The sequence below is a fragment of the Rhea pennata genome, chromosome 12 (assembly GCF_028389875.1).
Source record: "Rhea pennata isolate bPtePen1 chromosome 12, bPtePen1.pri, whole genome shotgun sequence".
In the NCBI taxonomy this organism is placed as follows: Eukaryota; Metazoa; Chordata; class Aves; order Rheiformes; family Rheidae; genus Rhea; species Rhea pennata.
Genome location: NC_084674.1, coordinates 5957806 through 6028608, shown reverse-complemented (window position 1 = coordinate 6028608; position 70803 = coordinate 5957806). Strand labels below are relative to the sequence as shown.

General features: G+C 43.2%; 3 protein-coding genes across 18 annotated transcripts in view; 2 read left to right on the top strand and 1 right to left on the bottom strand.

Annotated features, from left to right (window-relative positions):
* Positions 1-10595, top strand: part of MITF (melanocyte inducing transcription factor) — a 108793-nt gene extending 98198 nt beyond the window's left edge. For 10 of the 16 annotated variants that reach the window (XM_062585261.1, XM_062585260.1, XM_062585258.1 and 7 more), the window contains 4 exons: positions 2116-2190; positions 3161-3236; positions 4326-4473; positions 6617-10595. In XM_062585261.1, coding sequence (XP_062441245.1) covers positions 2116-2190; positions 3161-3236; positions 4326-4473; positions 6617-7018 — 701 coding nt within the window. In that variant the 3' untranslated portion in view covers positions 7019-10595. The remainder of the gene's footprint in view (positions 1-2115; positions 2191-3160; positions 3237-4325; positions 4474-6616) is intronic. The other 6 variants (XM_062585271.1, XM_062585263.1, XM_062585267.1 and 3 more) reach the window with 2 other exon arrangements.
* Positions 9784-19295, bottom strand: LOC134145884 (2-epi-5-epi-valiolone synthase-like). Its single transcript, XM_062585894.1, has 6 exons — positions 19126-19295; positions 16701-17334; positions 14953-15186; positions 14092-14344; positions 13453-13544; positions 9784-10239 (listed from the first exon to the last, which is right to left on the bottom strand). The coding sequence occupies exons 1-6, from the start codon at positions 19293-19295 to the stop codon at positions 9784-9786; spliced, it is 1839 nt and encodes a 612-aa protein (XP_062441878.1).
* A 2373-nt stretch (positions 19296-21668) lies between these two features.
* On the top strand, positions 21669-59972 carry LOC134145883 (uncharacterized). Its single transcript, XM_062585892.1, has 13 exons — positions 21669-21768; positions 22617-22897; positions 24510-24528; positions 30129-30288; positions 31688-31779; positions 32670-32902; positions 39833-40069; positions 41525-41602; positions 43169-43385; positions 49479-49687; positions 50207-50279; positions 53988-54105; positions 59777-59972. The coding sequence occupies exons 1-13, from the start codon at positions 21669-21671 to the stop codon at positions 59970-59972; spliced, it is 2013 nt and encodes a 670-aa protein (XP_062441876.1).
* Positions 59973-70803: the final 10831 nt, after the last annotated feature.

Sequence of the window (70803 nt, the reverse complement as noted above, 5' to 3'; positions counted from 1 at the left end):
CTCCCGAACTGCTCAGCTATCTGTGGCTGCTAGAAAAACTGGAACAGCATCTTGAACTTTAAGAGAAGGGTGGGAGGGTAAGATGACTATTCAAGGTCTTGCATTGCAGACGGTTTCATAGCCTCAACTGCAAAAAGTTGCAGGTGGCTCTAGACTCAGAGTGCAAGCTAAACACACCACTTGCAGGGTGTGTAGGCTGGAACATTTACAGCAGATGGTCATGAAAGACTTTGGGCAAAGAAGGCAGAAAGAGAGAGAAAATTAGTGAGTGGAGTGGTCTTAGAGAAGTCCTTAGTAAGTAATTGGCCTGAACTAAGTTGTGTGTCAAATTCCTGCAAACACTCCAGGCAGAAAAAATTTAGACAAACTTTTTCTGCTCAGAATATATGTTACCAGATTGCATTTAGTGTAGGAGAAGTCTAGGAACTTCTATGTAGCATCGGTCACTTAGTCATTGATCCGACCAGCCCTTTGACTGCTGGTAGTGGTCTCTGACAGGCAGTGATTTAAAGTTAGCATGTTGTTACTGCGGACAGTTAGAAGTCTAGGTAGGAAAGACTTTCTATACCAACCACAGAAACTTTATGAAGAGGCTGAGGTCTATTCTCTACAGGTGCAAAAGCTTCTTGTTCTGCCTTTCCAGGTTTTTCTGTTGGAGCTTACTGTATTTAAATCTAGCACTTGTCCGTCTACATTCTACATCATGCTGTATAAATATCAAAATGATCAAGAACCAAGAAAAATTGGATCTGTTATCCCAGCTTCCTGTGATGATGGTAGTTGTGAGTTGTCAGCTGTAGCTACTGAAGCGTTTAATCAGAATTTTGCTCACACAGGAGTGTAGTTTCTATTAGTTTGGGCCTTGCACACCTCATATCCATTTCATAATGCAGGATTAGATTAAGCCCAAGTTTCATTTGGACATACGATAATCTTTCAAGTTCTCTTGACCCTGTAGATAGTCTGGCATAGAAAAGGGTGTGTTTGGCTCTATTGCTCATAGTGTTGGGGTAGCTCTGTATGCAGGTGAAATAGTCAACTTCCAGTACACCAAGAGAAACCCTTATTACCCGTTATTTTGAATTGACCAGGGCATAATTAGTCTGCAATCCATAAAAAGAAAATATAGGAAAGAAACGTGGAGTGAGGAGAGAGTTGGTTTCATAGTGGAACTTGTGCTAGGGGATCACACATTTTTTTTGTCCCCACTATTTGCTGCACAGCTAATGCTTGCTGATCTTGAGACTCGAGCCCAACAAGATTTCGCACCACCTTTTTTCAAAACTTAAAAGGTGTAGAGTAAACATGAAAATATTTAAAATTATTTGAGAAATGCAAGTTCAAATGCGAATTGAACAAACAAGTTTAATTGGGCTATTGCCTGAACTTTGTATGCTCAAGTCTGAAAATAAATGTGTGGAACAAGGTTAAGATCAGTCCTGAGCTGAGGAGACTACTGGTGTGCAGCATCGTTCTTTCCTTTGCTTTTTGTGAAGAAAGGTCAGGGACCGTAACTTTCTAACAATATTGCTATTAAAGGTGCTGATCTTTCTTTTTTTTTATTGTTGTTGTTTGTTTTTTCCATATAATGATAGACATTGGTATAGCTGGAAAATGCAGCATCTTTTATTAAGTTGCTTACGTTTTATCTTGAGTCTTGTGATGATCTACATGCATTGCTACAAAAGGACATAATCTAGATTCCAGTGAGCTGAACCTCTGACCTCCTACCTGCTTCATATCCTGTGCACGTAGCCAGGCAATAGGCATGTTGCTCCTCAGGTTCAGCCTCTACATGGTAGTACATGTGTACGTAAACACGGGAGAAGGGATGTTGTGTTATGGCAATTTGTACCTTGCTGAATCATGGCCTCAGTGAGAAACCTTCCAGACACAAAATTCAATATAGGAAGTGTGGGAATAGTAGCTCTGCAGGTACACAAATTTAAGCTGAGCCCCAGCACGGTTTTTCGGTGAGCACAGCTTACATTTGGGGCCTCTTTTGCTGTTTGCAATGGTTGTAGTAACTTATCATTGGGCTTCCTGTGCAAAAGTTTCGGAAACTGCAAATGTTGCATTTGAATTTCTTTCTAATTACTTCATTCACATGCACAGCATGTATTTTTCCTACAGAGTCAGAAGCAAGGGCATTGGCTAAGGAGAGGCAAAAGAAAGACAATCACAACCTGAGTAAGTTGGTTCTTCTCTGTCTGCACCAATTCTAGTTATTTTTAGGTATTCTTTTGAGTGTTGGCATGCTGGTGCTTTAAATCTCTGGATGACACATTACATGTGATGTATTGTACTAGATCATTATGTTATGCCAAGAGATCAAATATCTCAAATTCTCTTGAATTGTGAGCTTAAACCTACTATTTGCTATATTAGCCGAACTTAATCTAAAATTTTAGATTATGCTATCAATTTATGACTTGTTTTAAACATCAACATCATGCGCTCACAGTATGACAACTGCAATAAGAATATAAACTTCATCTTTGTAAGAAAGAACTTATTTCTGAGTAAAAAAGCACTTAAAATAATGAGCGTTTATGTGAGCTCATTGTAGTGAGCGTTTTATGGCTTAAAATAGAAAAGGACAACCTAGGGATCCTCGTTATTACTAGGAGAAGGAACTGTCTTGTGCCTTAAGCTGTTCCAGAGCCTTTTCCATAGGCTTTGGTAATAATTTGTAAATCTAGTGCAGGAAGGTTGGTGTGTAAGCTTGCTTTTTATAGCCTCAAAATTTTGCATCCAGAAAGGTACTTAAGGAATGAGACTAAACTTGTCCCTTTTACCGCTTTGGGATTTCTTTGAGCAAATAATCTTGTGTCCCTGAATTTCTGTGAAGCCTTTTTTTTCTAGGAAAGCATACCCTGTTCGTACACTTCGGTGGCAGTCCCATGCTAGCGCAGCCACGCTGCTTCTAGTGTCTCAGCTTAGCTCTGACACGTCCACAGTCCCACATTTTGATAGTATAGGCCAAACGTCTCTCATGGAGAGAAGCATGATAAATCGCTTCATCACTGGATTTTAAGCTTCAAGTGAATGTGTCAAAGATATAAAGATATATATATTTTCTTTAAATCATTAATAAAAGCTGTATACTTTGTAATTAAGTGAATATTGCTTGTAACATTTGTGGTGTTTTTTCTTAAAGTTGAACGAAGAAGAAGATTTAATATTAATGATCGTATAAAAGAACTAGGCACTTTGATACCCAAGTCAAACGACCCGTAAGTATAATGTCTCCAAGGAGACTGTTGGCAGAAGGTATTGGGGGGGGGGGGGGGAGAAGAAAAAAAAAAAAACTTTATAATAAAACAATTCTGAGTTTTCTTATAGGATTTTAGAAATGAATATCTGTAGAAATGCTTGAAGGTTCTATTTGATTTTTGTCAGTATATGAACGTTTAGTCTTGCTACTTAATTATGTCTTGCTAACAGATTCTTTACGTTTATTAGATGTTGTAGCTTGACAAGACAGAATCCATCCCTTTTTTTGTGAAAACGGAGGGCAGTCCCTCTGGGAAGCCATCATTATATGGTAGTTGCTGGTGGAGCAGCCCATAACTGCTCTTGAGAAGGGTCTTTGCCTTCCCCTAAGGCAGGCAAGGCAGTATGGCATGTTACCCGCCTGTGGGACAGGTGGATCTTTCATCCAATAGTCAGAACGAAACTTTTTAAATAGAAAGTGTGTATGTATGTGTGAAGTCTAAAACACCTAAATGTGATGCTAATATTTGCATCGTATGGTACGCTGTTTTGCATATGATGCTGTATTTGGCTTTTCTCTTCTTGCCATCACGCAGCTGTGATACAGCGCCGCCAGGAGGTTTATTGCTTGCTGCTTCCAGGCAGCTGAAGGATCTCGGGTCTTTTTTCCACCGAAGTACCAGGTTACATATGGTCCTTCGTGAATGCCGGTCCCCTTGCAATCTTTTAATTACCCAGCTGAAACGAGGCATTGCCCGGAATCGCAGAGGGCTATGAAAGAAGCGCCCCGTCTCCGGTCGCTCAGCGTGATGCGGGTCCCAAAGAGCGGAGTGCAGGGGCTTGCACCCGCTGCGCCTCGGAGGGCGCCGGGGGGCCCGCAGCCGAGCTGCTGCTGGGTTCGATGCGATGATGCTCAGTGCAGCCTCTCTTCTAGTCGGCGGCACTCTGGCCCCCTCTAGCGCATTTCGAAAGCCTAAAAAACTTAGAAGAAATGTCAGCTGGCTGTTATATAGCAGGAGGTATAATCACAGCTGCCGGTGTGACGGTAGTGACTATAAAATAAACCCTCACCAAGAGCCCTAACTTCTTCTTTTCTGTTGATTTCAAAGGGATATGCGCTGGAATAAGGGAACTATTTTAAAAGCATCGGTTGACTATATCCGCAAGCTGCAAAGAGAACAGCAGCGCACCAAGGAACTTGAGAACAGGCAGAAGAAATTGGAACATGCCAACAGGCACCTGCTGCTCAGAATACAGGTTTGCCAATAGATAAGCTGCAAAGGCTCTTGGTTTTGGAGCATATAACTGCAAGCGAGTGTAACTGAAGCATGTTCGTAGGAATGTGTGTTAGAAGGAACCACTGTTTTAAGTCATGGTGACCAGTGCTGAGGTGTGTGCAGAATTCTTCCAGAAAAATAAGATACACTCATTTAAAAAAAAATATAACTGTTCTCTCTTCTTGATACTCGGCAGCAATCTGTCGTCTGCTTTTGGTGCAGGGTAAACTCTGCTTGCAGGACTGAGTGGTGCTGGTGGGGAGCAGTTTTGGTAACAGGCACTGTGCAACACCATCCCTTGAATCCTCCATAGGAATCATGGTGACTAGAAGCTATATTTAATGTCAAGCCTGCCCTGGTTTGTCTGGGAGAGTAGTTGGAGAGGAGCATAGCTAGCAGCCTGTACAGCCTTTGCTCTCAACTCTGTTATCCAAGAGGGCAAACACAAGCTGGATATCCACATCCCCCCTCCATGAAAGAGTAGTAGTTTAAGAAATGTACATAGGATCAAGTAATAAGACTGTCATGGAGGCTGTGATGGAGCAGGCTGTGGGTCCCAGACATCCTTATGCTGGTGCTCCCCGGCGGCTTGAGCACAGCTCGGCTGTCCTGAAGGTGCAGTGCCGGGCTGGGTGCCAGAGACACCTTGAACCACAACACAGGTAACCCACGAAGCAGAGAGCGAAGCTGGGAACACCCGAGAATGAAATCTTGCAGTAAATGGCTTTAAAATAGAGCAGTCTGGGATGTGCTTGAGTGCAGTTTTTGTGCTGCGTTGAGTAATCTGTTTGCTGTCGGGAGGAGGTAGTGGCACGGCTCTTCCACGGAGCAGCACCAAGCAAGGCTGTTTCGAAGTTAGGTCAGGTCACTTCTTAAGCATCTTCTGTCTTCTTCTGCACTGTCCATCTGCTGTGGCTCCTATTTCTATCAAAATAGCATAAAACCCAGATCCTTGAATAATGGGCAATACATCTGAAGGCAAATAGCCTAAAGTCTGTATTTTCCTTTTCTGTGTTGGTTCTGATTACAGAATAGGGGGATTCTTTTTATCCTAATTCTGTCATGTTGGCTTGTGGGAGAGGTGCTTTCTATTCCGTTTTCTCACTTGATCTTGTGATGTGCCCTTACAAGTTTGTTGTCTTGGCTTCAAAATGGAAAAAGGCTTCTAATCAACCTCGGATAAGAATATCCTGGAAATCACAACCCTGTTGTGATTGCTTAATTTAATGCATAAGTAGAATCAAAACATCTCTCTTACTGCTGTATTTGGAAAAGTGCACTTAAATAAGTTCTTCTATTATCTGGCTTCAGTCAAATGCATCTATAATATGATAGAACTTGAGGATGGGATTTAAACTTGTCATGCAGCTTCTCAGGATCCTGGCTGCACGTACAGCCTAAAGCCTTCCTGTAAATTCCCTGTGTATTTCTGATTGAATCTTCTTGTGCAGGAGTGTCTGTGTTGAGTTTTCATTGACCCCTTGACTTCTGTCTTGAAAAAAACTGTATTTTTAGCAGAGCTGTAGAGCGGGAAGTGTCCCTTCCACCGTCTCAGTAGGAAGTAACTAGCATATTGTGCCTTCATATTTGATGGTTTTCTTTTTTCTTTAAGTGCTTAAGTTATGCTTGTGCTGTTCCAATTTTTTCCCTCTAAATGTAGCCTGCACCAAAGGTTCACCAAAGCTGTTATTTTTAGTAATTTTTTCCAGACTTTTACCAATTTGGATATGCTTTATATTAAAAAAAAAAAAAAAAAAAAAAAAAGTGTTGCACAGTAACAGAGCAGTGCACGATAGGAAGTGGGGAAACTCTTGCCTCCATGTCACTCGTGTTGCCTCCCTGGGTTGTCATTGAGGACGGCGAGTGTCTTCAGCAGCACTTCCACTGTGAGATACTACTTGTAGGTGGTGCTCATTTTATTCTGCAGGAGAACGTTGCTCAAGTGAAGGTATGCAGAGAGCTAAGGAGGGGCAGGAGACCATTGCTTGCAGTTGGTTTGCCGCTGCTGGGAAGGGAGGAAACAGTTGGCATCCGTTAGTAGGAAACCATAAGTCACAGTAAGCAACATAAGATGAGTTTTGTGCTTTCGTGCTTTTGAAAGTGTTCCTTATCTTTCTCCACAGGAACTTGAGATGCAAGCTCGGGCGCACGGACTCTCCCTTGTCCCATCGACAGGCCTATGCTCCCCCGATATGGTGAACCGGGTCATCAAGCAAGAACCTGTCCTGGACAACTGCAACCAAGACATCATGCAGCACCACACCGATCTGTCATGCACCACCACCCTTGATCTCACCGATGGTACTATCACGTTCAGTGACAACCTGGGAAATGTGACTGAACCAACTGGCACTTACAGTGTCCCTGCAAAAATGGGATCCAAACTGGAGGATATCTTGATGGACGATACTCTCTCCCCTGTTGGAGTAACTGACCCACTACTTTCCTCTGTGTCTCCTGGAGCGTCAAAGACAAGTAGCAGGCGGAGCAGCGTGAGCATGGAGGACACCGATCATCCTTGTTAGCAGATACTTGGCACGGCCTTTCATAAACTGCTTCATTTCTTGATCAGTAGATAAAATTTACCTTTTGTAGAATTTTCTGATCTTTTTCTTTTCCTTGTGCTTCATCAGTAGCCTAGTGTGTGTGCGCGTGTGTGTATATATTATATATAGAGAGAATTTTTTTTAGATTTTTTTGTGAAAAAAGCTTGTATATTCTATTTTAAAACTACCAATGCCTCCAAAATATTGTACAGTGTATGTACAGTATCTGTGAACTGGATTCGCCAAGAACTTTGAACTGGCCAAATCTACTCAAAGCAATAGAATTACACATGAAGAGTCTCTTTCTACTCGGGTGGGGAGGGGAGCATAGCAGAACTGTAAATTCTGTGCAACCTATTTGCTTGGAAACAAAATGTAAAGTTAAAGAATGTAAAGAAACCAAATCAAGAAAAGTCCACTTTGTAATTATGTTGATTTAATAGTGCTGCCTTAAAGATACAGTGTCCCTCAAACTTTGTTTTATCTCAAGTGTTAAAAAAAAAGTTACTATTCCACTCAGAATACAGACAAAAAAAAAGTGTTGAAACATCCTGATTGTGTAGATTCTGATATAAAATGTTCTTGATGCTACTGCTGAAAACAAAGTAGAAATTGCAGGGAGATGTGAGTCTCTTTCTCAGAGTGCTGTTTAATTTTACTCTGAGCTGATTTGGATTTTCCTTTTGATCATGGTTCGAGGTTTTTCTTTTATTTTTTTTGTTTTGTAACATGCAATGATGGTTTGCCAACAAATGAAGGAGCACTGTAAATTAGTATACACTCTTTGGGCAAAAATTGATACATTTTATCAACTGGGCACATTGTGTTGTACATATCTAATCGGCTTTTTCTTTTCTTTTTTTTTTTTAATTGCATTGTACAGTTTATTTTGATTTGCATGGATTCCTTAGTTATCCTCAACTTTTTGTTTTAAATATATTTGTATTTCATTTGTAAGGATTTGCCTCTTAATACTGCAACAATTTTTTGACATTTTAAAAACTCATTGGAAGTTTTTTGCGTTCTTTGTAAACACTTGAAAGGAAGCTTTTATGCAGGGTTCTGTGTTTTAAGAGAGATTTTGAGAATATTTTGTATATTGCAGTCTCACTTTGAAAATGTTTTTAAACACGCTTAAGGTAGAGTACAAATTTAGATTAGGTAATAAACAAAACAGCTCTGTAGAAAAACTGAACTTACATATTTATTTTTAGTGATACAGGAAAAAGTAGTAATATGCTTGGAAACATAACTATGTAGTTAATATACCCGTTATAGTAATTTGTGTTTCATTTCAGCACTGGGGCTGACATTAAAAAAGAAAAAAAAAAAAAAGAGAAAATTACTGTATCTGCAAATAACTGTTACTTGATAACAATGTTATTAATTTTTAACATGCAACAATGTTGTAAAAGTAGTTTGGTGCATTATCTACTCAAGTGTAGTCCTATGCAATAACAGTAGTTGTATTATATCAAGCCTAGGTGTTTTACAGAGGTGGCGTACGGTGTTTCGAGCTGGACGGGTTGAATGGATTTCTCAGTAGCGGCCTACAGTTGACTCGCAAGTGGCAGGCGGGCGTATCTCATTCAGAATGAAGTGCCTTAAACTCTAGTTGTGGTCTTTCTGGACTAGCACTGACTGAAGTGTGGAAAAGGAGAAAGCTTTAGGGTGATCTTTTCTAGGAAATTAAAGTGTAGCATGGTGCCTACGTAGAGAAAACAAGAGCTTCCCGTTCTCCTGTGTGCTACACTGGAAATTATGTGTTATTAAAAAAAAAAAAAAAAAAAAAAAAAAAAAAAAAACAAAAACAAAACCACACCGGTAGCGACTTGAGTGCCAGTTTGGCAGGCTTTATAAGGAAACCTGGGTCACAACAGTCACGGTGTTCGGAAACGAAACGTGAATCCGGTAGGGCTGGGGCAGCTGAGGACGGCGGGAGGAGGGTCGCGCTCTCCCGCGAGCGCTTCCCGCGGGCGGACCTGCGGCAGCGGGCGGCCCGTCCCGCTCGGGGCTGTCGCGCCCGCTGGAGCCGCGGGTTGCGTGTTAGCACTGATGCAACCGCCAGGTTATTCCCAGGGATTTTACTTGCTTTTTTTTTTTTTTTTGGGGGGGGGGGGGAAGAGCAGGAGTTTGTGTGTAATGATGCCGCTAGCCACGCTCACCCTGGGCAGCGTTTGGGAGCGTGTCCTCGCCCGGCGAGACGGAGCGGTGCCCGGGGTGGGATGGGCGAGCCCTCGGGGCGCCCCGTGGCCCTGCCTCGTGCAGGCCAGGCGTCTTCTCCTCCGCTCTTCTGCCAAGCAGCCGCGGCGGCTCGTACGGAGCCCGGCGTGCGGCTGCGGGCTGCTGCAGGGCGTTAATGCTGACGGGCAAAGACAACTGGGGCTGTAAAACGCTTGTAGCTGTAACACGGGGCGGCGTCACCCTTCCTGTTGGCGAGGGACAGCGCTGCAGCGTGGTACGGCGGGATCCGGCTGTGCACACTTGCATTGAAAACCCCCGAGTAAGGTTTTTGGTTTGCTGCCTGTGCTGTCTGCCCAGAAGTTGGAGTCTGGACTGGGGCATGTGAATATTTCTTACGTGAAACCACTGATACTCGCTGGCAGCCGCGACTTCTGATTCTGGCTACACGCTGTGCGGGGATGACTTAGGATTCAAGAAAAAAGTTGTATCAAGAGCTGAACTGCTCGGTGAAAGCTGCCGTGGCCCACGGCAGCCATACGTTGTGCGTCCCCCAACAGCGCTCAGCGGGTTGTGCTGCTCCGAGGTGAGGCGCGACTCGGCTGCGGCCCGTTCGCCGTCTCATCCCGCGCTTCCGCCGGCCGCAGCCCTTCTCCGAGTTTGCTCCTCTTTTGCAAGGAGACGTTCAGGCCTGGGAGTCGGGACATCCGTGGAGGTACAAAGCCGTGCTGATTCCAGGTGTCCTCGTTCTCTTGCGTAGCGTGGTGCGGCACGGGGGGATGATTGCCGTGGACGGGCAGCGATTGAGGCAGGGTCTGGCACGCACGAGGTGGCGTGAGATGGACGGAAGCGTTGCCCGGTCCGGCTGTCTGGTGACGGTGTCTTTTGTGTGACACGGGGCCGGCTGTGGCTTTCCTGACCGGGTAGGTAGAATACCTAATAACTCTCACTTTTGCCAAAACCACATGACAGATGTGACTGTGCAGAGTACCATGAAGTTCTTCCTTACTGCTTTTGGCCTATAAAGCAATATTAAACTTTGCAACATGTAGAAGCAAAAAGAAGGTACACAAGGAAAGCACAAAGCACAAAATAATGCACTTACCTTTATGTTGTTTGACATAAAATGCACTGGGGGGAAGCTGATGTTGATAATAGTATAAATACCTATATTTCTTGAAAAGGTGACATTAATTACTGCCTCTTGCTATGATGCTTGGTACTGTAATGTTGATATTCATCTGCTGTTGACTGCAGCAATAATTTGTGTATGGTCCATAGCACTGTAAATTATGGATCGATATTAATGTATCCAATGAAATAATTTGAACTGTTGTTCTTGATAGATGGATTAAAGCATTTGGTTTTTCACATACGTCTGTGTAAGCCACTCGTTTTCAGTGTAAGTGGATCTTGGTTTTTGTGTGTGTGCATGTGTGTGTATCTGAAGTCCCAGCAGAGCTGCTGTGTTTGTGATGTGGTGATGGACGTGTCCGTGTTCCTCTCCTGGAGTTAAAGTCCCTAATTCTGGTTCCCCAGAGCTGTCTCCCCTTTGCTTGTGGAGAGGCACGGGGAGACCTATGCCTCCGTGGGGAGCCCCTCGCTCCTGCGAGGTCACCTACCATCGAACGTCCTAGCCAGAACCACTCTGCTGCTGTCTCAGGTTGACCGCTGCATGTGGCAGTCGGGGTCCTCCCTTTCCTCGTGCCCTCAAGAGTCTTTCCTCCCGAAACTTCCTTATCCCGAACACTTGCAAGTGGTTGCTTCTGATTTGGTTAGGGGCCAGGCAGGGGATTGCTGTTTTGTCTTCCCATCTTATTTTTTGGCTTCTTCGTTGTCTTCATCTATTACGGTCTTGTTCTTTGATGCTCTCTTGGTGTGCTCACATGCCGTGGTGTCCTCACCTCATCTGTGGACATTGCTGCAGCAGCAGTGGTGGGGAACATGCATTACTGCATGTTTATAAGCCCTAAATATATTCAGTTGCAACAAATTGTGACCAGAAGTTTTGATTGGCTTGTGTTTTTTAAAATTTGCTTGGGTCTTTTAAAAATCTGGTATCATTAGGAGTAGAAAATGCTTTAAAAAAAAACAAAAAAAAGAGAAAGAAAACAGTATATTTCTAGCAAGACAAAAAAAAAAGAAAGAAATTGAAAAGCACTAGCTATCCTGCATCACTCCATTTAAGAAAAGCAATAATAATTCTGGGTAAAGATAATTGGATTGGCCATGAATGCAATAGAGGAGACCAGCACCCCTTTTATGGAAAATGAGGTAAAGCTTCTAGAAGATGCTTTTAGCAGTTGTCATACAACACTACTGCTTATTTGAGGAATCCAAGGCAGCGTTAGAATGCGGCGTTTTAGTACAACAGAAAGATTCTCTTTTGCAACTCAGGACATGGTTTTTAAATTAAGATCAAGTTTACACACGTGTTTTGGCTTTCCTTTCTGTAGTCAATACTACTAGCATTGGGTTTTGGGGGTGAATTTCTTGATATCCGTGGGAATGGCTCTGCTATCCGTTTGACTTGATTGTGAAACCAGGTGAAAAGCAGGATGAAAATCGATCATGGGCATAAAAGCTGTAAGAAACTCTTCAGTCTGCATCAGTGAAGTGGTATCAATTCTCATTAGCAATCTTTTTCCCTTTGCACAGGCCTGAAACTTTCCATGGAGAGTAAGAAAATGGATGGAAAAGGCACTTAACTGCTTGGGTCTGGTTTGCTTTGGAAAGCCGAGGTCCTCGCTGCTCCGGCTGGATCAGCCCGTCGTGCTGCCCCTGTGCTGCACTTCCCGTCGATGGGGAATAGGGGACGGATCGCGGAGCCCAGTGTCGCCAAGCACCCGGGAGCGATCGAGGCGCTTCTCTGCCTCGGCAGCTTCGGGGGCTGCTGTTCCTCCTGCTGTCGCATGTGGTTTCGGTCTGTGCTCAGAGCTGATTGTGCTGCTTTCTCAAGAGTTTTTGAAATGCACATTTAAAATTGCAGCTTGAAAATGTTGCCTGTAACTATTAAAGCAAAGGCACGGGCGTGAATCCTGGCTTCTGGGCTAGATGCGTGCTTGGCTGGTGCTGCCTCTGTTCGTTGGGGGGCCGTGCCAGGTCTGCGGCTCCCCCCGAGCTGCATCCGTAAAACCAGCTCTGGTTTCACCCCCCGTGAACGGGGCAGCCGGAGCCTGGGGGGGACGAGGCCACGGGAAAGGCTGGCATCCTGCGTCGGGCGCAGACGACCGCCGGCCCCCGCGCTTTCCCCTTAAACGCTCCCGCCACGACCCGGCGGGTCGGTGTCGCTCCAACCCGAGTTACCGTTTAACACTGCGATTCGGAGTGGTTTTCTCCGAACGCAGCACGTGATTTGTAACAGGAGCGGCTCGTGGCAGGCAGGCAGGGAGCGGCTGAGTTGAGAAAAAAGAAAAGAAAAGAAAAAGAAAGGAAAAAAAAGTGACCTCAGAACACACAAATAATAAAAACAATTTCTCCTTCTCTCATTGCTTGGTAATTTTGTTCAAGCAAATCCATACAGAACGTGCACTGCGGAGAATGCGGCTGGATCCTGTACCGCTTCCCGGTTTTCTCTTTGGCGTGATACCTTATTGAAGGTAATAAGAAAATAAGCAGAGAGTTTAGGCCTAATGATAATAGCTCCATTTGAAAGGAAGGAATTGAAGCTGAATGAACGGAAAAGAATTAAATTCGTGCTAGACGTCTTAAAGAAAAAAAAACGTACAGCAAACAATGAGGTGTATTTTAAAAAATCGCTGTTTTATTAATAATACTTTCCACCTCCTTCCCTTGATCTTCGATGACAAGCCCGGCGGTGCCGCTCCTCATCAGCCACGAAGGCAATTCAGTTGCTGTCACTTGCCTTTCCTGATACAGGCATATTAGTCGCACCGCCGTTTTTATGTTCTTCAGCGCAGTTTAATATATAATTAAAAATGAGGCTGTCTGCTACGAAGCAACCAACCGCCCGGCCGGCCCCCGTTTGGTGGTCTCGCGAGCTGGTGCTGGCTGGTTGAGGGCTAAGCAGGTCTAACGCGTCCTTTCCGCTAGGACATTTGAAAGGAAGAAATCAGGTCAGAAGCCAATACTCTCATATGGTTTATACGGTTTCACAGGCACTACTATATTTTTTTTTGATTTAAAATCCAGCCCTGGAGCTGGCTGTGGGCGCTGAGCGGCCCCGCGCGCGGGGCAGCAGCGCCCGGCCGGGCTCGCGGCTCTCAGTGCACGTGCGGCTCTTCCTCCAGCGCCGTCCTGCAGTCGCTGACCCACAGCTTGTACGCCTTCTCCAGGGTCTCCTCGCTGGTGTCGTTGAATATCTCTGCGAAATGAGGTTTGGGGTCAACCGCACGCCCGGAGCAGCTTTCCCTGGCGGCACGCGCGGCCTCGGCCGGAGGGCGAGCGACTCCCCGAGCGGTTTGCGGGGGGGCTCGGCCCCTGCGAAGCCGAGGCCGAACCTGGCGGACGTGGCCCGGGTGGATACCAACGTGAGACATCGCGGCCTGGTCTCAGGCATCGCTTTTATTTTAGGTTTTCACGCCTTGCACGTGAGAACGTTCAACTCCAACCAGAAAAGAAAGAGATAAATTTCTAGAGGGAGTTGGAAAAAGGCGTTTTCCAGAGAATTATACTGCAAGGCTTGCCCCAAAACCCGCTGCCGCTCGCAAAAGGACTCCGGCCACGCTCGCCGGCGGCCAGGTCCAGGGCCGAGCCTCCGGGGCTGGAGATGCTCCGGCCGTTGCAGCGGCTGCCCGTTGCGGTCCCGCTCCCGGGACGTCCCTCCGCAAAGCCCCGGCGCGGCCCGGCGCGGCCCGGCGCAGGGCGCGCGCCCCCGCGGGCGAGCCCCGGCGTGCCGCGGAGCGCGCTACCTGCCACGCCGAGGCCGGTGGGCAGAGGCATGCGGGGCTGCCCGCCGCTGTGCTTCAGCCGCTCCAGCAGCGCCCGTTGGATGAGGCGCCAGCTGCAGCCGCCGTGCCACACCGGCAGCTCCAGGCCCCGCATGCACTGGATGATCTGCTCCTTCTCCTCGGGGGTGATGAGCCCCCTGACGTAGGCCACGTAGGTCATGAAGGCCATGTCGATGTTCACGGCCTCCCCGTGCATCAGCGACGGTAAAACCCGCTGGAACACAACAGGGGCGGTTGGGGTGGGGGGAGGTTTGCAGACAGCAAATAATTAGTTTTTTTTTTTTTCCCCAAAAGTACTCATGAAAATTAATATTCATCTCACAGCAGTACAAGTAGGGATATGCTAGATGTTAGCATCGTATGATTTATGGGCCGCAGAGGAAGATCTCTTTTACATATGATTAATTGCATGTAAAATCTCCCATAGAGATCCAGAGTCTAATTCTCCTCCTATTCACATTGCTGATGAAGAGCACAATGGGATGGAGAGAAAAACCTCTGAATTTTGCATAAGGTCTATTCCACCCCTTACCCCTCCAATTCCTCAGTGACAATTTCTCCCATGTAATAAGGTCTTCATGCTTAGCAGTATTTGCACTGTTATAGCTCATGTTGTTGGTCAGGTTATGTCAGATTTCACTGAAATCTGGTCTCCTTTGTACCTTGGAAAATATCTAAATATCTAGCCAGAAAAAAAGTATGAGGTTTTAAATCTAAATATGAAACACTGATGGGCATGTGATTTTTCATCAAGCTGATTTTAAAACTTTTTTTTTTTTTTTTTTTTTTGACAGGTGTTGCAATATAAAGTCTGTCACTCACCATTTCCAGCTCTGGGCTTATAAGGTGACCAAAATCAACCAGTCTGTCCAGGTCATCCTCCCAGAGGTTGGGAGCCAGCTCCTCCAACATGGTTTCGATAGCAATTCTAGTAGTCTGGAGTGCAGCATCCCCGCGGCCAGCAGAGTCACTGTAAGACTGAAACTTGGTGTCCAGCAAGTATTTTCCATGGCTCTTGAGCAAGTCAAACAACCCTTTGTGTTTCATGAGTGCCATCTAGGATAAAGAGCATAAAAACTTAGTTTAAAAATAATCGTGGTCTTTGTACATGCTGTTGAAAACTTTTGAATGTTTCAGTAGACTGAACTATGATATAATGGTGTGCGCTAGCAGAGAAATACCTGTGCTTGCTTGGTACAAGGGCAAGTTCTGCGTATACAACTAAAAAAGTGTATTTGTGTAGACACAACTTCTGGTTAGTATGTATATGGGGCTGCAGGAGCAGGGAGGAAGTACAGGTTTGTGGTGTATTCAGCAGACACCATTCTGCAGCTTGGTCCCCATTCAGGAGCTCTTTCTCCTATGCTTATCTGTTAGTAAATTCGTATGGGATTCAACGTATGACAAGGTAACCTGCATGCAAGACTCTCTCCTCAGAGTGTCTAAGGAATATGACATGGTGATGTTACATACGCTGTCTTCACCTATGGTAAGTGAAGATGTAAGCAAAAAGGAGAGTGGAAATGCCCAGTGGGGCTGGGGCAACATGGCAGAGGTGATGGGAGTGCTGCAGAACAAGTACTCTTGCTGCCAGCCAACCCTAACCACTCAGTGGGTTTTCTACAGGCTCCAAAAGCCCAGCAGGTGGTTTGTAATGAACTTTGGCCCTCTGTGCGCTGGCTGGTAAAATCAAGATTGTTTCAACTGAACGGTGGGCATCCCCAGGATAACTCACACCTAGCACTTGGAATTGCTCTTTGGAGAAGGGAAGGTAAGAAAGAGCCATGATACGGGGAATGGGAGGGCTCAGAAGAGTTTTTGTTGTTACAAGAATGGATTTGTTCATGCTCTGACTCTAGCATTAGACCTCTCTTTCAATGGGGAACGGTGACCTGTTTCTTGGAGCCTGCCAGGTGCCCCCAGATATCCTGGGGAGTTTCCACTGCACAAGCATTCAAATATGCTACTGATTAACTCATATTTAATACACTTAAATAGCTTGAAGTCTGCTTTATCAAAAGTTCTTCAAGCTCTTCAGGCATAAAACTATTTATTGTGCACTTCTACTGGTATTTGTAGAAGTTGAATTTGTCTCATGGGAGATTGATTGACCCCTTTTGATGTACCTTGTGAGATAGGTGCAAAAATGATCCTACAGATTATGAACAATCTCTAATATAGTAAGCCTCAAATTCTCTGACATCAGTTTGTTTAAGTGTGTTGTGGATCAGACTGAATAGGAAGCTGCTTTCTTCCTTGGTTCTGCCCTTTGTCTGCATCTGGCCTTGAGTTTTGGTGTTTGCTCTACAGAATTAGCACTAAGCGTGGTATATAAGGTATATATATAAGGTATATATATATATATATAAGGTATATAAGGTATATAGACTTTTATAACAAGTCTAGGAACTGTAAAATATATGTGTGAGCTCAATAGAAGTTGATAGTAACAAAGTAGCCCTGAAGTCCACCCCCAGTGTCTATAAGGCAATTTATATAATGTCACGGGTACCAATGGACATCTCCCCAGTGCTTCAGATTTAAAAAATGCAGTTGCAAAAAGCTCATACCTTTAAAATTTCACCAAGGCCATTGGAGATGTGTCGCCGAGGAATACTTTGAATGAAGGATCTATCCAGAAAACTAGCAACTGGGGGAGTGTAGCCTCCAAGCTTGTTCTTGCACTGGAGGAAATTCACTCCGTTCTTTGCCCCCACACTGGCATCGACATAGGACAGGAGCGTGGTTGGGACACGAATGTAGGGAGTGCGTCTTCTGTAGAGCGATGCTGCAAGTCCTACAATATCCAGACAAACCCCTCCTCCGATGGCGATGATGGGCTCTGTTCGCCTGTCGATGCTGAAGGTCTGAACTTCTTCCAAGATGTTCAAGACCAGATCCATGGATTTTGTTTCTTCAGTGGTGGGCAGAGCAAGGATTTTGTATTGAACATTATTCTCTTCGAAGTAGTGTCTCACTTTGGAACCATAAAGTTCGTCTACTACTTCATCCATGACAATAAAACGCCTCAACTTCCTTTTGCTGCTAGTGGCCAGCTCTAGTTGCTGGGGGTCAGTAATGTGACCCCAAAGGAGAGTGGTGTTAGAGGGATCCAGAATGTTGAATGTTTCTACCACTTTGTAGCAAAAGTAGATGGGAGCTTCAATTGTCCAGGAAATCCCACCTTCGGAAACATATTCACCTCTGCCAAGGAACAGAAAACACAGTCTGAAATCATTATATTCCCCTTTTGCACTTTGTGCACCTGGATTAGTTTAAGGACGTAGCCATGGAGGCCTGGGAACATGCAATCTCTCTTTAGGGTAAGTCGCTTCTCTCTGAAGGCAGTGCAGGTCTTCACAACGGGCTCCCCGGGGCCACCCGGGACCGTGGAAGAACTGTCTTGCTTCAGCACCAGAGAAGCCCATCCGTGCTTTAATGAAAAGCCAAATGGCTTAACATCTACACAAAAATGATATAACGGAGACCTTGCAGGGCTGCAGAAGTAAATCGTTTCCCTCCTGATTTACTGCTTTGTCAATAACATAGTAGAAAATCTTAGACCAATAGTTTCAGCTTTCCAAAGGAGCATGGAGAAGAAATTGTCAAAGTTTTTCAAAGTGTCTAAGAAGAAAATGTCTTCTGCCCAGTAGATCTGGGTGAACAGAACTGTTTTATTCCTGCCTATCTGTCTATGCACATGTGCACACACTACAAAACAGCATTCATACAACCCTCCGGTTGGAACTGGGGGTCACCTTGTCTCAAAAGAGATACAATAGATGTAGGAAGTGTTCCCAGGCAGGAAAAGAAAATGATTTGAGAGTTGGGAAGAATTTCCATACTGGGCTGAACACCCTGGAGTTTTAGAGCATGGACAGAATCTTACATGGATGACATGTAGTACATGGCTAAAAGGGTGCAGAAACCATATAGTAACCTAGTTATTACTTCTTTTGAGAGGTGAGTGGCAGGGAAAAACAACTCGTAGGTTTCTTCTGGCTTTTTTACTTTGTTAGGAATGAGGAAAGGAAATCGATGCATCCATCTCCAAGATGTAACCCTAATCAGACAGCATCGTTTTGAACGTTACTTAGTGGCCTCAGTTCTGCGTGTCAGACGGCGCAACTAGCACCTATTGCTGCACACCTGCTGCATGAAAATGCAAGTGAATTTGAGGCTGAACATACCGTTGTGGTAAAAAACCCCACCAACCTGGCGGAGGAAACAGTTAGACTTGATGGTATTAAAATGTGAATATTACAAATACTGGAAAAGAAAATCTGATCTGCAAAATACAGCTGTGTTAAGCAGGAATGCATCACCAAAGGCGACACAACGCTCTAATGAAAACAGGGATTCTGAGGTTAAAGGAAAAATAACTGCAGGGATGTAGTATCTTAAGGAGCTGTATTCATCTCTGGAGTAAAACTTGTTTATCTCTTCTCTCTGAAGCAGTGTTAGATGACTTCTAGTTTGAGAAATGTGCTACGCTTTTGCTCCTGTCAGTGACTTTTACTACGGTGTTTATTTTTCCCATTGAGGTATTTCATTTACCTGCAGCTGCCTCTCTATAAATGCATCCTTCTCTTATAAGTTTTGCACACACAGAATACTTGTGCGCTTAGAAAAAATAAAAAAGTCCAAGTGCAGCATTCGGAAGTTCTGCACAGGTTTTTCAGAGATTTAAAGAAACTCCCTATCTACAATATGAATAAAATTCATGCTGTTGATAAAATATGCTCTGTAACTGAACCCATTTGTGCCAAGCAGAATGGCAGCCACCTTGCCCGTGTTGCCCTACTTGCCCCTGGTTAGACACCCAGCAGGATGAGTCATGGCTAGGAACCTACACTTAGTGGTGACGGCTTTCAGTTGCAACTGCATGTGAGAACGTCTTCTGCTTGAGATGTGGCCCAGCAGCGAGAGAAAGCAGTACAGCTAGCTAGAGCCATCCAGTGTAATCACAAATTAGCAGCGGGGTCCTATACTTACATCTTAGCTTCGGAGAGCGTTATCTTGTCCTCGCAGTTGGATAGGGCTTCTCCCTTCTTGATTCGGCTCCACGTGCTCTTGACTCGCACCAGCTGGAAGTCGGTCTGCTGGGGCCTCTCCGACAGGGCTGCCGGGGCAGTTGTCGCGAAGATCTTTTCAGATACTGGCATTTTTCTTGAAAGTAAGATCTCTGTGCTAAGAGAGCTCGCCTAACTGGGTGCATCTGAGATGCTTTTTAAAGGCTCCAGTTTGACCAGACTTTGGAAGGGGAGGGCTCATCTATACGGGGGAAAACAATTACAAAACAAGGATTATCTAATCTAGGGATGTAAGGTAGGGGTGGTAAGATCGTGAGAAGACACGTGCAGGAACCAGCATAGGGTTGTATAACACTTAGTTTTATAATGCTGAGGAAATACAATAGGAGTGCATAAATTAACTTCCAATGTGATGCCCTACAGCAAATTTAATGTTATGAAAGACGGTTTGTGTGAATCTCACTCAGAAGCTCTTCAGGAACTCCTTTGCAGTGCAGAGCCTCTGATGTGGCTGGGCTCTAACTCGCTCTTACAAGGGAAGAGACAGCATCAGGAGTGCGAGGATAGGATTGACACAAGCAGTTTAAACCTCTTTTGAGCTCACATTCCCAGGATTCGCTTTTGCTGAGAAATTGGATGAGTTTTTTTAAAAAAAATCAAAACACTTTTAAACTTTTGTTGTTGGCTTAAAAAAATAACTAGAAAGAGTTTGTTGCCTGACCCAGCTGTTAATGGCATCCATAGAGTTTTCCTTAGTATGCACAGCTTCCCCTGCTGGAAGTCCCATGGGACTTTAGTGATGAAGTTTCTTACAGTGGAATTGTTTCAAGATTAGCAATGTGGTTTAGATGATGGGATCTTGGTCTTCTCCTGCCTCCAGGCTCCCAAGCTTTTCTGCAGTCTTTATCTAGTTGTTGCATTAAGATGATACTTCTACTGAAAAGAAAATATCTTGTTATCTGATAGATAGGTACTATTTATATTAAAGCTTATTATCTTAGGTAAAGTATATAGATAGCTCCACTGATAAGCTGACAAGGATGAGCCATATGGGACTGTCTCTTGTAGTAAGTTGAGGTTCATTTGATATGGCCTTCTCAGGGTAGGTGTACAAGGAGCTCTTGCCATTGTGACTGGAGTTGTCACATGAAAGGAAAATTTGTGCTGCTTTGCTGAAGAGCTCGCCCAGCTCGCCTGATGAAGAGGGAAAGTGAGTGTCCCCCTGGCAAGGGGCTCAGCAGCGAGCTTCTCTCTCCTCATGTGTCTTTTCATGTCTTTAGGAGAGACCAGGTGGTCAACTGTCCTCCAGGGCATTCAGTGAGATGCTGTCTCTCTGCCCCTATGGCATGTTGATAGGGTGTGTTGAGCTCACATAGAGAGGACAGATTTCCTCCTCTCCATCAAACGGTGTGACCAGAGTGCAGGAAAGCAGAGCTGAGCCCCTTACATGGCTGGCCCAGATACACTGCCCCTGACAGCAGCCTAGTGACATGCTCCCCACAAGATTCAGAGATGCACCAGTCACCTTGCCATGTGATCTTCCTGCTGGGGCATTTAGAGGGTCCCAGGCCCAGGCTTTAGCTTGCCACACCAAACACTCCCTTGGCATAAAGCTGTGTTTGCTAAGCACAGAGGAAGATCTTCCTTTAATTTCATCAGCCGTGCCTGAAAGTACAAATCCATCTTTGCCTTCTCCTTGGCCATTTTTCTGAAAGCCATCCTTGTTCATAAACAAAGATCAAGAAAACAGGTACAATACCAGGGACTGGAAAATTTGTTCTTCAAGATCCCATAGAACAAGAGCTCTCTCGCATTGCATTGAAGACTTAATTGAAGCTGAGCTCATTTAGGAACCTAGATTTAACTCAAATTTAGTCTGGGAAAAAGCTACAAGAAAAAACCTCCACTAAAGCTATTTAGCCCTGCTCCAAGGAGAGTTACTTGATTAGTGTTAATAACTCCTAACATCTATCTCTCATTACTTGCTTCATCTCTAGACAGCAAAGCACTTTCCAGAGAGTACAGACTATTATCCCTATGTTACAGGAAGGGAGAATAGAGTTACCAGAGGAGAAACAACTTGTCCAAAGTCACGTCCAAAGCTAGTGATGGGAGGATTAGATAGAATAGTTAACCTCTTCTCTTGTCTGTTTACCAAATACTCACCTAAAATTTTAACTCTTAATCCAAAAACAGTTTGTATTGCTTCCCACAGCAGCTGCAGGGTCTAATTCAGTTTGTTGCTTACTAAAGCATATACTGGAATAATCTTAGGTATGCAGGGAGATCTGTCCTTTTTGTCTTGTTCGTTTATTTTGATTAACAGCAATCTACAGAACATTAGGACTTATTTTATTTGTTTTTCTTTTTAGTGGGCATTTACTTAATTTCCATTTCCATTTTCCTATTCTATTCTGTGAGGCATCAAAATGTCTTTTGTTTCATTTTAGAAGTTGGTAAGTTGACTTCCCGATGTCTATTTTCTTGTGATAGGCAGCGATTGCCATGTCCTTGTGTTACCAGTCCTGGCCCAACTTTGCTGGCAGAAGGGGCTCATTAAAGAGCCAGGGCTTGGACATAGACACGGACAGCAGCGATGCTTGTGGTAAACAAGAAGAGCTAAGAGACTGTGGTCAGACATGTGACAGTGAAATGGGCATCTGTCAGGCCCCACTAAAGGGGCTACTGAGAACTTTGCAGGGAAGACTGATTCCACTAAGCAACTTCTGCCTCATCTGCATTAGTCCCGAGCTTACTTACCACACTTTGCAGCTACATTGAGTGGGTCCTTGACTAAATAAGATAGGATGATAAATCAGAGAGATGCAAGATGACATTCTGGTTAGGGCTAGTCCATATTTCCTCATTAACTTTGGTTTATGTTTCATCTGCACAGAGAGGAGATGGACAGTTGACCTCATCTCCATTACACACTCTGATTTCTGGGTTTTAATTCCTCATTAGCTTTTTCTACTCCAAGTCAAATGCAGGCTTGGTTAGGCTGTAGGATATCTTGGATATTCCCAGTAGTTTCTCCTGCTATTTCTTCCAAGCTCCATCTTCCAGGATTTTCTGAGGACATTTTCCAGTGGTATAGGCTGACTGGTAGCAGCACTCGCATGAACCTGCTGGGGTCTCTGCAGAGACTCTGCCTAGGAGCTTGACTTGAGAGCAGCAGGTTCCCTGATGTTCAGCTGTGTGGAGCAGTGGGTGACTTTGGAGCTCTGGACTATCTAGGAAATAAAGTTTGGAGTTTGAGGTTCAAAGCCACTGGTATTTGCAGCTGTATCTGATTGTTGGGCTGGGACATGCATCCATGCTATGTAACCAGAAGGTTATGAAACTGCTGATTATCTCCTTGAGAGCAGGCAGCTTCCCAAGCTCAGGATGTGACCATTGCTGTTATGTAAAGTGAAGTGAAAGTATGCTTTTCTTTTTTTTTTCTGGTGTCAGATGCTATTGAATCTCCCCACATGCATGCACTCCTGGATGGGGGCAGGTGGGTGCAGCTGGTGTTGGGAGCCCAGCCCGAGCCTGCAGCGATCTTCCATAACCACCCTCTCCCCGAGGCGGCAGCTCTGCCCAGGTATTCACAGGCAGCACTGCCTCTCACGCGGAGGAGCCCTTCCCCTCGCCGGACACCTGAGCACCGAGGAGCTCGCACAGCAGAGACAGCAGCAGCAGCATCATCCACGGAGGCCTGGGGACAAGAAGCAACATGCATCATCCCGCAGGTAAACTCCCCTTTCGGTGCTTGCAACCAGGCTAGCCCTCCATGCCTGGTCCTAGGCTTTCTCTGATCACCCATATTCAAGAAGGTTAATGCGAGCTGCAGCTAGGAGCTACTGCTTGCCCGGGGAGGAATACCCTGCCTTAGAGCAGGGGCAGCCTGGGGTGCTTGGAGTTGCAAACTGACAGCTACGATGGTCCACGTTCCCTGACTGTTGTCTCCAAACTGGGGAGAGATTTTCAGCTAAAGGGCAATAACAGCCCAAGGACAATGCAACAGCCAGGGTGCACAGTTGGGCTGGAAATGAAGAAGCCTAATTCAGCCTTGGGAGTGGAGAGATTCAGGAGATCCACATCGGGAGCTCCAGGAGAGGAGGTAGAGTGGGACACCAAATGGTGTCCCAGTCCCATGCAGAGATTTAGCCTGCAGACTTTGAGAGCTTGGCAGAAAGGAGCAGATTAAGGGTTTATTGGGAAGAGGTGTTTGGTGGTGGGAGGGGCATTGGTTCCTGAGCTCAGCAGAGAAGCTGAGTCTGTAGAAACTCAAAGAAGGGGGGGGAAAGAGTGTGAATGGAAGTGAGTAATTTCTGGTGGGTTGAGATGCATGCTTTATAAATATTTTTTCTGCAGCCTTACCCTTGCCTCTGTGCTTTCTGTGATAGCTCAGTGTACCTGATGATAGGGTATACACAATGAGATGTTTGCTGCCCCTTTTGGCTGTTTTCTAGAATAAAAACAACTGCATGTGGGAATCAGGGCTGCTCTAGCTGAGTGTAGAAGACTTTATTCTTGCACAGCCTGCTCTAAAGCCTATTAAAGCCCGTCGAAAGACTCCCTTAGATTGCCTCGGGCTTTGGATCAGACTGTCGGCGTGCATCGTTTACCGCTGCCACACACAACAGCCTTTATTACATAGGAAAATAAAGGTATGTTTCCCACACTCTCTGCCAGTGATGGCAGAGCCTCCTCGCCGCAAGCCTGGGAGCATCTGGGAGAATTCAGCTTTCCTACAGCCTTTGCAGTTGCTGGAGCACATAGAAAGTGCACCGGTTGGTGCTGGCTTTCCTTGCCTTTCCCTGAAGTTCAGGCAGAGTTTAGTGCCTTGGGTCCTATTCCCTGTGCCAGCTTCCCCACATCCCCTCCACCCTGCTGCTTTCCTCCCTTCTCTTTTCACTCCTGCTCCACCCCAAAGCTGCTGCCGCCTTTCCTCCTGCTGTCGCTGCCAATTTTGCTTGCTGGCTCTGGCACTACCATGGCTGACCCCAACCTCACAAATTCAGCTGCGCTTGGCTGGTTTTGTTCAGGGCTATGTTTAATGCCAAGCTGGCACTCCTGAGGTAGAGAGGATCATCTCCGGTCCTTGCTGTCACCAGATCCCAGCTCCTCAGGGGTAAGGGTGTGTCTGTGCCCAATGCTTCTCCACAGTGGCTACTCCTTGCTAGGTCTAGGACCAGGAATGGCACACTCACAAACTCAGTTTGATGAAGCCAATTCAAGTGTTTTATTGCCTTTAGAGGAATCTGGATCAGATGCTTTTCCCATCTCTTGGTGGTGGATTTAAAGCTGCTAAGCAGCATAGGTGTGTGCAAATCACACCACTGCTTCCCTCTTTTTTAGCTGGAGCCATATGCTCAGGGTGAGCCATAAACTCTGTGGCTGGAGTTTAATGCATGTGTGATCAAGCAGTAACATAATAGTGTCTCCTTACAGACTGCAGCTGCATTTGCAAAGTGCTAGTAGGATAAGGGAATAGCTCACACATTGCTTTAAGGTTTCCGTAAAGAGACTTGCTAGGCAAAATGCAATGGCTGAGGTATATTTACACACTAAGACAAAGTGGTGAGTGCTGTGATAAACTCCTGTCAATGCCTGAGCTGTCCTGGTAAGTCTGGCAGTTTGGGGAGATTTGATCAGACCGGGTTTGCAAGTGTTTAGCACCTAGCAATTCCCACCAAAACGCTTAGTGGCTGATTGCCGAGCAGCCTGACAGCATGGTGTCGGCAACCCACGCAGCGCATCAGTGCTCTGGGCTGGGCTGGGAGAGAGGACCTGTTCTGTGAGTTATTTCTGTGGTTGTAAAGTAAATGTAGATGCTAGAAGGTGAACACCACCTCAGGATGCCACCTCTGTGGTGCGATGGATGATCTCTTTCCCCCTGTGCTCATCTGACCTGTGCTGCTTTAGTGATAGGGGGAAGGAGGAGGTTTAAATCTCCCACATTTTTTAGAGAAGATGAGTCTCTTTTTCAGTCTGAAGGTACAAAATGCAATATAGGCCTAGGCTGCAAAGATTTAATTCTACTTTTGGAGCCGCAATATCAGACACTGTCAGCTTCAAATGCAACTGAATTTTGGCCCTCCAACCCTACTCCACCCAGACTCTTTCTGATTTTATTATGCACCAGAAATACCTGATTCTGGAAAAAGCAGAAGCTGTAATCTCTTTCCTTTCCACTTCCTAGTAAAGCAGGCAGCCTGTATCCTCAGCATCCAAGCAGCAAGGTGCTGGGGACCATCCTGTTGACAGCAGGAGACCATTTGAAGAATTGCACATTATCTTTTATATGAAGCTGCTGGAGGCTTAAGGCAGCCCTTTTCTGCTCTTTAACTGTGGGGCTTGAAGTCTTTCTTTGGACCTGATAGCATTTTTCTTGCTCTGAGTGAGCTCTCATTTTTTTTGCTGTATGCATGAAAAAAAATGATGCAAGATTAGATGGGAATGAGAAATAAGACAACTCTTCAGGGAAGATCCATGCATAGATATGTCTGGGGAGTGAACTGCTGTTATCAGGAGAGATGTGGGGAGGCAACCAGGGATTGCAGATAGCTTAGTGCTTGCAAAGGTCCAGCCAACTAGAGGAGCCACTTTGATAGGCGATACAAAAACAGGCGATAAAAATAAATCACTTTTCTGAGAGCAACAAAGGGGGAAAGTGGTTAAAAAAATTTTGTGTTCACCTTACAGAGCCCTGCATCCTTGAGGAAAGCCTACCCAGTCTGGCAGCCAGCCACCAGAGCTGCACTGGCTCTTCAGGTGCTAGCACAATGAAGGCAATTCTGACCTCTACTGTTGGCCCAATGCATCATTAGGGCTGTTAAAAATGCAGCTTCCTGAAAGGATTGTATAATCTTTGATGTAGAGTTGATCTTGGCGTGCACCACCTGCTACCTCCCTGCAGTCACGGTTTTTGACACCTGCAGCTGATATTATAACACAGGTTACAAAAGTGGGTGTTGTCTGCCTTGACTTTAGTAAAGCTTTTAACAGTCTCTCATGACATCCTGGTAGTCAAGCTGAGGAGATGTGGCCTAGATGAGCAGACAGTGAGGTGGACTGAGAATCATCTGAATAGCAGAGCTCGGAGGGGTGTGATCAGTGGCACAACATCTAGTTGGATGCCTGTAGCTAGCAGTGACCCTCAATGGTCCAGTCTTGTTCAACTTATTCATCAATGACTTGGATGAAGGGACAGAGTGCCTCCTCAGCAAGTTTGCAGATGATACCAAGCTGGGAGGAGTGGCTGATACACCTGAGGGCTGTGTTGCCATTCAGAGAGACCTGGACAGGCTGGAGAGTTGGGCAGAGAGGAACCTCATGAGGTTCAACAAGGGCAAGTGCAGAGTCCTGCACCTAGGGAGAAATAACCCTAGGCACCAGTACAAGCTGGGGGCTGACCTTCTGGAGAGCAGCTCTGCAGAGAAGGACCTGGGAGTGCTGGTGGACAACAAATTCACCATGAGCCAGCAATGTGCCCTTGTGGCCGAGAAGGCCAATGGTCTCCTGGGGTGCATTAGGAAGAGTGTTGCCAGCAGGTCGAGGGAGGTGATCCTGTCCGTCTACTCAGCCTGGTGAGCCTGCATCTGGAGTACTCTGTCCAGTGCTGGGCTCCTCAATACAAGAGAGACAGGGAGCTACTGGAGTGAGTCCCTTCACTTGGGACTGCTTAATCATCACTACTAAGATGATTAAGGGATTGGAGTATCTATCCTATGAGGAAAGGCTGTGAGAGCTGGGCCTGTTCAGCCTGGAGAAGAGAAGGCTGGGAGGGGATCTTATCAATGTGTATAAATATCTTAAGGGAGAGTGTCAAGAGGATGGGGCTGTACTCTTCTCAGCGGTGCCTAGCAATACGGTGAGAGGTAGTGGGCGCAAACTGAAACCCAGGAAGCTCCATCTGAACATAAGGAAAAAAAAATCTCTCACCTTGGAGATATTAAAAAGTCGTCCAGATAGGGTCCTGGGAAATGTGCTTTAGGTGACCCCGCTTGAGCAGGGCAGTTGGAGTAGATGATCTCCAGAGGCCCCTACCAACCTCAACTGTTCCGTGGTTCTGTGATTCCATGAAAACAGCTGGAATCTCTCTCTCTCTCTCTCTCTCTCTCTCTCTCTTTTCTTCCCTGATTGGCAGGGGAAACTTGTCTGTTACTCACAGAGGAGGAAAACATGCCAATTACTAAAGTCAGACATGGATTATAGATTTGTTTCCCCCCTGCATTAGTAACAAAGGCTTAGTGTGCTTGGCAGCAAGGTTGAGCACAGGCTCTAGGAGAGACAGATTGCAACCTTCTGCACTCTCCTGCCGCAAGGAGACATTCAGCTGAGAGGTGGTGAATGCTCAGCTATGAGAAGGCAACATGTTGTTGCACAACACATAGCTGGGCTGAGGAATTTGCTGATGTCAACAAACTAACAAGATCCAGGAAAGGGTTAGTTATTTCTGTACTTGCAATTAATTATAAAAACGCTGAAAGAGATTTAAGCCGCCCCTGACGGTGAGATATCAGCATGAGAGTAAATCAGGGGCTGCTATATCTATCCTAAATCTGCCTATCTCATATGTCTGGTTGGGCTCCTGCCACAGACATGATGTTGTCTAGATGACCTTCAAGTCTGGTCCCAAATTGCAGTTCCCATGTAAAATATACATATATTTTATGTTCCTGTCTACTTTTTTTTCTTTTCTTTTTTTTTTCTTTTTTTTTGATATGGTTTGGATAATGAAAATCAGTGAAGTTGACAAAAAGACAACAGTGGGAATTCATCTTAGTAGCTACAGAAAGTTCAGATGCTCTGCTTTGAAGAGCAGACCTTTTGTGAACTTTAACCCTTTTTCAGTTCCCAAAGAAATGAGTTTATTCATTTGGCGCCTCTTGGTGATGGAGGAATAAGCGGGCCCCAGCGACTGGAAACTGTGGTGCTCACTTGATGACTAAGTCATCTGGTCAACCTTACTTCACCTTTGTGTGCTGAGGGCTTTTGTAGAGGGAAACACTCAAAGTAGTCACATCAGTGCCCCAGTCCCCCCAAGGCTGTGTGTTGTCCAGTTCTCCATCTCCAGCTAGCTATGCTGACTTTACGTATTCATACCTCTCAAAATGTTCAGTCAGAGAAGACATAAAAAGCCCTTCCTGTTATGCCATTTCTTGTCTAGTAGCTGGTGCCAGACCATTGTCAAGATGATGCTAGGACACCAGTAAGACCCAGTGTTTGGACAACAAGCTCAAGTGGCATTTTATTTTAAGTAGACAGGAAAGAAACAGAGAACAGGAGAAGTCATACAGAGGCATGTGTGTATTACCAGTTTGCAGACCGATCCTCACATGATCTTCTGATTAGAAGTTATTGTTCAAAAATGCTGTTGTATTTGCCTTCAGTACAGGCTTTCTCAATAGTGGACTGCAAGGGAGTTGTCTTTGCAAGGTGTTGCTGTGCCAGGAGGTCATGAAGCAGCCAGGTGTGCTGTACCACATCTGAGACCCTGCCAGAAACCTGTTCTGGGTGGGCACCGTGCCTGCAGGAGCAGCTGCCCAACATGAACTGGGCTTTACCCCACTAGCCCTGGGCTTGTCCGGGCTGATCCGCCAGAGAAAACATGTCCTTGACTGTCACTCTTCTTGCCCCATCATTCTTCTGCAGCTTTTCTATCACAGGGAAAAAAAACATTGCTGTGGGCAATCTGCTCCACCCTGTTACATGTACAAATTACTTGTCTTGCCTCCTTGAAATCTGCTCTCATCTGGTGCTTGCATAACGCAGCACGCGTTTTGACACTTGAAGACCAGGAGAACTTTTCTGAAACGTGTCTCGCTCTGCAGGGCTGTAATTCCTCATTTCAGGGGCAAGGCTCTTCCCTTTGCCCAGGTCCACCGTTTCATTTCTACTGTGTGTCACTAGAGGCTTTGAGGTTTTCAGTGGTCTCAGGATATAACATCACTGGACACAGCACAGCGGGTAGCATTGCTTCTGCCTTTCCAGGCTGATCCCTGAAATGTTTCTACAGCCTCTGAAGTGCTAACTCACTGTGGTGTGCATAATGGTTTCTCTCTACCTAAGAAAACTGTCTTTTGGCAGCATCGGGTTTGTGAGAAGGCTCTGAGGAGTACACACCATGGGCTAGTCCTTCCCCCTGATGGGGATCCAAACCCCCAGCTATGCAGGGCTGATTGGTTTAAGCATCATTAGTTGTTCGTGCCTCAGAAAGCAGGAGGCTCGAGGTGGCCTGTGTTTGCCGTGAGCTGTTGTTGCAGGTTCGAGTCAGAAGAAGGGTTAGGAGGTTGTGTCACTGCCAGGGCTCCTTCTGTGTCATCTGCTTAAAAACATTTGTTGATGAGTTTCTTTGATTTTATGCCACTATGCATTAGACACAAAAATCTGTTATTTGAACGTTTGTCAGTTTGGCTGCATTAGGATAGGTGTAATTGATTTTTCTGAGCATGAGCATCGTTGGCTCCCCCTGCAGATTATGTGCACAGCAGCCTCAGTGTTGCAAACACACATGAGGGTGACTTACACCTGGTTTGCATCCAGTTAGAGGAGAGCCTCCTTTGGGCCAAATAATGGTTTCTACCTGTCCCATGCCAAGATGATCTGCCTGTTTTCACAAGAGTGGTTTGAAATATGCTCTGGGTTTTCCTAAGAAAAGTTGAAACAACATAAAGAAGTTGGTTTCGTTTGCAGTTATTTTGAGAGTTCAGTATTTGTTTTTGAGCTTCAAAAATGATTGTTTTTGAGCTAATCTAATTACTTTCAGAAAAGGATCAGCAGTGGGAGAAAAAAGGGAAGAAGATATAGGAGATTGAAAAAAATAGAAATATAATATTTTTCAGTTTTAAAAGGTTTCCATCACAAGCCCAATGAAAAAAGGCACCTTTTTTTGGTCTAAGTTCTTCTAACTTGGACTTCTATAGACTTGAGCAGTTACAAAATCACCATTCCTCCTTTAATTTTCTATTACAGAAACCCCAGCTGGACTCATTGTGGAGAACCTTCTTAAAGCCAAAGAAATAGCCCTCAGTGACTCACGTGTTCCTGAACAGCTGAAGAATTACTTACAAAAAGCCCTTGATGTTGCTCTTGGACTAGACCCTTACCTGGACGCAATGGCAACTTTGAAGAGGTACAGGTTCTCCTTTGTAACCATGTGCTTTTTTCTTGTGATGATGAGAATATGTTCTTAGATTTTCTGTTCAGAATAGGTCTCAATCAAGGAGACCAGTGGAATGAAGAACAGGCATCCTCTGCATCCAAAGACGAGGCCTGTTTCCTGACCTTGTTTTCTTCCTCAGTAATATACAGTGATGTGTGCAGACACGTGTGTCTGTGTGTTTGCATGGCCTTCAGATGAGGCGTAATGAACAAAAAGCACAAATCCAAAATTATGGAAGACTTTCTTCCGGATGGCAATGTTTTTCAGTACGATGGTCTGTGTTGGACCACATCCCACTTGAAAATAAGTAAGCCAGCCTCCACACAGTTCTCTTCCAAGATCTTGGAGAATGAACCCTTACATTAATTTGGTGTTGGTATAAATAAAGAAAACCTGCATAAAGACTTCTGGATCCATCCTATAATAAGAGCCTTTATATCCCTTTTTGTCTCCAAGTGCTCAACAAACATTAATTAATCTGCTAACTAAATTACTCTAGTAACTAAACTAATTAATTAAACTAATTTAAGGTATCATTAATTCAGAAGTCCAACTGATACCCTCATTATTCTTTTTTGAGCTACAGTATATTACTCAGCCATGTGGGGTCTGCGAAACAATTTCCATTTATCACTGCAAATTTTGATATGTGGAAAAAGCCAATTCTGTCTAAAATTGACAATGTGTAAACTGTTCCAGGCTGTGGATTACGGGAACGCTGAGTGTTAGTTCTGTTGCTGAAATAATAGCTGATAGTTGTTTGACTTAAGCTAGCTGTATGATAATAGCTATACATTATCTTATTAAAGTTGTTAAAGCATTTGTGAGGGGCAGAAAAGAGGTTATATGAAATGTTCTAGTCTTTAAGTCTTGGATTATCTGAGTGTGTCTGATACGGGTTATGAATTCTTTCTCATTTTACCGAAGAGTGGTGGGGGGAGTAGAGGAGGGGAAAAAAAAAAAAAAAAAAAAGCTCAAATGGCTCTAAATTCTGCCCTGCAGAAGCATCACCAGCCATTTCTTGTGGTTACTTTCTTCAGACATGGTAATCTAACCTGTCTGGAGGCTATGGACTTTTTCCAGTGATCTCTTCGCTTCTCTTCCTAATAAGTAGTCTCTTATTTCATCCAAACTCATTGTCACATGCTTAGTTTCTGTGAAATAACATCTGGAGATACACTGCTTTTCTCAGCAGTTTGGGAAGAAAAGATTTTTTTCTCTGTCCTGCAAAAACCTTCAAAGTTTCCATTTTTACGTCATTCTTCCTTGAAACTTTTTTTTTTTTTTTTTTTTTTTTTTTGCCAGTTTCTTTGTGGGATATCCAGATTTTGGTCATGACTATAATGTTAAACTTTCTTTCTTATTTCAGAATAACCTCACCTGAACAAGGCCCAGGGGATGCTGGAGGCAGCAAAGCCAAAGCTCAGCTGCAGCAAGAACTCATCTCTGGCAATATGAATGGCAAGTTGGTCAATCAAAATGATGAAATTATATCAGATTGGAAAAAGGGTGTCAATGAAGTTCAACATCCTCTACTTTATCTTGAGTAGGGATGAGTGCTATGGAAATGCCCCGGAAATTTGGAAAATGACTTAAAATGAAAAATATAGGATCTTGCTGTAGGCACAGATCTTCCTAAAGGGTAAAATTGTGTTGGTTTTGGTTTAGTGGCTGTCCAACAGAGGTGTAAGTGCTTGTGCAGTGGAGGTGGCCTATGGCCAAGCACTGAACTTTAAATATTAGAGTAGCAATGCTCAGGCTTGTATTCGCATATAAAGCCTATTAAACTAAATCCATTCCGAGATTCATTCTTCCCAGATGTTCCCATCTTTTGAGTAATATATCATCACAGTGAAGTACTCTTATAATGTATTACACTAATACATTGTTCGAAGGACACCACTGATGATAAATTTCTTAAATGATGGTGCTGTCTAGGGATAATGACTCTAAGAGCAAATGCAAGGTAATGCAGTGACTTTTTTTTTTTTTTTTTAATCCTGGTTCCAGAAAGAATAGGGAGACATCTTAAAGCCATTTTCATATGGGGGGAATGTTAAAATATGCAATATTTCAAGCACTATTTAACAAGCACTTGAACAATAGCAGCATTGATGATAAAAGTTCTACATTTAAAACCAGTCCCTTTATTCTGTTGTCTTTTAGATGCATTTTAGATGAAATTTTGTCAGAAATTCTGTTTTTGTTAAACTCCTATTTTGATGTGTCTTAAGATTTGATTTTTTAAAAAAAACATGATCACTTAAAAGGTACATTTAATTTTCATTGTGAACAATGTACAGTCTTTCCTACGATTTTATTTTTAAAACTTCATTCTTGTCTTTCAACAGGCCAGGTTTTTAGGATGTTTGTTCATATGATCAGAGCCAGGAAGATTTTATTAATTGGCAAGCTTAAAGGTTACAGCATCCTTGCTATTGCAGAAGAATTGCCAGATGATGGCAAAATCTTTGCGTGTACAGAAGTGCCCTATCTTGGAGTGAACAGCCAAGATGCATTTGATTATTCTTCAGATGGTAAAAAGATTAGCATGCGAGTGGGACCAATAGCAGACACTTTGGAGGTAAAGTCATTTGGAAGGGGGGCTTGGGAGCTCTTGTTCAGAGCAGATTAATGTGTTTCTGCCAGATATACTTTGTCCTATTTCCTGCCCACAAAATGCCGGCTGGTGATCCTAGCTTGCTTACAAGAGTGAACACACTCTTGCGCTAGGATTAATTCTTATTCAAGGTAATATATGATGGGGCAGCTTTGTCACACAAGATAGATAGTGTTATTCCTTCCTGACTAAACTACCAAAGCTTTTTGACGAGAGGAGTCACAAACCCTGAATGTAAGGCCATAGAAGGAAGAGTTTCACTAGAGCTGGATGGACATCGGGTCAGGGCCTCTAATGCCAAATATAGTAAATTGGAAGATTGTATCTATGCTCTGGCGGGCCTGCCCCTGCAAAGGACAGCTTGCTCCCACTCTTGACAAGATTTGAGAAAGTCTTGCAATTTAATGCATAAAGTTTGCAATTTAATGGCAGCCTGTCACTGTTTTCCCCACTGGTATCACCACAGGGAATTAGACCATAGGTTTACTTCTTCCAAAGTAATATGCTGAGCTTCATATGTGCAAACGCACTAGCCAGATTTGTTTTGTTCTGACTAGCGACTTTGTTCCAAGGAAGAGAAAAGCTTATGACTGCCAGCAGCTGGAGGAGTTGCACTTTCAATTCCAGTTTATGAATCTCCATGGTGTTGCTGCAGGTCCAGCACTCTAACAGCTGATATCCATGATAGGTTCATTAAATGCATAGCCATTCTATTATTAATGCAAACCAATTTAATCCGATTCCATTTTCAATCTGGAAGTGTCAGTGTGAGCTTGATTGTAACTTTATTTGCATTAACAGGTACCATATTTGCTTCTAAAATGAAATGGCCAGGAGCTTTCTGACCTCTGGCTTTCATGACCTCCAAGTTTGATAAGAAAGAAACAAAGAGCTTTGGGAAGTATATGAATAAACGAAATGTTACAGATCACCTGCAATGTGCAGCATTTAAAATCCCAGCTCCCTGCAGTGAGTGTGAAATTAATTGAATTGCTGTTGCTCTCTAGTGCCCATTCTGTGCAACTGACTTACTGTGACTGAATTAAAATATCTAGAGGCAGGCAGAGTACATGCTGTGTAGAGATTAAAGAAGGGAGCAAAGACATGAAAACTAAATCCTTAAAACAGAATGTTGCAATTGATTTTATATCGTCCGACTGCAACGCGAGGGCACATCCTGACCCTGCTTCTGCAGGTACTTGGGGCTTTGGAATGTTTCCTGAAGCTGATGGGAGCTCTGGTGCTTGTGTTTGGAAGCAGAGATCCCTACACCCGAAGGCTCTTGACATGAAAGGATGGCAGAGTTTTTGCACTGGACTATGAGCTTGTATTGCTAAACCTGGTAGCTATTTTGTCTTTGCCATCAGGAGAATCAGGACTGACCTTTATCCACAATGACTCTAGGTGGAGAAGGGGCTATGGGATATTGTAGCATTGGTGTTTTCCCTCAAGGGGAGAGAATATATTCTGTGAGACTGGGAGGTAGGTTTTAGGTCCGCTGTAATGAAGGAAGTTCAGTATGCCACCACACTGGGAAGAGGCAGCAGGTCTATCAGAGTCATCTACATACAGCTGCCCACCGTGTGATCTGCATCACTGCATTGTGCAACATTTTGAAGCTTAACAAGGCTCTGCACTAGCTAGCTGCTTAACTACACGCTTCATTCAAACACTCAGATATTCCCAGGTCAGTGAGCCTATTTCGATGCTTAGAACTAAGCAAATGCAAAAATGTTATGTTCACTGGTGGTCTAAGGAAGGTTGCAATAACAGGCAATAGCTTTGGATGGCTGCTTAGGAACACGTTTGGAGTGGCCTCTCTGGTGAGTCTTGTTTAAAGTCATTTGCTGTTCCCAAGCATGTCAGGATTATTGGGGTTTGCAGCAGTTGAGCTAGACTGGTGCCTGCCAGGGTGTGAAGAGGAGGCTCAGGGTGTTAACAGGGAGCTACCTTCTCCCTCTTAGAAAAAAAAAAAAAAAAAAACAGATTGGAACAAAACACGTCATCCATTGACATATGGGCTTGCTGAAAGGCAGGAGGACTGGGCAGTTGCCGTGGGCAAGCTACTCTAGGGGTGGACAATGTGCTGATGTCTCACAGCTCAGCCTCTCAGAGGAGATGGAGAACAAGAGCATTTCTGTGCCTATCGTCCACAGAACAGCAGGTCCAGGCCAGAGCCGGGTTGGAGAGTTGCTGAAGAGTGTGATGAGATGCAGGAAAAGCTGAAAGAAGCCCTAACAAGGGCTGTTGATACCATCTAGGGTATCTGCAGTCCTGGGTTTCCTTCCTGTCCCACTGTAGAAGGCAGAGATGGTTGCCCACCACTTCGTAAGTTCTCTTTTAATGTATTGCTCTCTGGAGATGGCTGCTGCAGCTTTCCTGCTGTGATGACTGTGGCTAAATTTTGCATCCAAACTGAGGGGAATAGGGAAGAGTTTCTGCCTAGCTGCCCCTCCTCAAATCCTGGCAGCAGTGCGAGCTCATGGGAGCAGGGAATTTACCACTTGCCTTAGCACACTGACTCCTTTAAAGCACAAAAGCTTGTGTAATCTATAACACTACCTGGCAGGAGAAGGCCTTTTCTACTGCATGAGACAGCCATTCAGAAAGCATAAACTGCCAGAAGATGCAAGAGGTAGTTGCACCACAAGTGTAAAGCTGTCCTTGTGTAGCAGCTACCCGCCAGGAGCAGCAGGATGTGCCTTTCCCAAGTTTGAGGAACAGGAGCTGCCAAGGTGGTCTCCACCTCCTGACCAAAGCATGTTGCTCACTTACAGTCTGGCATGTGCCTCTGTGCCCGATGACTTCAGTAATTTTGACGTAAACTGTTTAAATACAGAGTGGGGGCAGCTTTTTCTTAGGTTCAGGATATCCTTCGGAGCTTAAGCCAGATGATTTCGGTGGGAATTAGCTATCTTTCAAATCTGTGCTGGGCCACGGTGTTTAAAATCTTTTCCTAACAAGCTCCTTAAGTATAAACTCCTCTCTGTTGTGTTCTGCCTGAATAACGTGCTTTGCTATGCCTCAGCTGCTGACAATAGGCCTGATCCTGCACGAAGTCCTTCCTTTAATTCCCAGGGGTGTTTTGGTCAAACAATGGATGCAGGATTGAGCCCACTGGGAATGCAAACTGCCAGCAAATTATTCATATTTGTGATTTTGATCGTTCCATTTTAAAATCGAAAATGCAACACAAAAAAATAACAATGTGTTTGCAGCAGATTCAGCTGATTGTAGGGCATTGTATAAGCATGTAGGGGATTTCTTTTTTCTTTTCTTCCCTCCTTTTACCAGACAGAATAGGTGAAGAGGTTGAGTTGCAGATCTCATTTCTCCTGTTTTGCTGCTTGTGAAGTCTGCCAACAGAATCCACCTTGACAAAGTCAAGGACTCTGCGTTTAATGTTGAACTGAGTGAATAAATTATGCATGAAATTGTGTCGGAGTCTCTAGTGTGCAGAATTGCTCCTTTTGATATGAAAGGTTAATTCAGAAAGGAGTCCAAAATAGCTGGAAATTGTGAGGATAAGTGGATAGTATTCACTGTTGTGAGCTGTTATTACTAGAAATTGCATTCCCTCTCTAGCTTCCCTAGAGATTTAGCTTTGCTGGTGAATATAAACTGTACTCAATAGAATAGCATTTAGGAGTAACAAGAGTGTATGTCCACATACAGTAAAATATTCTAATAGTGTTTAAAAGGAAGCTGTACTTTTTCATGTGTTCTGTGCACCCGAAGGATGGATTGCTATTACATTTAGGTCAAGAACAAGACATAGCAAAGGTAATAAGTTTTGAGTACATCTTTATTACAAATACGCTGACTGTATGATCCATGTCAAAGCAACTGGACAGTTGGCTTTTCTGACTGAGTTTGTACTTGCCTTTGGAGAGGGCATTGCTGCTGATCAGGACTACAGCCAGGTTTTCTTTGAGCTTTGGCAGAGGATTCATTCATGTTTTTATTCAGGATGTCCTCTCCCTGATCCTTTGCTGTAACTGTCAACAACGTTGCTGTGCTCTTTCTCAAGTTCTTTTTTGGTGCATCTCTTCTATGAAATACAGTGCTTTTTTTTTTGATCCAAAAGGAAGTTAGTGACTCACTGTAAGCAAAAGCATTAATTTTAGCCAAGTTTGCTCAGAATTAAGACACTTCTTGTTGCCATCTGTTACGATCTATGATGCCTCTGTAGCAAGGAGCAGGGATTGCACTGTAAACATTCAGGAAATTAGTTTCAGCAGGATATTTTGCAGGCAGATTATTTTGGATCTCAGCTTTCCTCAGAGCCTCATTTGGGCTCTGCCTCTCTCCTGCCAAAGGACAAAGGCATTTTTAACATGCTGTGAGGTCCCAGGTTGGGCCAGGTCCAGTCTGCTCAATCACACCAGGAAAAGAAGGGTGATCAGGCCCTCCTCTAAACCCCTCTTGTCCATTTTGAGAGGGAGAGCAGTGAGCTGTCCTCCATTAGTTTCTCCATCACAGCACCAAAATTGCCAGTGCTTAGCTTTGCAGCCAGAGCTACCAGTAGGGTAAATCGAGGAATTTCAGGTTTCCTCTTACAGGTTGGATGCTGTTTCTAACCAAACATGCATAGAGCAATAACAATCCTAAATCTGTGGAAATAAGAAACTTGTGTGATGTCAGGGTCCCAAAATGAGTTGTAAGGGAGTGATTCAAGCCTCTCTATTTAGGTGTCCTTGACCTGGAGGAAATGAAAGGTGCCCAAGTGACCTTCATGGCTGGCGATTCAGGATTTGATAAATCAGCTGAAGAGAAATGCCTTCAGAAAAGCAGTCTTGTATACACATGTGTTGGAAAGACAGAACAGGCTTGTGCTGGATATGAATACGATGCAGGTGCTCTCCTGCCCTGAATGTCATTTAATTAACAGGTGGTTTATCTATACAAGGAGATAGGTAAGAAGCAGAGAAACTGTCTATAGGGAGGGCTAAAAGGAGAAGTTCAGCTAATCCCAAAGAGCTCCACAACCCCATATGGACCTAATGAAGTTAAAGCCTGAAGTGAGATTCCTTTTCATTAAGGAGTCATACCATGGAGCAGCAGTAACGTGTTCAGAGATGGCCATATCTGCTTCTGAACATCTACTCCTCACCTCCTCCGCCAGGAAAGGTTATAAGTAGTGATAAGTCATGGTAACTAGTTGAAATTGCCTTTGGCTCCCAGCTCTAGAGAATGAGACTTCTAATCACCCTTTCTGAGAGACTCCTTTTCCAAAACTTTCCTCTTCTACCCTTCATGAACTATCTGAATTGGATGAACTGGCTGAGTAACAACCTGGCATAAGATGCTTTTCCACAGTAACAGAAATGTTCCTGCTGCCTTCTACCAGTGCAGTCCAAGAATAAGCCAGGGCAAAATTTTCTTACTGGTCATGAAATGAAAAAATGAATCCCAGGAAATGAGATGTCCCAGTTTTTATTACTTTTATTGCAAACCAGCATAGATTTGGCCTTAATGTCTCCTTTCATTATATCGTAGTCTCAAAAAGTATCCTAAATGCAGACTCATGAATGCAGAGCTTGTGTGCTGTCATCTGCAGTTAAGCATGTTTGTCCAAGCGCTCAGGCAGGCTTAATTTACTAACCACTAGCAAGTCCACAATGACACCAATTTTCACGATAGAGCAGAACTTGAACTTCCCTCTCCTCCCTCCTCTTAAAGACATGCTCCCTGCTTCAGTAAGGCTTCTGAAATCTCTGTTTGGGAGGCATGAACCTCACTCCCAAAAACAAATTATTTTTTCATATTCTGCTGCCATTTGTTATTGATGCTTTCTCTCATATATCTCAGGGGATCACTCATCACTCATTGTGCAAAATGTCTCCAAACACAAAAGGGAAATCTGGACGCAAGAAGTGTTGTTAAAAGTTGTAGTAGAAACAGTGAGTTCTGGAAAACATAATTGTTTCTCTTTTCACTCGAAATGCCAAGACTTGAAAGCATTTATGCTTGCCCAAAATAGGTGGATGAACCGTTGTTTCATTGAAACACACACAGATGCAGTTAAATAGTCCCAGATGGAATCTGAAATATTCCATAGCAGCCTCTTGGGCAGCAAGTGCATTAACTGCCACAGGAGAAGGCTGTAAAGGCTCCCATCTGGTCATCCATCAACACTTTTATACATTATCATCAGCAGCCTGCTTGGAGGGAAGGTGTGCCACATTTCTGAAAATCCAATTAGATGATAGCAGCCAGTTCTCTTTTATCCTCTCTGTTGCTGAGCCATCCAAAGCATATTTTTTTAGATTAAAGAAACATCATTTTCTTTCACAGGAGCTGCGCTGTTTTATCTCTATTGTGACCTGTTCTTTTATGTGCTATATAATTCTATTATTAATTGGGATTTCAACCATTCTCCTGCTACTGAAGTGGGACTCACTAGTTTGCAATTCCCAGGATCCACCTTACACCTCTTTTTCCTAGAGGCTGATGCAACAATTCCCACTCTTGAATCTGTTGATAGTTACTCTTTTCAAAATAGAGAGCTTCTTGCAGCAGTTCAGCTGCTGCAGAGTCAGATGTGTGTCCTCACCCTTACCTTGATGATTTAATTCCCTTTGGCTCTAGATGCACAGGTGTGTCTGCTGTGCCTCTGAGCAACACAAATTGAGGTGAATGATCCTCTTTTATATCTGTGATCCCCTTTGGGAGACTTGGGGTGCAGTCATTGCTGAAGAGCTCTTTCTGAAGTATAGCAAACTCCCAAGATCTCAAAAAGTATTTCTATCAATTTTACTTTAAAAAGGTGGGGTTCCTTCTGATTAGAGTTTTTGTAAAAGGAACAGTTTAGTGGCCAAGACATTCAAATTGCAGATAAATAATTAGAATTTTCTCCCACATTCTTTCCCCCCCCCCCCCTTTTTTCCCCAGGCATTACATGCTGAGGATGAGGACTTTGATATAATTTTTATTGATGCTGATCAAAGAAATGCTGTTAACTACTACAGCTTTGTCATGGATAACCACTTGCTGAGAACGGATGGAGTGATCTGTGTGGAGAATACACTCATGAAAGGACAAGTCTACCTGGAGAACATATCTGATGCAAATGTACTAGCTGTCAGAAGATTAAATACAGTGATTAATTCAGATCCTCGTGTTCAGCAGGTTAGTGCAATGCAATTGGTTAAGGTGCCAGTGGTACTCTAAGGATCTATGGATTTTGCAAAGTACCCTGTAAAATGTTTCCGTTGTTGGTGCCGTTATTCAGTGGACCTAAAATGAAATAAAATATTACAGTAATTCACCTTACTTGAGCTCTAAGCATGACTTCCTATATTCAGAAAAGGTCCCTACTCTTCATCTATGTCATCTGCAATGTTAAAGGCAAGATAAAAATATAGCACTTAGGAAGGAATAATCAGCCCTATGATACAAACAAGGAAGAAATGCTCTGCTTTAAAGGCTCTGTAGGGCATCTCCAACCAAATATGATTCAACAAAGTCCTACTCTATCAAGAGAAAACAAAATCTCCTGGTAGGATGTGTATATATACAGTTCTAGAGACAACATCAGACAAATACCTACCAGTGCTTTAAATGCAGGCACACCTGATCCTGCCCTGGGGCAGAAGGCACCAGCCTGCAGTGGTTGCCCTCATCCTTCCTTGTTGGAGCTCCAGCCCATGGTTTCACCTCACATGGTGGAGGGACAGAGAGGACGGCTGGAGGCCACAATCCCTGCTCATTCTCTAGAGCTGTCAGGTTTTCCCATGGCAGGATGGCTGAGGCCTGTTTCCTCTTCTTCGCGTGCTCTCCCTTGCCAAAACTCCACGAGGCACAGGGGAACGAGGCTCGCGCCCAGAAGACTTTGGTTCATCCCTCATATGATCAAGGACCTTGTCCATCTGCAACTCACACGGCCTCTAGTAGTGCCTCCTGTGATTCTGTGTTTAGTCTATATATAGTCAATATAATTATAAGCTAAAGTATCTGGAACAACACTTGAGTTGTAGAATAGGGAAAGACGCATGACATAACATTCTGTGGTCTGAATCTGACTTTTAGGCACTTAATGTTTGCAAATAGTACGTTTTTTCCATAAATAATTTTTAATTAGTTGATAATGGTGTTGAACACCCCAGCACTGAGTGCAGCTTTCACTGTAGTGTGATAGTATGATCATAGAGGGGAGATGATAAAACCCCCTGAAATTCACAGGCAGATGCAGGAAAAATGTTCTAGCACACACTGAAGAACACAGACGTGTTGCTATTATTGTTTGCTAAGTTCCAAGAATGAGACCAGAATATCTTCATGATAGCATTAGCCAGACAGTGGAAACCCAATGCACCAGAAATTCTAGAAATTGACGCTTATTTAGAAAACTGAGAAACAAAATTGCATTTTTTCTGGCATTAGTGGGAGCAGTAAGTTTGAAATAGGAATGTGAACAAATATAGACATCTGACATTTTGGGGCTGAAAGGAATTTCAGCTGAAGATTAGAAGTGAGAGAAAAGCTACCACGGTCTAAGGGAGGACATCATTTAGCATCAGTGGAATTTTTATGGGGCACCAAATAAAAATCAGTTGAAGAGCTGTATGTGTATTATGATTGCAGGTTATTTTACCTGTGCGAAGTGGCCTGACCATCATTCGAAGGAGCCCTGCACCTCCAGATGCAGTGATTGAATCAAAGGTCTGTATTTCCTTTCTGTGAGCAATTCTGCTAAAACCTTGAATCTGCTAAGGGCAGTGGAAGAAAAAAAAAAAAAAAAAAAAAAAAAAAAACCCACTTCCTTGGCTTGGTGGGAAAGGCCCAAACTCATCCTCTATCATGGTGTGGTCTGATGCAGCATGGATTTACCGGCTTTAGGTTTATACAGATTAGCCTCATTAGTCTGGGCTAATATATACTGATTCCTTGCAAAACCAGATTTTGCTGGTGGTGTACTATTCCAGCTGTACTAAGTCTGCGGAGCCAGCTGGCATGCTACTGGCTAGGGGTCTTTGCCTGGTGCTCTCTGGGACTTCCCATTTCAGGATAGTGCAGGTGACATAATCCAAGTCCATCTGCAACAAGCCAACATGATGTTTTTGAAGTAATGCTGCTTTTGTCCAAAGTCAGCATGTGATGCCCTTCTATGCTCACTGAGCTGAATATTGCCATATCCAGAGAGGCTGTGGCAGCAATTGCTTATTAGTGATAACATTGAAAAAATGCTTTCATTATCACGAATACTTTCTTTTGCTTGCTCTGGACAGCTTTATAGTAGAGGAATATAGTATACTCTTTCTCTCCTTATAGATGAGACCACATAGTTGAGAAAAAGCCAAGCTGAGCATGGGAAATAGAGTACTGGGTTACAGACTAGCTACGAAAAGCACTAAACTTCTCTGGATAGCTTTATCTTTTGAAAAATGTATATTTTGGCCTTCCAAACAGTGGAAGCCAAATTCTTAACCAGCAGGAGAACCTGCTTATGCTGGCATTTAAAAGTCAATAGCTTGGTTTCTGTGGGTATAGTTTACTCAAGGCCTTAGATATCACCTGTCCTGGGGAAAGGTGGTGTTTTTATCTTTCCTGATAGGAACCCTTTTTCCTGTGATGGACATACACCAGCCAGAAGGAAATTCCCATGTGGAAGTTTAATGGTCCACGTCTGTAAAGCGAGACCCAAACTTTTGAGTGTTTTGCTCATTGAGTGCTCCCAAAGCTGCATCCACTGATAATGCCTGGCATTTCAAAACCAATATTCTAGACATCTTGTATTTTCCATTTTGATTCCAGGCAGAGGGAAATGATGTATGGCAGCTGATCAGATGACAGCTTGGTTTAAGTTATTGGCTGATATCTTTATTTGTGCACCAGCCTTGTGAAGATATTTTGATTGCACTCTGCTTGAGCCAAATCCTGCCTTTGCAAACTTGTTCTTAGCCTCTCTGTCTTCCTGGAGCCAACCAAGCCTGAGGGCAGGATTTGGCCTGGGGTGTGAAATAGCTGATTGCTTCTAAATTTTTTAGGATCCAGAAGACTTTATCAGCTCCATTGCCTTCCACATTGTACCTGTTGAGACTAATATTTGTGGAGATGAGAGTGCTTTTCAGTCCGAGTTAATCTAGCATTTTGCATTAAATATAGAGTTAAGCTCCCCGTGCATGCCACTCCCTCTTTCTTGCAGGCAGACTCTTTAAAAGATACTGTGTTATTGAGACTTGCACCTTAATCTCTCCCACTCTCTCTGTATGTATGGTTTTGTTTTAGAAAGAAGTGGTGAAGGATGATGTCTTCTGGGGTTACAACAGGCGTCGCATCCTTGATCGGCTGCGGTTGGATGGGAAGGTGGCCTACGTAACAGGTGGAGGTCAAGGAATTGGAAGAGCCTTTGCACACGCATTGGGGGAAGCTGGTGCTAAAGTAGCTGTTGTGGATCTGGTCCTTGCAAAGGCAGAAGCGGTAGCATATGAGCTAAGCCTTAAAGGTAAGCAGTGCATTGATCTGCGTGTTGCTGCTGTACGTGAACCGGTGATGAGTGCTGTAACTCTTTGGCTGCTTTCCTAGTTCAAAGCTTGATACTTTCTCCTTGCTGTAATTATCTTTCAGCAAGGCCTGATGGAGAGTAAGTCAGAGTAAAGGATTCCCAAATAGTAAATATATGCAATGGTCACAGAGCTGGATGTCAGTGCAGCCTCAGCAGTCTCTGGTGCTGCATCATCTGCTAGTGTTGCGTAGCATATGAATTCAATCAGAGAGGCAAATTAATCCAAATAAAATTCCTTGCAAAGTGTGACTGAAAGAAGCACTGCATGCAGTGACATCCCCCATGACTGTCAGGGACAGAGGAGGGCCATCTCTTGTAAATAAGCTCTGTACAACCTAGAGATGTAAAAGGAGGTGTCCCTCAGAGCAGATCATGTAGTAGCCAGGGCACTTGAGACTTCTTACAGTGGTAAATTATCACTGCCAGTGCTGGTGCTGGGGGCGGAGAACCAGTGAAGGTCCCTACTCTAGATCCTAAAGGAGCTATCATTTTATGGGGATAGTTCCTCAGCCTTTCTGGGAATCAGGAACATTTAAACAGTGTGCCCCTAAACTGGGGCAGAGATAGCTATTTTTGAAAGCCTCGCCCATAGTTCTTTCAAGCATGCATGCAAGGTCAGATATAGGAACACAATACTAATAGACATAACGAAAATCCCAGATAAGAGGTAAAATCCTCTACAAGCTGCTTTGATTTTAGCAGTAAAAACACAAAATGTAACATAAAACTGAATTTCCCCCTCGAGTCATGCTAAACTGCAACTGTAAAGGGAAAAAAGAAAACTGGAAATATAATTTTAACGAGAAAAGAAAGGAAATGTTACTCATTTTATAATTCCTCTTGTGAGATTACAACCAGCCCTTCTTCTAAGTACGATACTTCATTGCCACTGAAGACAGATCTTTATCCAGGAAATTTTTAAGCTCCCATTTGGATGCAGACACCAGTCTTTGTGTCCACCGTGGTTTCAGAAAGGGATTGTTCATGACCGGAGGAGAAGTGATCCACTGGGTCAAACCTGGAATTTCCACTCTGCTTTAGCCAGTGTGAAACGTTTCCTGCTAAACTGAAACATGTTCATGAGAGGAGTGTTTGCACCATTGAAAGCCACGTTCTCCAGCAAAGCCATCCCCTGTAGACTTATATCTATTGCCTTAATCAATTTCCAGACTAAGGAGTGAGGAACGGTTCACTTCTGATTTCGATACCATCCTAAGCCTCCCCAGAGAACATTAAAAAACATCCCTGTCTGTACGATCTAGCAAGCACAGTGAGACACTTTACACTGAATATTAGTCTAATCAGTTAAAGGTTTGATTGTTGGGCTGATCCCTAATAATGACCAAGAACATAAAGTCTCCAGCTCTTATTACAAATTCTTGAGTCATCCAGTTCCTCCTCCCTGAAGCTTTTCATTTTCTTATGCACCGAAGCCATATGGTCTTGGCACAGAATAGCTGTGCCCTACAAGTTAACTTGCCTTTTGGACATTTTTCCACAGTTTGATCCTGCATATCAAGTAGAGCTATTCAGAAAGAAATGGGCTACTTGAAAGAGCTGTGAGACATTGGATGCTAGCAGTCTATTAGAAAGCTAACTTAACTTTTCTCCAGGGCATTTTCAGTAGGAATTTGATCATCCATTCTTCAATGGATGTCCTATATCTCTGCTTCTTTGCTGGTGGGCTGCAAACCCTGAGGAGGTGAGGGGGGGGGATTACAAAATGCAGTAGGAAGGGTCATGAGGCATTGCAAATATTATTGAAGTCTAAAGCAAAGAAAAATCTCACTTCTCAATGTTTTCACATCCTTATCCTTCAAGGTCAAATATTCTCTGTTAGCCTGACCAGTGCAGCTGGTCGGGGCACATCTCTTCCATCTCATGACAGGTTTTTTTGAGGCTTCAAATTTATTGTCAGTCCTCTTTGGAACAAAACCCAAACTTTGTAATGCTTTTGTGAAAGGGAATTATATCCAAATGCCCATTTTTTTGGAAAGGATCTAAAAGGGTCATGTTTTAAATCTTTCTCTTCAGAGGTAACCAGAGTGTCTAGTTTGGACCTCAGAAGCCTTCCCTTGAAAACTTTTGTTGGAATCAATATGTTCCCACGAAATATTTTGGCTTCAAAGAAGTAATGTAGTCTGTTGGAAATGCATTTTGACAAAAAGGCTCAGCTAGCTTTACTCTGGAAAAATTCACATGAGTAAATTAAAGCAATCATTGTAGTATTAATACATATGTTTTCACCTATAGTAGGTACAAAGGAGCTGCGATTTCCCCTCCCCCTCTCCTTTGGTAGCGTTTCTCTTACTCAAAGTTGGAAACACAGTGCTCCAAGTCATTCCTGTACCGATACTTTTTTTCAAACATTTTAGGTAGCTTTCTTAAATCCACTTTGCTTCCTATACCAAAGAACCTTTTATTATGCTTTGAGAGAGAGTCATCATTTGATGATGAGTTTAAAGATCAGAAATGCTGTGATCTCAGTTTTATCTTTGTTAGACAGCTCGGGGGTATCTCCCTTGACCACAGGGGTATTTGTTTTTAGAATCATAAGTGAATAATACCTTTTTCAACAGTTGCTAATAGATCCTGACAGAAGAACCAAAAATGATGAAACATAACCAAAAAATCCTAAGGGTTACCTTCCACTACATTATCCCCTTCTGTCTTTAGGGGGAGTTACTGTCTTTACCTTGAGGGGAGAATCAGTCTGGTGGGATTTTTAAAACGGGCATTTTCACTGTAAGCTATGCAAATGCCTTCCCCACAATGTCACTTGTGATCTTCTTGTCCAAACACCGTTTATTAATTCATATTGAGGAACTGCTCAGAGACTCATGTCCAGAAGGGGAGCCCTGGGGCAAGGGGGCTGTGCACATACCTGCTGCAGAAGGGCAGATCCTTCTCCCTGCTCCTCTCCTGCACAAAGCTGCTGGGGCCCTCTCCTGCCCCTTTTTCATCCCAATCCGCTTCCACAAGCATTGCAAAACTACCCTGGAGACCACAAACGTGTACAGGGTACTGCCACGTGTGCGGTAGGGTATTGCCTTGGGTTTGTTATTAATTGTTACTAATTGGCACTACCGATTTAAAGCTATGTTTCCAAAATTTATAATTCTTTTTAGCATTTGGTTTAGGGGGGCTGTGGAGAGGCAGAGACTGTTTTTTTTTCCTCTTTCAGAGTGCAGGGATGTTAGTTGAATTGATTAAGGTCAAGTGTGGGGCTCTGTTTTTGAAGTGAGAGTATCTTCACTGTTTCTTTGCTACTCACACAGAAGACCTTTTGTCTTGTTTTTATGAACTGTTGTATAAGATGAAGCCACAAATGGGGTGAGAGTTGGAGGGCAGGTGAAGAGCTTCATTCAGTTACCATTAATTACATGCTTGCACCCATTTTGTCTGTAAATTGAATAAGAAAAATTTGCGGCTGCTCCCTGTGCATTACATACCTTGATAATGATTAGGAAGAGCCACCGGAGCTGTCTGGCTTTTCTTATTCTTTCAAAATATTTTTAACATAACCTGTGATAAAATAAGAAGGCTTGTTTTCTAGCAGTATGTGTATTCATTTTTATAGATTGCTGTGTTATTTGTCTGCTCTTTTCTCTGCTGTGAGAAGTAAGAAAACACCTCTATAGCTGAAGGCCCAAGGGACCATTAGCTCCTATTGGCTGGTGTGGGGAGCATGCCAGACCAGCAGGACCTTGTGTCATGCACTCTGATGTGCTCCTGATAGCACTGGAGATCAGGAGCTTCTCCATCTGAAAGCCTCTTTCCCATTTTTCAAATATCATTGGGCTTTTATTGTTCTGCATTGCTTCCATGGAAGGCTGCATCTCAAAAGCTTCAGTTTAGGAGAGATTCTCCTCCTAAGAGAGGTTCGAGGCTGTTTTTTCCCCCTTTTCCACCCTCTTTAATTAGAATGATGTGGAAGAGGGCTAAACAGAGAATAAATTGTCCATTGAAATAGAAGTCCAAAGTATAATTAAATTGCTCTTAATACCAAAACTAAGTAAGTCTTTAGACTTCTTGCTAGTGGTAGCATTTGCTTTGATTCATGTCGACTCTTAAATGCTGAGAGACTCCACATTACCTCACCCACAAGAGGGACATCTGCAATGAAGCAAGAGTTCTGCACTACCTGAATATCCAATCCTATAACATATTTAAGAGAATGAAATGGGATGCTGTGCAGATAATCCCTCACATCACCCGAGGAGGGATCGCTGCTCCCTACATGTGTGGTTGTGGATGGGATAGCAGCATCCGTAATCATTTGGAAATAAGTTTCCGGGTTTTCTCACATGGTCTGTGGCATAGTTTGAGAGTTCAAATGCTGCTCAGATGACAATGTATGGGTATGGCATTGATCAGATAGTCAGAGGGGTCCATGAGCAATCAGCCCTATTTATACGATCAGCCAGTCATTCCTCTCTCCTTGTACGTCTGGGGACTTAGAAGACTTCACTGTGTTGACATGTCCACTTCCTGCTAGTAACTCCTGAGCTTCTAGAGAACTCCAAACAGCTCTGAAGGAGAGAAAACTTTCACTAGTATTTAGCTCCTGCCAGTTAAGTGAAAATAGGCAGCTGAGTAGGAGAAAGAGAGACAACTAGTGCTCTTATTAGACCTGGGGAAGACATGATGTGCCCATAGAGCCTGCAGCAGAGCTTGTGCCTGCAGGCTGCACAGGAACCCACTTCTATGGCCCCAGGCCCTGGAAATCAGAGCCCCTTCTTGGAGCTCTTTGCTTCTTTACGGCTTTTGGCCCTCAGAGTAGCATGACTCTAACTGGTGGCACACATCCCTGCCTTGAAAATGTAGTTCTGTTTGGAAAACACAGCTTGCTTTCTGACAGACTATTTATATTTTATGTTGTTGACCAATTCTTTCTTTGTTAGGAACGCAGCAAACATGAAATAGAGAACCTGTGTTGTAGCTCTGCTCGTAACATCCAGCCTTTCCCCAGCGCAGTGGTCTGGAATAAGCTTGCTTTAGCAGCTATAACTTCCTGCTATTGCTTCTAGGCTACTGATCTGTGATATAACACTAACAGCTGTCTTCCTTCTTGTGAATTAAAACCTGCTTCACCAGAGCACTTACTTGTATAGGTTTGACTTTCTGGATGCAGATAATCCCATTGGCTTCAGTTGCCTTGGTAGGCTGCTTATTTTATTTAAAAATAAGGGTATTTAAAGCTGATTTTGACACTAAACTAAATGAAGCGATTTACAAATCAACACACTGGAATACTTTGGGATTCTGACTACAAATGAGCAAAAGTCAAAGTCTGTATTTTTCTGGCAGAGGGAAAAAATCAGCAACTTTGCATGTTTTGGTTCCTTTAAGCCTTTTCACTTCTGTATGTTTGCATTATTCTGGCAGTGTGATTTCCAGGAACTGTGAGCACCATCCTTGTGAACCTTCAGGTCTTCCTGGTAGCTCCCAGCTAAAACTAGCTTGGTTTTGTCTGAGGCTCAAAGCCATACAGTTGCTGTAGTTCACCTGGAGAGCATTTTTTGGACAAATTGGTTTGATTTCTGTAGTATTGATGAGGTGACTGGCACAGAAACATCTGCACTTGAGCAAATGTGAGAGTCTTTTCCTTCATCTGATTTATGAGCTGATACCAGCCATCTGCAAGCGATATTCTTGACTGTCCCCAGTGCCCAGCCGACCGCTGGAATTACTTGCTGTAGCTGAGAAGTTGCAGTTGAATCTTTGGACAGAAGATGGTGCAGTGTTCAAAGCTTCGTCCTCATGCACTGTCAAACTCCACTTTCAGGTGCAGGGTTTATGTTAGCCTCCAACAGGCAAACCTCACACCAGTTAGTAATTAAAAAAAAAAAAATAGAATGAGAAACATGCAGATTGCTACTGTTTGTGGAGCTGTGGATTACGGTGACAAATAAATAATAAATAGTAAATATGTATATATATGTGTGAATCCATAAAGAATTATAAAATAGTTCATGATTTCTTTTCTCTTTGACTTCTTGTACTGACTTCATCAATCTTATTTTAATGCAGGGATTAAAAGCCTTGCCCTTGCAGCAGATGTAAGCAAACCTGAGGATGTGCAAAGGATTGTGGATACAATCGTAGCTCGCTGGGGCACAATCCACATCGCGTGCAACAACGCTGGAATCAATATGAATTCTGCAAGTGAAGATACTTCACTAGAGGAATGGGACAAAACTTTTAATGTTAATTTACGAGGATTGTTTTTGTGCTGCCAGGTAAGTTGCAAGTTTGTTTTTGCAAACAGGCAACCGTTTTCTAAGCATTTACTGAGATTTAATAATACTTTGTTGCTGCTTATCACCATAAAATTGATCCTTGTTTTGGTGGGGCTAATGTGACTTTAAGTCTTTGTTGACTATAGATTTCCATCAGTATTTTCAAAAGTAACTGGTAACTTTTATTGGCTGCCCAAACTCAGATATTTAGGAACGGCCTGATTTTTTAAAGGACAGATATTCAACGCTTCTCAAGAAGCAGAAACCTTTAGGGGGCCATTCCCAACATTAGCGTTTTTCTGAAAAATGTTTTCAACCACGAAGAGGGACTGAATGGCAATGGGATTTTTCCTGTGTCAGCCATTCTTATACCAAGTTTTTATATCAAGTACTTAAAAAAAAAAAAAAAAAGTGTTCGCACATAAACTCTTCTGAAAAGTGAAGACTAATTTATTATCATGTCATTATTAGCACAATCACAAAAAGGGTCACTGGTCTTTCCTTTAATTTCTGTCACAGGCTGCAGGCCGCATTATGCTGAATCAAGGATATGGGAAGATAATTAACACGGCATCTATGGCAAGTTTAATAGGTGAGTGATGAGAGCTAACAGTTGTGCTTCAGAATCCATATTTTAATTACTACCGATGCCATTTGAATCAATTAAACCTGTATTGGGAAGGAGTAAATCACTGACATTTGGTGTTAGAGGAAATGTACTACAAAATTTTTATTGATACCATTTTTCAACACTTACCCGTCCTCGGTGTTTTAGAGCACTTATTACTTTTTATAGAAGAGGTGGAGCCACCCCCGCGGCAACCGTTGGCGTTGGCCGCCCGGGCGAGGTGCTGCCGCGCTCCCTCTCCGTTTCGGGCAAACGCGCTCCGCGCCGGGACGCTCGACCCTTGCCGCGGCCGCGAAAGCTCCGGTGCCGGCCGTCGCCCCCCGCGCGTGCCCACGCTTGTATCGCAGTCTCGCTGCCAACAGGTGCCTCCACGAACGCTGCTGAATCAGCAGCGCCGTCGAAAGCGCCAATAAACCCTTGCAACATATGGAATGAAATCCCTGCTGCTGAGCTAATCTGGAAGGCAGTTATGTGCTGGTGAACTGAGGCCCGTGTAACAAAAATTGATCAATTACACAAATTAAGCATAGCCCTTTAGGAATTTGTTTTATTGGTCTGGACATCTGTTGCAGTATTGTCCAAATCCAAAAATCAAATGGTGCCTTGGGTTGCCAAGTTAGGCAAGAAAATCTAGTAGCTATAAAAGTACAACTGAAAACCCCTGTATTAATATCATGTCCATCTGCTGAGTGTTACATAAATATGCGGTCTTTTATTTTCCTTGGGAATAACATTTATTTTTACTGTGCCCAGTTTGACATTCTATGACATTCTGTTCAGTTTATTACCCAGTAACTTTAAATGTTTCTTCAAAAAATGCATTTATAATGTTGTTGTTAATCTTTTTTTCAAGTGTCTTTACCAGCTGTTTTACTTATGGCTAAACCCGGGCGCCACCCCTCCGCCCAGCTTTGCAGAGTTACAAAATCGCCCAAACAAAAATAATTTGAGGAAAGAACGTAAAGCTTTAAGCTTCCCGTGCTTGCCGCAGCGCTCTGCGCAGCGGGGCTCTGCTCCGGGCCTGGGCTGCCACAGCCCACATCATAACAATAAAGCAGAATTTATGAGGAGGTATTCCATGCCGGAGAAGGCTACGGAGCGCTGGAAACGTGCCCCAGCTGTGAGCCTGCTGGCTGGGAAGGCTGCTCGTGGCCCTGCGCTTGGTGCTGAGAAGGGCTGGGTGTCCGTGGAGGAGAAGCATCTCTTGGTGCTGCACCGACCAGGTGTGGACCTGGCCGGGCGAGCGGGAAGTGGACCTGGGAAGCAGCCCCCGTGGCTGCACGCAGGGATGGACACCACGAGGTGCACCAAAGTGTCACCGAAAGTTAATGTGCTCGGACGCGGTCAGGCTGGGAGCTGAGACGGGCGGGGATGCGTTTACCTTCTGAACTTGTTTCAGTCTTGGCATGGGAAAACTCTAGTAGTTATAAAACTACAACTGCAAACCACGATGTTCATATCATGTCCATCTGCTGAATGTTAAATAAATATGTTGGTTGGTTGGTTATTTAAGTATGTTGGCCAACTGGCGTAGTATGAAATGTTTCTAGAAATAGTTAGGGGATATATACATATATTTTTTTAGGTTCAGTCCTTCCTGAGAGACGCAGGGAAATGAGGAGACTCTTAGTAGGATGGGGAGATTTGTTTGTAATTTCTCAGATACGCTGCTCCAAATCAGCTTTAATTAATTGACGATAAGCTGCATATATTTTGCATATGTGCATTTTGATTCTGATATTTGGCTGGAGTTATTCCAGACGTACGCTACAGCAGCAGAGATGAGACGGCTGCTGCTCTGCACGACTTACACAGGTGTAACTCGGATCTGTAATTTTTACAGTGAATATCTTTAGCTGTAAGTGGTCTGGTCGATTATATCTGTGTGCACCTCTCCTTTAACATTATATGACTGCTCCAAGGTCAGACCGGGAGGCTTGTGCACCGAATAAGGTAGAAAAAACAGCGTCGGGTGCTCAAAATGTAACACAGCTGATGGCAGCACTTCTATCTGCTCTCCTTCCATCTCCTCTCTGTAATAGAAGCGAGTATCCTCCCCTTCCAGAACCCTTACATACTTCCGTACTCTTTGTAACGCTTCCAGAGGCACAGCTTTACTCAGAAGCTCTAGTCTCTTTTTGTGTAAATTTGGAGGGTTGGGTTTGCATCCATGATGGCACAGGTGGAAGGACGGCTGCAGCCAGGGAGGAGGACATGGTGCTGGGGGCTCAGCTCTGATGGACTCTGTAGCTCCAGAGCTTCCTAACACCCTCCAGCTCATTCTTGAGCCTTTATGGTTAAGAGAGACCATGTAGCTCAGGAGGGGGAAACTTCATCTTCTGAATTTCCTTGCTTAATCATTTCTGTGAAGACCAAAGCACCTGCATGGAGGGACTCTTGCAAATGCTACCTGAGAATCCCCCCAAATCGGAAAGCTGCCTCTGACAGCTTGCAAAGACTTGCTGCTTTCCCACACGTGCTAGAAGGGCAAAGACAGTGCCAAAGCTCTTATCCTCTTAGCAAATGCTGAATGATTTATCCCAAATAGACGTGTTTGGAAAGTTTAGCAAAAAACTACTTTTGGGAGGTTACGGGGTTAACTACCGGAGTTGTATGTAGCTTGGAGCTGATGCACAGCAATTAATCAAGAGATTACGTTCCCCTCTTTTTTGAGAGCCCACATAGAGTGCTGCATCTGTGGGGTGACAGACACACACAAAGGGCAAAACAGTTTTGCCAATAGAAATGAGGATCATTCAGTACTGTACAAAGAAACAGTGCAGAGGACACTGCTGGGTCGCGGTGTGAAACGCTCCCTTTGCAGCAAGCAAAAGCTCTTCCTGTTCTGGCAACACCTCCAGCACATTGCAAGAAAGAGAGGTACTCGTAGTGGCCCCAATCCTCCATGCTCTTTGAGTCTACTCTCAAACATCTACACTCAAGGCAGAGAGCCCCCTGAGCGCACGGCACTGGCATCGGCGAAGCAGGTGGAACGGCCGTGAAATGTTTCACAGCCCTAAAACGTTTGCAAAAGCTCCAGGTCTTGAAAGTGGTGGGTGTTCTGAATCCTTGGGACACAACGTTTGCTCACATCCACACGACTGCTGAGGAGATAATGCGATGTGTTTGCTTCAGACTGTGGCTAATTTAAAAATTAAGCAGAATAATTTGTTCCAGGGAGCTATATATAATATAATATGTTATATAAAATCTGTTAGGCATGCATATTATATTCTATTGCATTATAGTGTGTCAGCATTATAATACTTAAGTATCATATATAAATGTGCATATATTATGTGTATAGCGTATGCATGTCTACAGGCATATGTGTTTATTTATCTTGTAAACAAATACTTGCTTGTGTATGTTTAATGCAATATTTTTGGCTTTTCCCAAATCTGGAGCTTTTTAATTTCTTTTTTTTTTTTTTCCCCTCCATTTCCTTTTCATCTGCCCAGCTGCTGCGGCAAAAATATTAGATGGGAAAATACAGATTTAGAGTTTTGTGATGTGGTGGGTGGCTAAATTCCTGTTGCTCCCTGCCTACTATCAGGGTAAATGGCAAATACCTCATCTTAGTATATGGGATTGTGCACGTAGTACTTAAGCTTGCAGACACCTATTCCTTTGCAGAGACTGAATAATTCTCTATTTCTGAATTCCTCCTAGTTCCGCACCCACAGAAGCAGCTAGCATACAACACCTCGAAAGCTGGGGTCGTAAAATTAACACAGACATTAGGAACTGAATGGATTGACAGAGGAGTAAGAGTCAACTGCATTTCCCCGTAAGTAAAATGCAGTCTCATTTTGAAAGTACAAAGAAAATGAAATGTTCTAAAAAGCTCAAATGAACACTATCTTGGAAATTAAAGTTTCTAATTAGTAGGTGGATTGCATCCCTTTTTACGTTGTCTTTTCCTTAACAAAGGTTTAAATGCTTAGAACCGAGTCTGCTCTGTTGCTGTGTATACTCACGAATTTAAGAAGAGGTTTTAGCATTTGATAATAGGTTTTCCAATAGCATGAAGGGTAGATTTTAGCATTTCTCTTCCAGATGAAATATTTCCTTAGTCTGTCCAAGCCTTCCGCGGTTAAAGAAAAGGCTTTTGACACTTAATAGACAATACTTCTTTCCCCTTTTACTTGAGACAAATATAAAGGCACTTTAAAAGCCACATTGTACTGCTGTAATTGAGATACTGTTCAGCTCTGACAATCACTGGAGAGCAGGTGTAATTTTGTAAATATATATGTATGTGTGTGTGTGTGTATATATATATATTTGTTACAAATTACATTTTTATTCTTTTTGGAGACTTCATGCTGTACATTTTATTTTGTGGTACTAATTCACAAAGCGAAGTTTTTTGCCACGTGCGCTGTTCCTCTCCATTTCTCACACACCTGCACAACACAGTCATTTTATGAAACAATTAACAGCGTACGGTAGAGCTGAGCACAAACCCGAGTGCTAATTGGAAGCGGTCAAATTCTGTAGACCACTGAAGTCATTCAGAGTAAATAAGAAGATCAGGATTTTAACCCAGGAGTTATATTGTAATAATGAAGATATAACGTACAGCAAATTAGGAAAAACAAATTACATATTTTAATCCACAAAGTGGAATTAAAATCACAAAGCTCAATGGCAAGTGCCTGTTTTTACTGTCGGTCTGCTCTCCACTTCCTCGTGCTAGCTGTCGTCCTTATGATTATTTATTGCTAATTATAACAGTGACTCCCGCCTCTGCTCTGTGCGATCCACAGGTTCTTTAAACAACATCCTGCTTTTTAATAGGATTTTCCCCAGGCCAATGCTAACAGCTCCACAGCAGTGTCCTCACAAGTAGGTCTAGTGAATTTACACGGGCTGTTAGAGGCCAGGGGAGTTGGAGGGAACCAGTGAAGGTCAGCCGGACCAGGCAGGAGCTGTGCCTCAAAACGTACCAGTAATCTTGACTAACAGAGGTGGGAAGTGCTGCATTGGCAGCAACCGTGTTTAGAAGGCACTTAGGTGAGAAATTACTGATTTTTAGGAATTTAAATAAATTTTAAAAATATCAAAAGGATGATCAAAACTCATTTTTCTCTGTAAGCTACAAACATATGTTTGAAGAAGTTACATTTTTTGCAGTCAGAGCATGGAGACAAAGTAGACTCACGCTTCTTTCTTCCCACTTTTTAAGTCTAAATGAGTTGCATTTGAATCATCCTTACCTGTCTTAAACTCCAGCTCTGAGCTCAAAATCCTATCATAGGAAGTGGGATTTCTGCTTGTGGAGGAACAGCCAGAAAGGACGCGCAGAGGACTAATGTTTTTGCTGCTTTCAAGGGCGTTTGTTCTTGCTATGGCGGTTCTGACTAATGCAGTTGGGAAGCGGAGTGAAAGGCTGTGGAAACTGGGCAGCTTTTTCCTGCCGTCAGTTCAAAGCTTTGGCCGAGGCTCCCCTTGCCGAGGACTTCCCGGGGAGCTCTGGGTAGGGTTTCAAAGCAAGGCGCCGCGCAGCGGTTTGCGCGGCTGCTTGTGCATTCTCCGATTGCTCTGCACCGAAAGCAAACGCCGCCTAGTCCTTGTGCTGATTAAATATTTACCCTGCCGCCTACATGGGATGTGGATGTGCATTTCCATCTCGCCCTGAATTAAGGGAAAAAAAAAAGTGCAGGTTTGGACCCATCCTCAGGACCCCACCAGGCCTTCAAGTCTTGCATCATGTCTTGTCTGGGCACAGGGGCACCTGCAGCTCGCTTGGGCTTAGTGCTCAATGCCTAGCCCTAGCCTTAATGCATCGGTGCAGCTGCCGATGTCATCAGAGTGCTCTATAGGTATGAAAAATGAGAGTTTGTCCCAAATGCACAAGTCTTTCTGAGCATAGACCTTCAAACTAGTCATTTTATGACAGGAGGGGATTTTGAGGGGTATGGGGAGCATAGAAGTAGATACAGGGCATAATGGTACCTAAGATTATCCCTGGATAAGTAAAAATACATAAATCTGCCTGTAAGTCCTTTGCTCTTCCCACACTGCTTTGGTGTTTTATGGCACTCTCAGCGTACTTCTCTCTGCAGCTCCAGATACTCCAGGCTGGCCTCAAACATTATTTCACCATGCAAACCTTCTGGCCTTTTTTCCCTCTCCCTATCTGGTCACTTTTTATCAACTTAATTTTTTAATGAGTGCATAAAACTTATGCAGAGCGAGGCATAAAAGTTATGAATGCGTAAAATATTATGGCGAAGACCTTAGCATGATTTACTGCACTTAGGAAATTGCACCTACAGGCTTCTCTTGCTGATCAGGTAAGCCTCATGCTTCAGACAGTTCTCTGATACAGCCTGGTTTTGGTTTTGGTTTAGTATTTTCTGAAGGTGAAGCATTGTCCTGGCTCAGGGTTATTGATAACGTGACACTCATTAATCAGATTTCTTTCAAATCTCGGCTGGATTGTGGGCCACCATTGCTGACCACCTCTTCCGTTGCCCTCATAGCAGTGTCACGCAGTTGATACCACGCAAAATAAAAAAGGTGGTGGAGTCTTCCCCGAGGGCTATGGGCTCTCCTGAAGGTGTCCCAAACAGGCAGCATTGCTATCCCCATTAAGCAGCAGTTGTTGCTGGCGAGTGTCTTTGGACTTAAATCTAATTCCTTGGGAGATGTCCCAATTAAGTGGATCTCTTGATTAAACACTTCCTGATTAAGTGGAGTGTACTTAACTCATTCAAATTAATAACTCATCTGAAAGAAATCAAGTTACACGCAGATGGAATCTTTTTTTTGCTCTCATTTGGGGATTGAACGCACATAACAATTCCAGTTAAGTATCTGGTAAGTGATATTTTTCCTAATGTGTCTCTTGAAGTGGAAATGTTTTAGGCAATTGTTTTTTTTTCCTAATGCCTCAAATTGTCCTGTGTATCAATAATGAAATATTGATGCTCATATCTAATGTTAAGGAACCAGCAGTTTGATATTACATTGACATGCAACAGAAAGTACTGATAGGCTCAGCACTGCATACGAGATGAGGTAGGGAATTAATGCATTGGCAGTTGTCTTTGCTGGAACTGGTTAGAAGCCAACTAAAATCTGCCTAAAAGGGTTCGACAACATTAAATTGCCCAACTTGGCACCAAAGCTTTCCCAGAAGATGTGTAGTATCAATGACATGCCTAATATTTATAGTGCCATCAGTATGTGTGTTTGCAACTTTAAGTTTTGTGCTATATTTTTTTCCTCATTTATATAACAAAGATTTGTGAGGAATTTTATTGTTATGCATCAAAATTTTTTATGACTTGAAGCAAAATTAAAGAAAGGTCCACCAAGAGGTATAGTCCTGTGATTTATAGGTGACAGCGATTAGATCAAGGATCAATTTTCCAAACAGGTGAAAATAAAGTCCTCTTTTTACCAAGATCTATATTATTTATACTTGCTATGCTAGAAGAATGTGTCATATTTCCTAATCCACATTCCCCTTTGGATTAAAGCATACATGTAAATTAAAAAGAGCATAATGTGGGCCTTATTCTGCTCTTTGATAGTGTAAAGCCAGAATGATTCTGCCAGTGATTTTGTAAGCACGGAGAAAGATATGTAAGAGGAAGGAGGCTGACATATTTCACATCTGCTGCTGAAAGCATGTTTGTGTCTGAAAAAAAAAGAACAAAACAGTTCTCGAGGAGTTTGGTCGAGTGGGAAGAGTGGGAGATTGTGCTTAGGGGAAATAAGTCAAAAATATGTATCCTGGGATGTGTTTGATTTTACTACGTTGCCATTGCCACTGCACTTAACCGCACTGCATCGCTCAGTGTTCCTGAACTGCTGTGCTTTCTACTGATGATTACAATAAAAAATAAGGCTGATATTTAAATCCTGCCTGATTAGTGAAAACAGAAATGTTTTGGGGAAAGTCTGAATTAGTTCCACTTTGTGCCATAGTAAGTAGAAGATTTTAGACTTTATTTAAAACAAAAGGTAAATCTCATACCCAGAATCCAGTGTGTCTCAAAAAATTATTTCCTTGGAAGTATAAATTGGGATGCCGATGAAGTTTGAGAACAAAACGGGTATTTTTATACTTTGTTCATTTCGTATTTATCACTGGCTTGTTTGCTAATTTTCATTTGCAAGAGGCAATTCTTCCAGCTAACTGGCTGCCTCAATGGGCCACTGATTTCTTTGAAGTGACAGTCTGTAAATATGCATAAAAAAGAGATGCAATTAGCGTGTGTGTGGTTCAGTGCAGCCTGATTTCATTGGCAAGTTTACCCACAGTGTTGATAAGCTACATTATCTAGAAAATTGGCCGCTGAAAAACAGCACCTCTGATTGCCAGCAAAGGTTCCAGATAACAGGGTGCTGAAGAGAAATATAATTGAGGTTGAATATGTTAACCAAGGTGTCACATGCTCCTTAGAAGCGCTAATTTATCAGCATGTTGGAATTTTTATTAACATTTGGAATGCATTTCTACCACACTAATGAAGTGGAATTGGCAGTTCAGGTTTTAGTTATTGTCATTTCTGAGAAGTTAAATGTAATTTCTCGTTAGACACAGTTATGTAAATATATTTGTTCAGGGGCTGAAAAAATTATACATTTCACAAAATACAAATATGTTGTTAGGGAGGAGTATGACAAATCAGTCGCAGTTAAAGTCATAAAAGCCAGCCAAATGTTAGTCCTGTATCGTGCTTTCTATAGCATCACTCATTTTTAGGGCACCTGAAGAAAATGAGTGATTTTTAGCAGAGTTTTAATAAATGGTGTAGTCACTCATTAATGTGAACCCAGCAAGACAAATAAATGTGTTGTGATTTGTCAAGGTGTTTGTTTACAGGGAATTGCACTTGGTGTGCTGCGCTCGTCTTTGCCTCTTCTCTTTGTTTGTAAAGAGCTTCTAGGGCTGGGGATGGAGCTGGCTTTTGTTTTCTCTGCTTTTTTGCACATCTGGAAAGTTGGGCTGTTTTCCGTGCTCGGCTGTATGCAAACGTGCTGCGTAACGTTACGCTGCGAAGCGCTCAAAAGAGAAACTGGGAAAAGCATAGAGGGTTCCCGAGCCCAGCGACGGAAGCGGTTCTAGTCGCTGTCGATCCCCGTGATGTGCCTGTTTCCGCAGGAAAAGGGAAATGGGATCTTAAATGAGCAACCTAAAAGTACAGGGGCAGCTCTATCAGCCGAGGATGCAATATGTGGGTATTCACTTTAAAAGAAACCTTCCAAGTCTGTCTAGCAGCAGTGTAAGGCAGCAAGAAAGAAAACCTCTCCCAGAGTTTGTAGTTCTGACTCATAGTAGATACAGAGGAGATCTAACTTGGGGCTCTCCACTTGCTTAATTTTGTGGTTTTCTTTCCTAACTAACGAGTAAATCTACAATTTCTTTCCTAATTTCCTTTAAGCACTAGGTTCCCTTCTGACAAAACCCAGCAATAAAATAACACGTGCGCTCTTTCTAGGGGGATCGTAGACACGCCGCTCATCCGGTCCAAGGACCTGGGGCCGCTGGTGCGGCGCTGGCTGGTGGACATCCCCGCTGGGCGGCTGGCCCAGGCAGCGGACCTGCAGGCAGCCGTCGTCTACCTGGCGGCCGAAGCCTCCGATTACATGACGGGCCACAATCTGGTCATCGAGGGTGGGCAGAGCCTGTGGTGAGAGCCATCTCCACGCTTTCCTCCTCCGGAGGGTCTCTAAAACCTTCTAGGCTTTAGCAAGTAGCTAGGAAAAGCTCACAGTCCCCAGACTGAATTGCTTTAGCTTTTCCTTCAAATTTCCAGCATTTCACTGCATGGCGACTCCTATCTGCTGTCTATAAAAAGGTACCGTTGCATAATTCACTTTGGAAAAGTACGTAACAGAGTTTCTATGAGTCTATATATGACAATTTGAGATGGATAAAAACCTGGCTAATTTGAAATGGTTGTTTTCTTCTTTCAGATGTTGCTTTGGAGACTCATATAAGGCAAAAAAAAAAAAAAAAGGTCAATCCTTTATTTAAAACATTTTGATGCTTTTCACTAGGCATTCAGATTTCTATTAAATTAGTATTTAATGATATAAAGGCACATTTACTGCAGTAAGATTTGGCTATTATTTAGTTTAATGGGGGGCATTTTTAAAGCAATGAATATTAGCTGGTCTGTGTAATGTATTGTTCTTAGGCTATTTTTTTAGTTCAAGTTATTTCAATGACATCTGTGAGTGGTGAAAAACAGTTGAATGTAGTGTTAAAAAAATAAATTAGTTCATTGCATTTGAATCTGAATGTTGCCATTTTATATTTACTGCTGTTCTTAGTTTTTGACAGTGTTTTTATACAAACACCCACATAAATGCCCCTAAAAGAAAAGTACTACATTTAACAGAGAATCATGTTTAGTAATTATAATGTCTCTAATTTAAAGCCCATTGAAGTGAACAGGGACAGTTCACATACTTTAAGTTAAATACACATGTAAGTATTGGTACAACTGGCTCTTTGTTTTTAGGCAGATGCTTAGGCAGATGTAAGCAAAATCTACTTTTAATTTTTTTCCCCTTGTAAAATTCTGAAGGCTGTTCTCAGTTACCTATCAGGACCAACTCCAATGATCTCAATATGGTTACACCAGCTAAAGAGCTCGTTTCAGCCATAGCTCTGGGTTCATTGCTTATAGGCAGTAAAATGTGGCACAATAACAACACTGTTGATAACCCTGAATTTATACAGTCTTCCATCCTGAGGGCCCCTAGGCATAACCTAAGGAGAATTTACGGGAAGGAATCCACTTGCAAATCCTTGTATCATTTGTTTTGCATCTGGCAGCTCTTTGTTACCATAACATAAATAATTGTGGATGAGTGTTGTTACTTTGATTAAGTGCTACAAGTCCATGCATTGGCTAGCCATTACTGTGGTGAATTGCTATAATGGCTTCAGACTTGACATTCACCGCCACGTTGTAAGGTATGCATCTCACTGACGTACTATCATCGTTATCAAGGATAAAGTGCAAGAAGATACTTGTCTTCATTAAATTTTCTATTAGACCATTGATAATTAATACATATCTCATGTTTCATCTCGAGCCATTTTTCTGGGGAGTGTTGCCGTTAAGCAACTCACGGCTAGAGCTTTTTGGCTTGAAATCGCTGCCTTGTGTGCATGATCTAATTTATTGACAATGCTCTGCAAGCTCACAAGCTTACAGAGAGCTCAATGTTGGATAAATCTTCAAGAAAAACAATTAAGGATTTAAATGTTTTATTATTTTTCTGGGCTCACAGAACCTGTTCTCTCTCTTAGCTTCCACACTTGCATCATTTTGTGTCATGCTCTGGAGGGCTCTCATATCCCTCTGGCTGGCTTCGTCTCCTGCGGTTAATGTGCAAACATTGGTGAACTCATCAGGAGCTCTTCCAAGGCATCCTAGAGGGGCTTGTATATGGTCGCTGGTGAACAGTTCATTGCAGCTCCTACCTAAAGCGTAAAATAACAAACTTGAGCTAATTTGAAACATGAACTGTAATTGGCACTGGAGCTAAAACCAATGTTCTCACTTTCTCAGTAGAAAGATGAAGGGCTGAACAGGCTTCTGAGGCTGAACTCACTTCTCCTGTCTGGGGACAGTTGCTGCACATTAACACCGAAACGCGCTGGCAGGGCACTGCAGGAAGCCAAGCTTTCATTCCCCTGGTGCTGGGTGTTTTTGGGAAGAAGATTTTTCAGTCAACAAGGGTCATACCATGACTTTCACAAGCTCCAAATTAACTTTATAAACAAAATCTAGACAGAAAAAAAATGCCAGACTGTCTTAAAAACAAAGAAAAAAATTCTAGATTGTCTCTTAACCAAGCAGCCTTAAGTGTTTGGAAAAGAACTTGTCTCGCTCCCAGCTTTTACCCCTTCAGCCCTGCTGCTGAAGGGTAGAGGAGAAGTGCAAGTTCACGTAGGTGATTAAAGGCTGGAGCCAGAGGCTGGAGCTTTGCAGGACCACGGGAGATGCTGGTGCTTCCTGCAGCTGCGTGGACCCTGGCTCTGGCCCTCGTCTCCCCTGGTGGAGGCAGCAGCCAGCATCATCCTCATCTCCTCCCAAACAGGCCTGGATGACCTCCGTTGCCTTTATGGCCACCTCTGTTGCCTTTATGGAGAGAGGGTGACTTTGTGTCGCCTGATCTTCTGAGACCTCTGTGCAAGTGTGTTTGGGCTTTCTGAGGGTCAGGAAAGCCACGACCAGTATCACCATCCTGCAGGAATCATTTCCTCAGGAAAAGGGTTGGTTTCTCTCTGAAGGCACTGGAGATTGTGCTGGACACTTCGACCTTTTCGACACGAACTTTGAGTTCAGGCTGTGATTTTGGTGCTCCCCTGGGTTTTATATCTCACTTGGTGCTGTGTGTGTGAGGTCTCGTTGGTGGCACAGCCATCAAGTGGGTGATGAGCCACTGTTTCCCTTCATATAAAACGTGAGGCTATAGAGGGATGATAAAAAAAAAAGGATCTTTTCCCTCATAAATTATTCACTGTAAATTATTTTCACAGTTAAAAAAAAAAGAGAGAGAAAAAAGAAATCCTTTGAAAGAGGACGCCTTTCTGGGGAATGAAGATGAAGTTGCAAAATGGAAACATCTGTATTTAGTTAGAATATTTAGAAAAGAAATCAATATTCAGCCTCCCCAGTGTTTGTGCAGGGAAGGTAGCACCGGAATCGTTGTTTTCGGGCAAAGCCAGAAGGCGTTGTTCCCAGGATTACCTCTAGGAGGAAACCTCAACCTGTGTTGTGTCTGCAGGAGCTGGGTTTCCCATTTTATCTATTCAACTTTTATATTGTATCTAAGTTAGTACTTTTGATATTTCTAAGTTTTTTTTTAACATTTATGTAGAACACCACATAATTGCAGAAAAGATAATAGTCACATACCCTAGGGCTTGGTGTACACTTATGTTAAAAGTACAGCTTTTATTGGCAACTAAAGTAATAACCTTTCCATGTCAAATTGCTTTAAATTAAACTTAAAAAAAAAAACTGGCTGATACCCACACTTAGTAATTGCCAAACATTAGCATAATGTGGAATACTAAAGCTGCCTAAATCTTGGGTTTAAAAATAATTATTTACTTAGGTAAATTCTCTATTCAAAAGCATAATATTAGATTTTTTTTAACAGTCTCCTCAATGTATAAGCAGACTTAAGCTTGACATGGAAGTGGGACTGAATTTTATTGTAGGCTCTGAGGACAAAGAAGGACTTTATACCTTTAGCTCATTCATCCATCTTTGGTCACCCCAAACGAAATGTGTTGAGCCGACACCTCTGAAGGCACAGACACCGCAGGTGACATCTGGTGACCCACAGCCCGCGACCTAGTGTACCTGTCAGATGGCAGCCTCTGCCCTGACCCTGAAGTGAACATGCATGTTTTGCTTGCTGGAGAACATCCTGGTGATGGGTGCCTCAAGCACATGTGTATGTGCAAAGCTGAAGGTTAGCAGGTCAGTAAAGCATTTCATACAGCTGGGTTTTGCTTATCTGTTTCAACATAAAGCTAGAGCAAATGCAGCAGAGATCATTCTAATTCCCAGCGCAGAGCAGAAGAGGAAACTGTGCATCATAAGATGTGGCTCCTGGGGTGCTCTGCTGCGTGTCAAGGAAACCGGACCTTCCAGGTCCCATGAGGGACACATCCTCATGGATTCCCACTTTCTCAGAGGCCCAAACCCCCAAATGCCCAGCTAAGGATCTGCCCATCTGCTTGCACTTCCCTGTGCAGACCCCTTCACTCTCCTCTCCAGCACACTGACTGGTGCTACCAGTTCACCAGTTCTTCGTAGGAGACATGCTAATATATTGTTGGCAGTTCACCAGCCCCCCCCCCCCCCCCCCCCCACATTTTCTTAAAGAAATCAGCAATTCCCCCGGGGGAAAAGGTTTGTGACAAATTCCTGCTCACCTTGGGCAGGCAAGGTAGAAAGGGATCGCCTTTCCTATTCCTTTAGTGAGTGAGAAGACCTGGAAGGGTCTTGCTGCCTTTCCAGCCAGCAAAAGGAGAAACAGAAGGGAGAGTTAGCACCTGGGAACAAACACTTTTTGATCTTTGAAAGAGAAAGCTAAACAGTTGTAGGAAGGAAAATGCAAAGAGCTGAGGACTGAAGATGAGATACCTTTCTCAGCCTTGTCTAATATCATATGGGTTTTACACTGTGAGTATAAATCTGATTATGTATAAATTCCCACACTGTTTTAACTCTTTAAAGCAGTTGCTCCTTAGAGAACCACAATGCAGAGCCCGAGAGCATACACATTTTTACCAGAATGGGTTGAAATTTTTCAAAACTCTTAAACCATGGTGAGCATTTACTACTAGATTTTTACTTACTCATTCTTTTCTCCATTCAGTATCTCTTTTCTCTTACTCTAGAGCCCTTCCTTTCCCTCTGCTCCAGGTGACCTGCTCCCTGCTGCTGCCTCCTGCTAGTGCTCCTGGTGTGGCCCCATGTACAAAGACAAATGGAGATTAATGGAGAGGGATCCAGCCAAGCCTAGTGACTGTGCACATGGGCTAGACAGAAATCTCTCTTAGTATCGAGAGCCAAATTTAGCCCTTCATTTACTTGCCACTCCAGTGACATTCAAACGAGGACTACATGGGGCTCCCAGTCGCGAGCTCAGTTGCAGCCCATTAAGTTTTGTGATGTCAGGAATTTACTGGGGCAACGTGGTGATAGCAAGCACAGGAAGACTCTGGTTCACGTGTGAGTATGAGCAACTTCTACCTCAGTCCCTTTCTTGCCTGAAAATATACTTCATCCCTAAATCTAGGAATGGTCTGGAAATGTATGCAGGAAAAAAGGAAAGGGTACAGCCTCCAGTCCCACCTGCTGCTGCCCTTCCTTGTACCCAGGACTGAGTCAGCCCATCCTGGCTTTAGCGTGGGGATGACATACACTCCCCTGGAGGCTGCCCTTCAGGACAGGGTCCCACAGTCGTAGAGTGGTAAATGCTTTTTGCCATGCTCTATTTGCTCCCCATTCACAAGCATAGTGTGCTACGTGCAGACACAGTTTGTGTCTTTAGGAAGCCTCATTAATTCACAAGACGCATATTTTTTTGCTTGACAGTTTGTAACAGCTTCTTAAACGTGTAAAGTAGTACATTCAGATTTGTGTTAAAATACCAGCAAATAGATTTGTATTTCAATAGACTGCTTCCTATGTCTGGACAGACTATGGACACTTCCATGCATATATAGTTGTTCCATAAATAATATGTTAATGCACGAGAGAAATCATTCATTTGAAACTGTTCAGAATGATTAAGGGATTTAATTGCAACCCTGATTAAAACAAGGCTTTTGGTAAATAGCAAAATGGCAAATACAATGCTATTTCATTACAAACCTCTCCTGATGACAGCATGGTTTGTTTGTGTTGCTTCTCTTACTGTCATATCACTCATCCAATTCTGATGTTCAAATCCCACCTCAGAAATGGTTGCCAGCTTTACTTCAACGCTTACCTGCAAAATAAGGTATTTGAAGTGTTGAATTACTTTTGATATGCTACATGATGTCTATATTGCAATAAATGGACTAGTTCTGGGACTAAGTTTACTACCATAATCTTTTTTTTTTTTTTTTTTTTTTTTTTTTTTTTCCAAATCTCATGTAAATTTGCTCACCATCTTGCAAGAAACTACATCAGTGCTCTTCGGCAGGATTTCCCAGGGGAATGCGGAATTTTCTCCCTGTTCACAGTGGTTTCATCAATTTTACTTTGTCTCTTGTGGCAAAAATATTCTTTATACTTGGAGCCTCCATAGAGCACTATGTCAGATACAAGCTTCAGTGAACTTCAATATCTTTCTGTCCAAGAATTTCACATGCTCCTTAGTCTTTTACATCAAGTTTTTCTTTCTTTCTAATTATAACTAAATCTCTTCACTGCAGAAATGTTGAGAAGTTTCTTCTGACCGATACAAATGGCTCCGGTGGGTCACAAATGCCAGGAAGCTGTCCTTTCTCCTTCTCTTTTCTGGTACTTTCTGGAGTTAGTCTTGTGGTCCTGAATCAGGAGGCAAATCTTCTCTCGTCTGAAGCTCCTCATAAATGTGCTTGCAGTTAATATGAGTCCTTTTATATTCTCTCCCTTCACATTCTTTGGATTAAAACAAATACCGTCTGGTTCTTTTAGCTCTTTTGATTATATATTCAGAACTATTGTGTATCCTGGAAAATGAGTTCTTTTCAGTTTTCACTTTTCTTGACAACAAGATGAAAAATTTCCCCAAAATGAAAATTTTCTGCAAAAGTCTTGGTTTGTTCCAAGACCCATTTTTCAAATAAGTAACGTTTTGATGAAAAAATGCCAACCTGTTCTACTTAACAACTGTTCGTAGAACTGACGAGAGAAAAACAAGGAATTGAAGAAAAAAATTACTGAGTCTTTTATGTAGAGTTAATCTTTGAATAATTCTGTTGTTTCAGTAACAGACAAGATGTTGGTACAAGTAGATGAATATTTAAACGTTAGAGTTGACACTGACTTATCTTCTCGATAGCATATTGATTGCATTCTTTCTATAGAGATTCTTATGGACTTCCCATAGAGTCAGAGAGCATCTTAATGAAGTCACAGGCTGCATGTTTGTGTGGGTATTTCCTTAGAGGTTGGCTATACCGGCAATCTATATACTTTGAATAATATATGTCCAATGCAAAACTTGTTGGTGCTTTTGTCTTTTTACGCATCGCAACACCAACAGAAGTTGGTGGTGTGATGCAGGTTTATCTTGGTATCTGTTATTCATTGCACTTAAAAGGACTAGCAGTTTTCCTGTTTATCCCAGTACCTGGAATCTGATATAAGCTGACCTGCATAATGAAGGTGATGTTCTCTGGGCACAAAAAATATGCCTGGGAAGTGAGGCCCTTGCAGTGGACACCTGTTAATCTGTGTCTGTGTTCGTAGGGAGGCTCTGAGATATATTGTGCTCACAGGAGTCTCCCAGTGCACCGGGGAGCCAGCTGCTGCTAGGGAACACCAGGTAAGGCGACAACTCCAGTCCACCTTCACTGCTCTGAATGTTAACAGCATTTAGAAATAGTTGGATTAATAAGGGTGCGTTAGAGGCACCAAATGAATTTTGTAGTAGATGGAGATCTATTGAAAGAGAGATTTTAAAATGGAAAACATATCTAGTACAATAGAGTATATGTTAGCATCTTTCAAGAAAACTTTTGAAAAAAATGAACAGTGATAGGCAGAATATGCATAAGTACTTAATAAGACATAACTCAGAGCAAAACTTTCATCAACTCTAATGGGATAATATATTTGGAGTTATTTTAATAAATAGCTCTTTTTTTTTTGTATGACCTGTAGAGGTCTCGCAAAGTTATAAGAGTAGTCCAAATGCTTAAAAATTTCCAAAGAACAATATGTTAGGCTTGCAGTTCTCTGCCTCTGATTCTCTTTGCACACCTGGAGGAAGGACAGTGTCATACAGACAGGAGGACTTATCCCAGAGGATGTTCAGGACAGAAGCGGTCTGGGGTCAGTTAAACTCCGTTCCCCTGGGGAAAGGACAGGCGTGTAGGTCAGAGGTGCTGCATGTCCATGGGGCGGCCGCCCCTTCCCACCGTCGGTGCTTGCGGGAGTGGGGGGCGGCTTTTGAAGCTAGGTAGTTTGGACTTCCCTGGCGTGCCCAAACCTCTCGTTGCTGATACCCCACGCGGAACACCCTTACAAAGTGGAAATGACCAGTATACGAGCGCGTTTCTCTGAGCATTAGATTGGGGAAATAGCAAATATTTTGTGTCATGGGATTGCTCTAAATATAGTTAGCCAAAATGTCTTGCTTGGCCAGGTTCCATACAGACCTTTCTTAGGTTTCAATCCATGTAGGTTTATCTCTAATTTGGGCTCCGGCTTTGAATGAACCCTAGATTTGAAGACAAATTGGAGACGCATGATACAACTTTTGACAATGCAAAGAATTGAAATTTGGATGGTGCCAAAATAAATGCATATATTGATCCAGGGTTGTTTTAAATTAAACTGGGTTTGCTTAAAATATTCATGAACTGGAAAGGGTCAGTTAAAAGCTTCAGGCTGAGATTTATAACAGGCTTATCAAAGCAGATGCGTTTTGCATCATTTCTAACTTTTGACTGGTGAGAAGTTTAGAATTTTTTTATAAATACATATACATTTTCTCTAGCAAATGTGTGTGTATATTTATATATATATAATTTTTTTCAAATACATCCCCATATGCACCCTCACTCTCAGAACATTTTGCTTTTACTCTCCCTGCATTTCAGCAACTTGCCTCAGCTGTGCACCGTGATGCCTTCCAAATGCAATGCATCATAAATTCATGATGGCTTGCCAAGCAAAGGAGGCCGCTGAGCTTCTTTATGAAGAGGATATTTTTGCAAACTGGACTTCATCTATATCCCAGTGGAATTTTATGATGCTTCCATATTACTCCTGTACAAAACTTTTAGGGAGTTATAGATCAGACATCAAAAACAGTAATTGAAGTCCAACTTACTCTTCTTCAATATCTGTCTATCCTTTTCATTAGGGAGTGGAGTCATACCTTTCCTTTCCTGTAACAGTCAGATCAAACCAGTCAGTTTAATGACCAGCTGTCAGTGCTTCTGATTCTCGGATTTCCAGACCTTCATGGTTGGAGGATGTTGATTATCCTGTTGTGTATTCCCTTATGTGTACATCATGTAGGTACCATGTACATACTTGGATATACACAGAAATGTACATATATACAAGTGCAAAGAGCTGTCACTAAACTATTTGGTTGCTGCTTGCTTCCCAAATGCCAGCAGTGGATGCTGGCTTTGAGACCACACTGATACTCCTTTGCTGAAAGCGGTCACGAGGAGTTTGGAAAACTCTGAAATGTCTAAAGTAAATCCAGTGTCTTTTAAAGAGGATATGTTTTAATCAAGTATATTTTAGAAGCTAACAGAAGTGAAATAACCAAAAGAGGCCTGCATGTAGTACTGTGAATCAAGCCCAATTTGATATTAGATTACTCTGAAAGAGTTTCTGTGTAACATAAGTTGCCTTGAGAGAGGAGAAATCTGTCACATAGCCAGGGTGGACTTTGTTCCATGCCTAACAGAGGAAAAACCATGTCAAAAATGCAAGGTAGATTTAGTAGGCCTGAGCTTGTTCATATTAAGGATTTGGCTGTGCAAAGATCTTACAAGTCTGCAAAAACCCATTTTAATTCTGGGAGAGGGGCTAGAAAGAACCTGTGACATGCATCACTACAGCCTTATCTGCACTGGTCTCAGGAGGAGCCAAACAGTGTTTCCTGGATAGCCTGGGTGTCGCTGCTTCCAGGAGCCCCAGGGACCTTCATCACCACTGGATGAGAGAAAACAACTGAGGAGCTTACATTAGTCTGCTGCCTCTGTTTTCTCGTCCTCGAGAGCACAGAAGCTCCTGGAGCTCTGACTGGGACAACAGGCCTTTGCAGAGGTCTGATGTTTTGCTGCTGCTCAAGCCTTAAAGGGGTAATTATGCTAGAACTGACTCACAAGCAAGAAAAAGCTTGTAGGCTTTCAGCTGTCTTTAATTTTACATTAGGCAAAAAGTGATAAAGAACTTGTTTTCTGTAATCTATGGATTTAACTTTGAATAGCAGGTGGTAAATGTTCCAACAAATATGTATATATATATCAAATCTGTGAGTGCCCAAATATTTACATCTTCAGCCAAACAAAGGCTGGAGACTCACGTTGCCTGAGGGGAAGATTGTTTTAGAGAAGCAGGTTGAAAGGAAATCAAGAACGAGCATCACAAATTTTCTTTCGGAGTTGAGCGGTTCTGGTAGAGAGGAATAGCATTTCTGATAGATCGCTGGCTTACAGAGAGAGACTAGCTTGTGAAAAGGGGTGTCCCGTTGTCTTTTGAGTTGTGGTGTTGTTCCTTCAAGTATTGTGCACACTTGCAGTCTGTACAGGGAGCATATGTCCAGCAATTGAAGTTCATATCAGTTTTCCCACTATGCACCAAAAATTTGGACATATGGCAAGGGTAAATGGTCCGCAGCTGATCTCTGATTTTGGGGAACAGTAATGAGTGTATCAATTCTCCATTGCTAGGGTGGAAATCAATAGGAAAGTCTGGTTTATGGTTGCCCACTAGCCCAGAATTATTGGGAACACCAAAATTTATAATATAAAGCACAAGAATAAGCAGATGTAAGCTTTTTGCTTTCCACGCTGGTTTCCCACCTCAAGATCAAAGACTCACTAAGATCATGATGTATCGTGTTTAGCAGTTTGACAGTAACAACAGGCTATTGAGCAGAGTTATAGCACTTCTGAATATTGATATTTATATAAACGACCAGCCGCTTTTTTAACTTTGCAAGGTTGTAGGCTTCAAGGACTTTCTGATGCATTTAAACAAATAAGGAAAATATAGACAAGTATGAGTTCTTGATTTCCCATCTTTTAATGTTCCCTCTG

Coding starts and splice junctions, on each gene's coding strand:
- LOC134145884 (XM_062585894.1), bottom strand. CDS start 19,295: ATGCCAGTATCTGAAAAGATCTTCGCGACAACTGCCCCGGCAGCCCTG. Junction 15,187..16,700: donor GCCTTGGTGAAATTTTAAAG/GTATGAGCTTTT, acceptor TCTTTATCCTAG/ATGGCACTCATGAAACACAA. Junction 10,240..13,452: donor CGCTGGAGGAAGAGCCGCAC/GTGCACTGAGAG, acceptor ATTGCTTTATAG/GCCAAAAGCAGTAAGGAAGA.
- LOC134145883 (XM_062585892.1), top strand. CDS start 21,669: ATGTCCTTGTGTTACCAGTCCTGGCCCAACTTTGCTGGCAGAAGGGGC. Junction 50,280..53,987: donor ATCTATGGCAAGTTTAATAG/GTGAGTGATGAG, acceptor AATTCCTCCTAG/TTCCGCACCCACAGAAGCAG. Junction 54,106..59,776: donor AGAGTCAACTGCATTTCCCC/GTAAGTAAAATG, acceptor CGCTCTTTCTAG/GGGGATCGTAGACACGCCGC.